Below are 72,089 nucleotides of genomic sequence, written 5' to 3' on the forward strand. Positions count from 1 at the left end.
AATTTTCAGCTGGAGACATGGATGGATGGTGCCGTCGCATTTGAACAGAGATCAGTCAATGTCAAGCCCAATTACCAAGATTTAACTTATTAAGCCTGCAAATTACACAAGCAAGCTTGTCCAATCGCAGAGTTAATGAGTTAAGTGGAACGCAGGCACCTCCGTGACTGAGGCTTGTCATATTCCAGCTTCAGAGTTACTGTTTCAGAGAATTCACCATAACAAGCAAAAGTGCCCAGCCACTGAATGTGAAGCGGATGTTATTTTACTGTATTGCAATTAAGTCGGATGACATCATTTCCCAGCATCCTTTCAAGAAGCTCCAAATTCACTTGTTACGACGGGCAACTTAATTTTGGATTCGTAGAAGGCCTGAAGTAAACATAGAAACATAGAAAATAGGTGCAGGAGTAAGCCATTCGGCCCTTTGAGCCTGCACCACCCATCTGGACCTTCTGGAACGAAACATCCCTCTCCTGAATTGTGCATTTGGTAGATTTTAATGTGCACAAGTGTAAGGGAATGGACACTGCGACAGGAAAACCTGAAATACAGAGGTATAAAAAAAGACTGCTCATTGGCCATGCTGCAGAAAGGAGAAGGTTCTGCTGTGATTATCGACGCTTTGCTGGAACTATTCAGTCACAGTGAAGCTGCTGTAAACAAGACCATTCAAACACTCCCGCACATCTTGAGGACATTTGACGATAAGTCAAAACAGGACATTTTAACCTTGTACATTGAGAACATTGTGTGCAACTTTAGGCATCGTGCCTTCAAACAGACTGGTGTATGGGACAGACTTGAGAAAAGAGTGATGATTTGGGATGTTATAGAATTGAACTTGTTTGTCGTGGATAAGAGGAGATCAATAGAAGGCATGATTCATGACTTTAAAATGTGGAGGCATAGATAATGGAAATGTAAGCAAGCTATTTAACTCAGAGTGTGATTAAGTAGCTGCAAGACATGAATACTAATTTAAACAGGCCTCAAGTGAGACGAGAGATTGGACTTTTTTTTCTGATCGAGTAGTGGATAGGTAGAATAGTCTCCCACACAAAGCAATTGATTAACTCAAAGAAGATCTGGATATATATCAGTTCAAGGAAGACCTTGAAGGAAAAGAAATAACTTGTATTTTTACATCTTCAGGCCGTCTACGTTCCACCCTCCATCAACCTGAGATCATCCAAAACTCGGCAGCCCGTGTCCTAACTCGCACCAAGTCCTGATCACCCATCACCCCTGTGCTCGCTGACCTACATTGGCTCCCGGTTAAATAACGCCTCAATTTTAAGATTCTCATCCTTGTTTTCAAATCAAATCAAATCAAAGGCCTCGCCCCTCCCTATCTCTGTAATCTCATCCAGCCTCACAACCCTCTGAGAAATCTGCACTCCTCTAATTCTGACCTCTTGAGTAGCCCCGATTTTAGTTGCACAATCATTGGTGGCCGTGCCTTCAGCTGCTGAGGCCCCAAGCTCTGGAACTCCCTGTCTAAACCTTTCGACCTCTCTTTCCTCCTTTAAGACGCTCCTTAAAACCTACCTCTTTGACCAAGCTTTTGGCCACCTGCCCTAATATCTCCTCTGTGGTTCAGTGCCAAATTTTGTTTTATAACAGAACGTTTTACTACATTAAAGGCGCTATATAAATACAAGTTGTAGTTGTTGAAATGAACGTTGCACTCATTGAATTCATGCCTGTGAACCTTGTTTGAACTAAGAGCCCACATGGGATTGATTCATCATCATCATCGGCAGTCCCTCGAAACGAGGAAGACTTGCTTCCACGCCAAAAAGGGATGAGTTCACAGGTGTTTCAATGAAGGACCTAATATTCCAGGTCCTGAACTACATGTTGAAGGATGGAAGATGCCTGTGCGTGGATTTTTTTTAACATGTTGGGGCTTGACAGAGCGAGGTCTTGGTCCAGTGGCAAGGGTTAACCAGGACGACTGGAGACCAGCTCTGCTGCACGGACCTAGTGCGCACATATATCGCAGTGTGGGCTGGTCCGTGCTGCCCCTGGGCTCTCGCCCATCATATATGTCAAAATTAATGAATAATCACGTGTCAAATGCACCAGTTTTAAAATCAGTTGAAAGTTGATGAAAGATCGAATAACATTTATGCTATAATGATGTAGTTATAACTGACCCACTGGTTTGCGATCCAATACAAACAGAAAGAAAAAGAAAACCGAGAGCTATATATCTTGGTTACTATATTTTCCCATGATATAATCTCTAATATTCTGGAAATTGTACACAGTTGCGAGGTTAACAATTCAAAACATCTCAACCTGCCCTTTCTCATTACAGAAACTCAGCCGCTATGTGTTTCCAGCATTTTCAGACTTTTCCCTTTTTATTTTGTGCACCCTCCATTTATGTATGGATAAATTAGGAAATTGTACCTCACTGATGTGCATGGATTTGCAACTTTTATATGTTATATAATAAATGCAGAAATAAATAAAAATTAACAATAGCACTTTAAAGAAAAACCACAAACAGTTATTTTAGCACCCACCAAGGCAGAATATTTGAGAATAAGTTTGGGATTGGGTTACATTCACCCATTTTTTTTTAAACTGTCATAAGAAAAATACAATGCATTAAACAAAAAAACAGCAAAATGCTCCTGTCAGGTTAAAAACAAAACAAACCAAAAAAGATTTATTTACCAGCAAATTGACAGGGATTGATTACTTAGGTGCCAAGTATATAGCAAGGCTGTTTTCCGACTTGCTGGATTTGTGGTGTGAAGGGCAGATTATCATTCGAGCATATTAAAAGTTTATTGGGCCCACCCCTTTTTGATTGGTTTCAGATCAATTTCAGACCTATTGGAGCTAAAACTCAAACCGCCAGAACCCTAGTTCACACATCTTCCTGCATTCTAAAAAATGACAGTGTCATTTGGGCGTAGCGCCCCCACGCATCCTTTTTGTTTTATTCAATCACAGGATGTGGGTGTCTCTGGCAAGGCCAGCATTTATTGCCCATCCCTCGGCTTGAGGAACCGAGAGCGTGCAGAAATCAAGTGCGAAAAGAGCTTGCGGCAAACAGTCCCACACACCCTTTCCCTCAAAGGCTATCTGTCCCACCTGTGACAGGGACTGTGGTTCTTGTATTGGACTGCTCACAGCCACCTAAGGACTCCTTTTTTCGAGTGGAAGCAAGTCTTCCTCGATTCCGAGGGACTGCCTATGATGATGATGTGGTGGTGAGCCGCTTTTCTTGAACCGCTGCAGTACGTGTGGTGAAGGTTTTCCCACAGTGCTGACTGTGTTGTAGCGGTTTGGTACAACTGAGTGGCTCGCTGGGCCATTTCAGGGGGCAGTTAAGAGTCACATATAGGACAGACTGGGTAAGGATGGGCGGTTTCCTTCCCTAAAGGACATTAGTGAACCAGATGGTTTTCACGACAATCCGGTAGTTTCATGGTCATTGTTACTAACTTTTTAATTTCATTAATTAATTAACTGAATTTAAATTCACCAGCTACTGTGGTGAGATTTGAACTTGTATCTCCGAATCATTAGTCCAGGCCTCTGGATTACTAGCCCAGTAACATGACCATTATGCCACCCTTCACCAGCCTTTTGTCTAGCCTGTCAGATCATACAGATCCTCTGAAACATAAGCACTATCTATTTCAATATTTATTTTGGGTCTCAATTCGGTAATTAATGTGGGTTAACTTCATAAACATAGAAACATAGAAACATAGAAATTAGGTGCAGGAGGATACCATTCGGTCCTTCGAGCCTGCACCACCATTCAATAAGATCATGGCTGATCATTCAACCTCAGTACCCCTTTTCTGCTTCCTCTCCATACCGCTTGATGCCTTTAGCCATAAGGGCCATATCTAACTCTCTTTTGAATATATCCAATGAACTGGCCTCAACAACTTTCTGCAGTAGAGAATTCCACGGGTTAACAACTCTGAGTGAAGAAGTTTCTCCTCATCTCAGTCCTAAATAGCTTAACCCTTATCCTTAGACTGTTACCCTTTGTTCTGGACTTCCCCGGCATCAGGAACACCTCTAACCTGTCCAATCCCGTCAGAATTTTATGTTTCTATGAGATCCCCTCTCATTCTTCTAAACTCCAGTGAATACAACCCAGTCAATTCAATCTCTCCTCATACGTCAGTCTTGCCATCCCGGGAATCAGTCTGGTGAACCTTCGCTGCACTCCCTCAATATCAAGAACATCCTTCTTCAGATGAAGAGACAAAAACTGAACACACTATTCCAGGTGTGGCCTCACCAATGCCCTGTACAACTGCAGTAAGATCTCCCTGCTCCTATACTCAAATTCTCTAGCTATGAAGGCCAACATGCCATTTGCCTTCTTCACCACCTGCTGTACCTGCATGCCAACTTTCAATAACTGATGTACCATGACACCCAATTTTATAAACTGAACTATACCATAGTTATTAAGTGCAGGACATCTGGACTCTGTCATTATATGGTAGTTGAGTTAAGAGGAGGTCAGTAGGCTGATGTCCTGTTATCGGAGTGGTAGACATAGCTGTTAGATTTACTCCCAGTATTAAAATACACTTAGAAGGTGCGTTGGTAGTTTTATGTAGACTGAATGTCTTGTGTTTGTTAAAACATCAAAGGAAATTTGAAATATGAAAGAATAGAAATCAAAGTCAACTAATTTTATAAACAAAAGGGTACAATCCTAAAGAGGGTACATGAACAGAGAGACCTGGAGGTATATGTACACAAATCATTGAAGGTGGCAGGGCAGGTTGAGAAAACGGTTAAAAAAGCATACAGCATCCTGGGCTTCGTAAATAGAAGCATCGAGTACAAAAGCAAGGAAGTTATGATGAACCTTTATAAAACTTGTTCGGCCTAAACTGGAGTAATGGGCCCAAGTTTCCACAGGTTAAAAAACGGGCGCCCCCCCCTGGAGCTGGGCGCCCGTTTTTCGCGCCTAAAACGGCGCCAGAAAAAAAACACGCTATTCTCAAGCGCTTTGCAGCTCCTTGTCTGTTTGGCGCGGCACCCAGGGGGGCGGAGCCTACACTCGCACTGATTTTGTAAGTGGGCGGGGGGCGGGTACTATTTAAATTAGTTTTTTTCCTGCCGGCAACGCTGCGCGTGGGCGTTGAAGCGTTCGCGCATGCTCAGTGTGAAAAAAACATTGGCACTCGGCCATTTTTGTAGTTCTTTGTAGCTGTTTAATTTTTGAACATTTTTTTAATAAAAGCACATTGCCATCAGCACATCAGCACATCAGCACTTGCAGCCTTCTCACTGTCTCCTTCCCCTCCCCACCCTCCACGGCAACAAACCGCTGTCTCCTTCCCCTCCCTCCCCTCCGCGGCAACAAACCGTTGTCTCCTTCCCCTCCCTCCCCTCCGCGGCAACAAACCGCTGTCTCCTTCCCCTCCCTCCCCTCCGCGGCAACAAGCCGTTGTCTCCTTCCCCTCCCTCCCCTCCGTGGCAACAAACCGCTGTCTCCTTCCCCTCCCTCCCCTCCGCGGCAACAAACCGCTGTCTCCTTCCCCTCCCTCCCCTCCGCGGCAACAAACCGTTCTCTCCTTCCCCTCCCTCCCCTCCGCAGCAACAAACCGCTGTCTCCTTCCCCTCCCTCCCCTCCGCGGCAAACCGCTGTCTCCTTCCCCTCCCTCCCCTCCGCGGCGGCAAACCGCTGTCTCCTTCCCCTCCCTCCCCTCCGCGGCAAACCGCTGTCTCCTTCCCCTCCCTCCCCTCCGCGGGAAAGAACGGGCGCCTCCTCTCCCCTCCCCCCCCCCCCCGCGGGCAGAACGGGCGCCTCAGGCTGACTGCAGCATTCTCCGTGCCTGAAGCACTTTCACACAGGTAGGAAGATGGTTTGTTTAATCTTTTCTTTGCTTATAAATGTTTATTCAGGTTGGATTTATTTGTATAATATTTGTAGAAGTATAAATAAGGATTTATTGTAGAATTTAATGAATTCCCTTCCCCCCCCCTCCCCCCCACCTCATTCTGGAAGCCTAATTTGTAGCCTGCGCCTGATTTTTTAATGTGTAGAACAGGTTTATTCAGTTCTACAAAAATCTTCACTTGCTCCATTCTACTTTAGTTTGGAGTACGTTTTCACTGTGGAAACTTTCAAATCAGGCGTCAGTGGCCGGACACGCCCCTTTTTGAAGAAAAAATTCTGTTCCAAAGTAGAACTGTTCTACCTGACTAGAACTGCAGAAAAAAAAATGTGGAGAATTGCGATTTCTAAGATAGTCCGTTCTCCACCAGTTGCTCCTAAAAATCAGGCGCAAATCATGTGGAAACTTGGGCCCATTGTGTCCAATTCTGGGCATCGCACGTTAGGAAGGATGTGAAGGTCTTAGAGAGGATGAAGAAAAGATTTAAAGAAAGAAGGACTTGGATTTATATAGCGCCTTTCACAACCACTGGACGTCTCAAAGCGCTTTACAGCCAATGAAGTACTTTTGAAGTGTAGTCACTGTTGTAGTGTAGGAAACGCGGCAGCCAATTTGTGCACAGCAAGCTCCCACAAACAGCAATGTGATAATGACCACATCATCTGTTTTTTTGTTATGTTGATTGAGGGATAAATATTGACCAGGACACCGGGGATAATGCCCCTGCACTTCTTCAAAATAGTGCCATGCTATCTTTTACGGCCACCTGAGAGAGCAGATGGAACCTCGTGGTGAGAATGATTCCAGGGATGAGGGACTTCAGTTATGTGGATAGACTGGAGAAGCTGGGGTTGTTCTCCTTGGAGCAGAGAAGAGTGAGAGGAGATTTGATAGTGATGTCCAAAATCATGAGGGGTCTGGGCAGAGTAGATGGCAAGGACACAGATTTAAGGTGATTGGCAAAAGGCATGAGGGAAATCTTTTTATACAACGAGTGGTTAGACCTGGATCGCACTGCCAGAAACGTTGGTGGAGGCAGACACAATCGTGGCTTTCAAAAGATAAGTACCTGAAAGAAAAAAACTTGCAGGGCTACGGGGAAAGAGCGGGGGAGTGGGAACAGCTGAAGTGCTTTTGCAGAGAGCCGGAACGGGCTCAACGGGCTGAATGGCCTCCTTCTGTGCTGTAACCATTCTGTAATTCTAAAATGAGGGAGTTAAATTCAAGTGGTGCCAACAGAAGGTCACCTCAATACTGTTGAATGCATGTATGAATAAATACACAAATATCTATTGATAGATAGATCATTTCCTCCTCATCCCCCTCCACACAGTCTTGCCTTCATCATCAGGACATGTGACTTTGTAACTGTCCTCCTCGCCTGTCACTACCCTTCCCAAATTACAGCCTTTCCAGAATTTAGTGTTCCACATCCTTGCTACACTTTCAAATTTCTCTTCTGCCTTGTCCCACCCTATTTACATGAGAACATAAGAACATAAGAAATAGGAGCAGGAGTAGGCCTTGGCACCTTGCACCTGCTCCGTCATTCAATAAGATCATGGCTGATCTGATCATGGGCTCAGCTCCACTTCCCTGCCCGCTCCCCATAACCCTTTACTCCCTTATCGCTCAAAAATCTGTCTATCTCCGCCTTAAATATATTCAATTGACCCAGCCTCCACAGCTCTCTGGGGCAGAGAATTCCACAGATTTACAACCCTCTGAGAGAAGAAATTCCTCCTCATCTCAGTTTTAAATGGGCGGCTCCTTATTCTAAGTCTATAGTTTCCCCTATGAGTGCAAATATTCTCTCTGCATCCACCTTGTCGAGCCCTCTCATTATCTTATATGTTTCAATAAGATCACCTCTCATTCTTCTGAACTCCAATGAGTATAGGCCCAACCAACTCAACCTTTCCTCATAAGTCAAGCCCCTCATCTCCGGAATCAACCTAGTGAACCTTCTCTGAACAGCCTCCAATGCAAGTATATCCTTCTTTAAATACGGAGACCAAAATTGTTCGCAGTTCTCCAGGTGTGGCTTCACCAACACCATGTACAGTTGTAGCAGGAATTCTTTGCTTTTATACTCTATTTGGGTAACCTTCACACGTAATAAGCCTCAGTCTGCACCCTGCATTCTCCTGACTGTATATTACTACTTGTCATCTCCCCCTCTCTCTGTTCAATCACTGGAGATTGATCTGCCTCGTTCCTGCCTTCAAAACTCTTCTCATATCTTTAATAAAAACAGAAAATGCTGAAAATTCTCAGAGGGCCAGGCAGCGTCTGTGGAGAGATCAACTGAGTTAACATTTCTCATTGATGACTTTTCGTCAGAACTGGAAAAGGTTATGTATGTATGCTTGAGGTTACTAACCACCAGGTAGCGTGACTGTCGGAGGTCATTGGGATGTACGCACATGTGTGCAGCCCAGGTATAAAAGGCAAGCCTTCATGTAATATGATCACTTTGGGCCCTAATAAAGCAGAGCCAGGTTTGTACCTGTATTAGTTTACAGTATTCAGTCTATCGAGTTATTACATACATAACAGAAAAGCTTAGCGGTGTAACAGGTTTTCTGCAAGAACAGGAGCAGGGAAAGCGGGGGAGGGGAGTAAAGAACCACTGGGAAAGCAGGAAAGAACAAACTGGAAGGCAGGATGGATAAATGACAAAAGGGATGATGGTGCAAGGAGATGGTAATGGGACAAGTAAAGAAATAAAAGATCTGTCTGGAGGAGGTGTAAATGAGATTATCAGAGTTACCAGCAACAGCTGCTATCTAAAATAAAAGGGAGCAGAGGTTCTGATCTGAAATTGTTGAACTCGATGTTGAGTCTTAAGGCTGTAAAATACCCAATGGAATGATGAGGTGCTGTTCCTCGAACTTCCATCGCCTCCTACACTGTTTCAATGAAGTACAACGTAAGCTCAAGGGACAGCTCCTCCTTCCATCAAGTGGACATGAAATGGATTATGTTGTGTATCTGTAAAGCATACATTCCCATGTTCCGCCACCAGGGAGTGCATTCCCTGAAATCCCAGCATCCCTTGGGAGCACTGTATATAAGCCGACCCCTAAGGCCTGTTACTCACTCTGGTGTGTCTTAATAAAGACTGAGGTCACTGTTACCTTTAACCTACCTGTGGGCAGCCTCATCTGTGTTAGGAACACAATAACTGGTGAAGAGTATACGAATCCAACGCAAAGTTGCAGCTAACTGTGGGCATCCTGGAGAAGATCTCGGAGGGTGAGGACTGGGAAGCCTATGTCGAACGGCTAGACCAGTACTTTGTAGCCAACGAGCTGGACGGAGAAGGAAGCGCTGCAAAAAGAAGAGTGGTCCTCCTCACAGTCTGCGGGGCATCGACCTACAGGCTCATGAAGAATCTTCTGGCTCCAGTGAAACCCACAGATAAGTCGTATGAGGAGCTGTGTACACTGGTTCGGGAGCATCATAACCCGAGGGAGAGCGTGCTGATGACGAGTTATCGGTTCTATACGTGCCAGCGATCTGAAGGTCAGGAAGTGGCGAGCTACGTCGCCGAGCTAAGGCGACTTGCAGGACAATGTGAGTTTGATGGCTACCTGGAACAAATGCTCAGAGACTTTTTTGTACTGGGCATTGGCCACGAGACCATCCTACAAAAACCTTTGACTGTAGTGGCACCGACCTTCAGTAAGGCCATTGCGATAGCACAGATGTTTATGTCCACCAGTGAGAACATCAAACAAATCTCTCAGCACACAAGTGCCAGCATTGTTCATAAATTAACTGCAACTGTGTTTGCGAGCAGAAATGTACAGGGCAGAAACCACGAGTCTGCAACTGCCAGCAGGCCTCAGGTGACCCAGATGACTCAGAGTCCCCAACAAAGGATGAATGCAAGGCAATTCACACCTTGTTGGCGTTGTGGGGGCTTCCATTCAGCCTATTCATGCCGCTTCAAAGGGTATGTTTGCAAGAGCTGTGGAACAATGGGACACCTCCAAAGAGCTTGCAGACGAACCTGCTAACCACCACGTGGCAGAGGAAGATTGGTCCATGGTGGATCAAAGCAATTTTGAGCCTCAGAGAGAGGAGGCAGATGCTGAAGTACACGGGGTGCACAGATTTTCGACGAAATATCCACCTATAATGCTAAATGTAAAATTGAATGGCTTACCCATAGCCATGGAACTGGACACTGGCACTAGCCAATCCATCATGAGTAAAAAGATGTTTGAGAGACTGTGGTGCAACAAGGCAGTCAGACCAGCCCTGAGCCCCATCCACACGAAACTGAGAACATACACCAAAGAGCTTATCAATTGCCTGGGCAGCGCCATGGTCAAGGTCACCGATGAGGGCAGGGTGCATGAACTGCCACTCTGGATTGTCCCGGGCAATGGCCCCGCACTGCTTGGAAGGAGCTGGCTGGGCAAAATCGGCTGGAACTGGAATGACATCCGAGCGTTATCACATGTCAATGAGGCCTCATGTACCCAGGTTAAGCACCCTCTTAGAGCCCCTACATGTGTTATTGCGTAAAGTTGAGAACTGGGTATGGGGAAAAAAACAAGTAATTGCTTTTGAGAAAGCCAGAAACATTTTATGCTCCAACAAGCTGCTTGTATTGTATAACCTGTGTAAAAGACTTGTGCTAGCATGTGACGCGTCGTCGTACGGAGTCGGGTGTGTATTACAACATGCGAACGTTGCGGGGAAGTTGCAACCTGTCGCCTATGATTCCAGGAGCTTGTCTAAGGCTGAGAGGGCCTACAGCATGATTCAGAAAGAGGCATTAGCATGTGTGTTCAGGGTAAAGAAAATGCATCAGTACCTGTTTGGCCTCAAATTTGAGCTGGAAACCGATCACAAGCCCATCATATCCCTGTTCATTGAAAACAAGGGATAAATACTAAAGCCTCAGCCCAGATACAAAGGTGGGCACTCGCGCTATCAGCGTACAACTATACCATCCGCCACAGGCCAGGCACCGAGAACTGTGCGGATGCTCTCAGTCGGCTCCCATTGCCCACCACGGGGGTGGAAATGGCGCAGCCTGCAAACTTGTTGATGGTGGCACAGCCTGCAGACTTGTTGATGGTCATGGAAGCATTTTAAAATGATAAATCTCCTGTCACGGCCCGCCAGATTAGGACTTGGACCAGCCAAGATCCTCTGCTGTCCCCAGTAAAAAACTGTGTACTGCGTGGGAGCTGGGCCAGCATCCCCGTTGAAATGCAAGAGCTAATCAAGCCATTCCAGCACAGAAAGGACGAGCTGTCCATTCAGGCAGACTGCCTGTTGTGGGGTAACCACATAGTGCTGCCCAAAAAGTGCAGGGTGATGTTGATCTCGGATCTCCACAGCACAAACCCGGGTATAATAATGATGAAAGCGATAGCCAGATCCCACGTGTGGTGGCCCTGTATCGATTCTGACTTAGAGTCCTGTGTACGGCCATGCATGTGCTCAGTTGAGCAACTCGCCCAGAGAGGCAACACTAAGTTTGTGGTCCTGGCCCTCCAGACCATGGTCGAGGATCCATGTCGATTATGTGGGCCCGTTTCTCAGTAAAATGTTCCTGGTGGTGGTGGATGCTTTTTCAAAATGGATTGAATGTGAAATAATGTCGGCAAGCACTACCACTGCCACCATTGAAAGCGTGAGGGCCATGTTTGCCATCCACGGTCTGCCTGACATACTGGTCAGTGACAACGGACCATGTTCACCAGTGCCGAATTTAAAGATTTCATGACCCACAATGGGATCAAACATGTCACCTCGGCCCTGTTTAAACTAGCCTCCAATGGCAGGCAGAGCGGGCAGTACAAACAATCAAACAGAGCCTTAAACGAGTCACAGAAGGCTCACTCCAAACCCGCCTGTCCCGAGTACTGCTCAGCTACTGCACGAGACCCCACTTGCTCACAGGGGTGCCCCCGGCTGAGCTACTCATGAAAAGGACAGTTAAATCCAGACTCTCGCTGGTTCACCCCAACCTGCATGATCAGGTAGAGAGCAGGCGGCAGCAACAAAATGTAAATGATGGTCGCACCACTGTGTCACGGGAAATTAATCTGAATGACCCTGTGTATGTGCTAAACTATGGACATGGTCCCAAGTGGATCGCGGCCACGGTGATAGCTAAAGAAGGGAGTAGGGTGTTTGTAGTCAAACTGGACAATGGACAAGTTTGCAGAAAGCACCTGGACCAAACGAGGCTGTGGTTCACAGACTGCCTTGAACAACCCACAGCACATACTACCTTTTTTGAGCCCACAACACACATCCAAAGGATCAACGACACCAAATCGAACCCATCACACCCAACAGCTCAGCAAGGCCAGGCTCACCCAGCAGCCCTCCAGGTCTAACAACACGCCAGCCCAGTGAGGGCACAGCCAACACACCAGAATGGACATTTGTACTGAGGCGGTCCACCAGGGAAAGAAAGGCTCCCGACCACCTCACCTTGTAAATAGTTTTCACTTTGATCTTGGGCGGGAGTGATGATGTGTATCTGTAAAGCATGTACTCCCATGTTCCACTACCAGGGAGCGCATTCCCTGAAGTCCCAAGGGATCCCAGCATCCCTTGGGAGCACTGTATATAAGCCAGCCCCTCAGGCCTGTTACTCACTCTGGAGTGTCTTAATAAAGACTGAGGTCACTGTTACTTTAACCTCCCTGTGTGCAGTCTCATCTGTGTTAGGAACACAACAGATTATTTAAAGAAGAGCAAAGGAGTACCCCTGGTGTCCTGGTCAAGAGTTATTCCACAACCTACCACACTAAAAACAGTTTATTTGGTAATGCATCTCATTGTGGAACCTTGTTGAACGCAAATTGGTTGCAATGTTTCCTAACTTTAGAATGATGACTGTTACGACCAGAGTCACTGTGAAGCACATCCAGATTAAGTCCAGCATGATTTAACCGAGGCTTCGAAATGCACCTCGGCCTGAGCCTGGGAAGAGCAATCCCTTACTGTACCATTCGTCAGACTAGCCAGCGGGTGACAATATTGTGCTGTGGATCCTTGCTTGCTGAGATCTGCCCAATTCATTTTCTGTGAGTCGGAGCTGAGCTGTAGCAGAGAGACGAGACTTTCAACAGATTGCCATCAAATGAATAGACTAATTTGTGGTTACAATATGATAGATATCCTTGACCGATTACAAGACAGTCATCTCATCAAAGCACACTGATAATGTCATCAACAGTTCACAACTATCATTAGAGCCCTGTGGTGGTATTATAGTCTTAGAATGCCTCCAATATGTCATTTGTTTTTATATATCGCGCCTGCAAACAAATGTGTATCGAGGGACGCTTATCTCAGATTGCCAAAAGGAGACATCAAAGCAGCCATATGGTACAGCCCTACAAGCCTCTGAGATCTCTGCGCTCCTCCAATTCTGGCATCCCTGCTTTTCATCGCTCCACCATTGGCGGCCGTGCCTTCAATTACCTGGGCTCCACGGTCTGGAATTCACTCCCTAAACCTTTCCGCCTCTCTACCTCTCTTTTCTCCTTTCAGACGCTCCTTAAAACCCACCTCTTTGACCACGATCCTGGCCTTATAATTTTCTTATGTGGCTCTGCGTCAAATTGTGTTTGATAATATTCCTATGAAGCGCCTTGGGACATTTTACTACATTAAGAAAGAAAGAAAGAAAGAGAGAAAGAAAGAGAGAGAGAGACAGAGAGAGAGAGAAAGAAAGAGAGCGAGAGACAGAGAAAGAAAGAGAGAGAGAAAGAAAGAAAGAGAGAGAGATAAATAAAGAAAAAGAGAGAGAGAGAGAGAAAGAAAGAGAGAGAGAGAAAGAAAGAGAGAGAGACAGAGAAAGAGAGAGAGAGAGAAAAAGCGAGAGAGAGAAAGAAAGAGAGAGAGAGAGACAGAGAAAGAAAGAGAGAGAGAGAGAGAAATAAAAAGAGAGAGAGAGAGAAAGAGAGAGAGAGAGAGAGACAGAGAAAGAAAGAAAGAGAGAGAGAGACAGAGAAAGAAAGAGAGAGAGACAGAGAAAGAAAGAGAGAGAGACAGAGAAAGAAAGAGAGAGAAAGAAAGAGAGAAAGAGAAATAAAGAAAGAGAGAGAGAGAAATAAAAAGAGAGAGAGAGAGAAAGAGAGAGAGAGAGAGAGAGACAGAGAAAGAAAGAAAGAGAGAGAGAGAGAGACAGAGAAAGAAAGAGAGAGAGACAGAGAAAGAAAGAGAGAGAAAGAAAGAGAGAGAGAGAGAGAAAGAGAGAGAGACAGAGAAAGAAAGAAAGAGAGAGAGAAAGAGAGAGAAAGAAAGAGAGAGACAGAGAGAGAGAGAGAAAGAAAGAGAGAGAGACAGAGAAAGAAAGAGAGAGAGAGACAGAGAAAGGAAGAGAGAGAAAGAAAGAGAGAGAGAGAGAGAAAGAGAGAGACAGAGAAAGAAAGAAAGAGAGAGAGAGAGAGAGAGAGAAAAAGAGAGAGAGAGAGAGAGACAGAGAAAGAAAGAGAGAGAGAGAGAGAGAAAGAAAGAAAGAAAGACAGACAGACAGACAGACGTATATAGCGGGCCACAAATTGCGGCCTTGCTGGGTGCTTACGAAGTGCGCACGTACCCGGCGAGGCCTCGCAAAAGCCGGATCTCGGTGTGCAAATGCGCATGCATCGAGAACCAGCTTTGCCGATCTGTCAAAATTTGCGCAACTCTTGCCCAGCGAATGTCCTTCAAACTTTTATGCATGGTAAAAACAGGTGTATAGCTTATTTTTACCAGTGTAAAACTTTTAAAATCTAGAAAAATTAAGTTTAATCATTCATTTTAATATTAAAAATCCTGTCCATTAAGACAAGTTTATTTTTAACCCTATTAAAACACATTAAAAATAAATTCCAAAAAATATATATTTTTTCTAAAACATTTAATTACAATTAATTTCAATTAATTTTAATTATATGAGATGTTTTTTAATTTATTGTGCTGTGTTTCTTGTTTTAGTTGACTTATAAAGATAGGTTGAGTAGGTTGGGCCTATACACATTGGAGTTCAGAAGAATGAGAGGTGATCTTATTGAAACTTATAAGATAATGAGGGGGCTCGACAAGGTGGATGCAGAGAAGATATTTCCACATAGGGGAAACTAAAACTAGGGGACATAGTCTTAGAATAAGGGGCCGTCCATTTAAAACTGAGATGAGGAGGAATTTCTTCTCTCAGAGGGTTGTAAATCTGTGGAATTCTCTGCCCCAGAGAGCTGTGGAGGCTGGGTCATTGAATATATTTAAGGCGGAGATTGACAGATTTTTGAGCGATAAGAGAATAAAGGGTTATGGGGAGCGGGCAGAGAAGTGGAGCTGAGTCCATGATCAGATCAGCCATGATCTTATTAAATGGTGGAGCAGGCTCGAGGGACCAGGTGGCCTACTCCTGCTGCTAATTCTTATGTTCTTACGTTCTTAGGGAGATATTCTCATTGATGGTAATGGGAGCTCGTCAAATCAGATTGGTGATCCAGGCCCATGTGATTGCAATCTAGACTTACGTACGTGGGAGACACCTTCTCGTATGCTGCGCAGCGAATGAAGGCCTCAGACTGGAACTGTAGGTTCCTCCGGGACCAAAGGTATTTTCGTAGATTTTGTACGTGTCCGAGGTGTACGTCCACAGAAGCCTCCGACCTCAATTTTCGGCCCAGTGTCTCTCATGGCACTTTGGTGGCAAAAACAGGAAGGCAGAATATCATCTAAATGGCGGCAGATTAGGAAAAGAGGAGATGCAACGAGACCTGGGTGTCATGGTACATCAGTCATTGAAAGTCGGCATGCAGGTACAGCAGGCGGTGAAGAAGGCAAATGGCATGTTGGCCTTCAGAGCGAGAGGATTTGAGTATAGGAGCAGGGAGGTCTTGCTGCAGTTGTAAAGAGCCTTGGTGAGGCCACACCTTGAGTATTTTGTGCAGTTTTGGTCTCCCAATCTGAGGAAGGACATTCTTGCTATTGAGGGAGTGCAGCGAAGGTTCACCAGACTGATTCCCAGGATGGCAGGACTGACATATAAAGAAAGACTGGATCGACTAGGCTTATATTCACTGGAATTTAGAAGAATGAGAGGGGATCTCAGAGAAACATATAAAATTCTGACGGGATCAGAGAGGTTAGATGCAGGAAGAATGTTCCCGATGTTGGGGAAGTCTAGAACCAGGGGTCACAGTATAAGAATAAGGGGTAAACCATCTTTGACCGAGATGAGGAGAAACTTTTTCACCCAGAGAATTATGAAACTATTGAATTTTCTATCACAGAAAGTTGTTGAGTCCAGTTCGTTAGATATATTCAAAAGGGAGTTAGATGTGGCCCTTACGGCTAAAGGGATCAAGGGGTATGGAGAGAAAGCAGAAATGGGGTACTGAACTTGCATGATCAGCCATGATCATATTGAATGGTGGTGCAGGCTCGAAGGGCCGAATGCCCTACTGTTGCACCTATTTCCTATGTTTCTATGTTTCTATGACATCAGGATGTCCGAAAGCACTTTACAGCTAATGAACTACTTTTGAAGTGTAATCACTGTTGTCATGTACGAAATGCGGCAGTCAATTTACGCACAGCAAGCTCCCACACACAGCAACGTGATAATGATCAGATAATCTTAATCTTAACAATTCCGGAGTAATTATTTGCAATGCATTTTTGACTCTCTGCACATGCATGCCGCTTTGGTACTGCGCAAGTGCACTCGATCCGGCTGCACATGCTCACTCGATCCGGCCGCACATGCTCACTTGAGCCGGCCGCACACGCGCACTTGATCCAGCCACACATGCGCAGTACCAAACAATGCGGTAGCTGTGGCCTACACCACCGTGCTTCATTCGGCTTGATGCAGAGAAGGTCAGGGGGTCAGATTGGTGTCCGATGCGGAGACTGGGGGGGGTGGGGCAGAGGGGATCAAAGCGGGGAGAAGCGTAGAGCGGATCGAAGGGGAGAGAGGGGAGGGGGGAATCGAAGCGTACGTGTCAGGGGGAAAGAGGGTCAAAAAAGGTTGGAGGGAGGAGAGCGAATCAAAGCGGGGGAGGGGAAACGGATCGAAGGGGAGAGAGAGGAGAATGAATGAGAGAGGAGAGGGCATCGAAGGGGGGAGAGGAGAGCAGATCGAAGGGAGGAGAGAGGAGCTTGGAAGGGGGGAGAGGAGAGCAGATTGGAGGGAGGAGAGAGGAGCTCGGAATGGGGGAGAGGAGAGGAGCACAGAGTGGGGAGAGGAGAGGAGCTCAGACAGGGGACAGAAGGTCAGGAACTTTGGGGGGGGGGGAAAGGGGAGCAGATCGGAGGGAGGAGAGAGGAGCTTGGGAAGAGAGGAGAGCAGATCAGAGGGGGGAGAGGAGAGCTCGGAGGGAGGACAGAAGGTCAGGAACTCGGGGGATGCAGAAGGTCAGGAACTCGGGGAGGGTGCGAGCATGGCAAGAAGAGTAGGGATGGAGGAAGAACGTGATCCACGTCTAAAGTGGGGCGGGGGGGTGGGTGACGTGGGGGAAGGGATAAAAGTGAGAACGTGATCCAGATGTGAAGATAGGCCACGTTCTTCCCCCTCTGTCAAACATGGATCACTTTCTTCCAACCCTACCCCTACCCCCTTTACACCCCCACCACCTCCTCACTCTCCTTCCTGACTGATGGTTGATTTCTCAGAAAGCCAAGCGCATGTGCGGCAAATTACATCATTGGACTGGACGAAATCTGCAAGTCATGAAATTGTCACTATTAACTTCACGCCCAATAAGCTTGTTAAAAATCCGTGAGCCACACATAATACCCCATCTTTGGAGCGGGTGGGAAAAGGTCAAGATCTTGTCATGGAGGAGAACATCAGGCCTCGGGCGAGAGAAGGTCAGGAAAACGTGGCGGGGGGGCGAGTTCAGGAACCCGGTGGCAGTGAGTGGCAGGGGTGGGGGGGGTGGGAAGATCAGGAACTTGTTGGGGGTGGGGGGGAAAGGTCAGGAACTTGTTTTGGTGGGGGCGTCAAAGTCCTAACCCATGAGGGCGAGCCCTGTCTATTCTTTGAGAGGTCTGGAGCAGTCAGAATGAATGGATCAAATTACACGTTGTAACGTACTTGATTACTCAGGCAGGCAAGATCTAATTACACATTCCAGACAAGCTGCTGGGTGTGGCTTGACCTCCAAGGGTCCCATCAGAAATCTGGTCTTGTCTTTCAAGGGGACCAATCAGAATTTTGGTGTTGCAAATAAACACTGCCTAATAATTATATTGATGTTGGTTGAGGGATAAATATTGGCAAGGACACCCGGAAGAACTCCCCTGCACTTCTTCGAAAAAGTGCCGTGGGATCTTTTACGTTCACCTGACAAGGCAGATGGGGTCTCAGTTTAACGCCTCATCTGAAAAACGGCACCTCCGACAGTGCAGCACTTGCTCAGCACTGCACTGGGAGCGTCAGTTGGATTTTGTACTTCTACACCCTATCTGTCCATACTGGACCATTTTCTTTCGATCTTTGTGCTCACTCCCAACATAAACGTTACACCACTGGAGTGAAGAAAAAAAAGTGAACATTTCGATGTTACAGGCGGTGGCCACTGAGCCCCAACTGCAAAACATATGGAACTGGGAGAAAAAGCTGTGGCTGGGAATCTGCCGTGTAGCTCCTGTAACGAGGAGCAAGATTCCAAGCAAAGGAAAGTGCTACTGTGCACAGTTCACTCGCTTCAAGTACCATGCTCAGCAATATTCAGAGTGAAGCCTGCCACAGCAGGTCTAATTGTGCCTATACTTGAGATTAACTTCAAGCATGGCCTGTGGCCAGGCTGTACTGATTGATAACAAGGGTCGCTGATGACTCCCATAACAATTCCACATGCCAACTGGCAGTTCGATGAGTCAAAGTAGTGGTGAGGCAGGAGAAGGAAGAGAAAGAACTTGTGTTTATATCGAGCATTTCGTATCCTCAGGGCATCTTGAGGCTCTTTACAGGCAATGAATTTCTTTGGCAGTGTAATCCTTGTTGTAATAGAAACATAGAAACATAGAAAATAGGTACAGGAGTAGGCCATTCGGCCCTTCGAGCCTGCACCACCATTCGATATGATCAGGGCTGATCATGCAACTTCAGTACCCCACTCCTGCCTTCTCTCCATACCCCCTGATCCCTTTAGCCGTAAGGGCCACATCTAACTCTCTTTTGAATATATCTAACAAACTGGACTCAACAACTTTCTATGGTAGAGAATTCCACAGGTTCACAACTCTCTGAGTGAAGAAGTTTCTCCTCATCTCGGTCCCATATGGCTTACCTCTTATCCTTAGACTGTGACCCCTGGTTCTAGACTTCCCCAACATCAGGAACATTCTTCCTGCATCTAACCTGTCCAATCCCGTCAGAATTTTATATGTTTCTATGAGATTCCCTTTCATTCTTCTAATTTCCAGTGAATATAAACCTAGTCGATCCAGTCTTTCTTCATATGTCAGTCCTGCCATCCCAGGAATCAGTCTGATAGACGAGGTAGCTGATTGCGCACAGCACAGCCCACAAACACCAATGAGCTGAATGACCACTGTTTAGTGGTGTTAGTTGAAGGATGTATGCTGGCTAAGGCACCAGGGAAACTCCTTGCTCTTTTCAGGCAGACAGGGCCACAGTTTAGCATCTCTTGTAAAAGACAGCACTTCTAATAATGCAGCACTCCCTCCATCTGCGCTGCGGTGTCAGCTTAGATTTATGAGCCCAAGTCTTGGAATGGGACTTGAGCCCGCAATGTTCTGATTTAGATGTGAACATAATACCACTGTGCTGAGCAAAATGATGAGGATGCAGCAAAGGAAAAAAAGAGAAGAAAGACTTGCGTTTGTATAGTGCCTTTCACAGCCAGTTAAGTACTTTTTGAAGTGTAGTCACTGTTCTAACATAAGAGCTTAAGAACATAAGAATTAGGAGCAGGAGCAGGCAGTTCAGCCCCTCGAGCCTGCTCGGCCATTCAATAAGATCATGGCTGATCTTCTACCCCAACTCCACTTTCCTGCATTATCTCCATATCCCTTGATTCCCTCACTCTATCCCTTTCTCCCTTTTTAAACAACTGTATGAATTTAGCAGTCTTCCAGTCCTCCGGCACCACACCTGTAGCCAGAGAGGATTGGAAAATGATGGTCAGAGCCTCTACTAGTTCCTCTCTTGCTTTTCTTAATAACCTGGGATACGTTTCACTGGCCCTGGCAATTTATCCACTTTCAAACATGCTCAACTCCTTAATATATCTTCACTCACTATGTTTATCTCATCTAATATTTCACACTTCTATTCCTTAACTACAATGTCTGCATCTGCCCTCTCTTTTGTGAAGACAGGTGCAAAATAGTCATTAAGAACCATAGCCACATTTTCCGCCTCTACACACAGCTTACCTTTTTGGTCTGTAATAGACCCTACTCTTTCTTTAGTTATCCTCTTGCTCTTTATGTATTGATAAAACATCTTTGGGTTTTTCTTGATTTTCCTTACCAATATTTTTTCATACCCTCTCTTTGCTTTACGAATTTCATTTTTAATTTCACCCTTGCACTTTCTATACTCCTCTCGGCTTTCTGCAGTATTTAGCTCTTGGTATTTGACATAAGCTTCCCTTTTAGACCATTAGAACATAAGAAATAGGAGCAGGAGTAGGCCATACGGCCCCTCGAGCCTGCTCCGCCATTTAATTCGATCATGACTGATCCAATCATGGACTCAGCTCCACTTCCCTACCAGATCCCCATAACCATTCCACAGATTTACAACATAGAAACATAGAAACATAGAAAATAGATGCAGGAGTAGGCCATTCGGCCCTTCTAGTCTGCACCGCCATTCAATGAGTTCATGGCTGAACATTCAACTTCAGTACCCCATTCCTGCTTTCTCGCCATACTCCTTGATCCCCCTAGTAGTAAGGACCTCATCTAACTCCTTTTTGAATATATTTAGTGAATTGGCCTCAACAGCTTTCTGTGGTAGAGAATTCCACAGGTTCACCACTCTCTGGGTGAAGAAGTTCCTCCGCATCTCGGTCCTAAATGGCTTACCCCTTATCCTTAGACTGTGACCTCTGGTTCTGGACTTCCCCAACATTGGGAACATTCTTCCTGCATCTAACCTGTCTAAACCCGTCAGAATTTTAAATGTTTCTATGAGGTCCCCTCTCACTCTTCTGAACTCCAGTGAATACAAGCCCAGTTGATCCAGTCTTTCTTGATAGGTCAGTCCCGCCATCCCGGGAATCAGTCTGGTGAACCTTCGCTGCACTCCCTCAATAGCAAGAATGTCCTTCCTCAGGTTAGGAGACCAAAACTGTACACAATACTCCAGGTGTGGCCTCACCAATGCCCTGTACAACTGTAGCAACACCTCCCTGCCCCTGTACTCAAATCCCCTTGCTATGAAGGCCAACATGCCATTTGCTTTCTTAACCGCCTGCTGCACCTGCATGCCAACCTTCAATGACTGATGTACCATGACACCTAGGTCTCTTTGCACCTCCCCTTTTCCTAATCTGTCACCATTCAGATAATAGTCTGTCTCTCTGTTTTTACCACCAAAGTGGATAACCTCACATTTATCCACATTATACTTCATCTCCCATGCATTTGCCCACTCACCTAACCTATCCAAGTCGCTCTGCAGCCTCACAGCATCCTCCTCGCAGCTCACACTGCCACCCAACTTAGTGTCATCCGCAAATTTGGAGATACTACATTTAATCCCCTCATCTAAATTATTAATGTACAGTGTAAACAGCTGGGGCCCCAGCACAGAACCTTGCGGTACCCCACTAGTCACTGCCTGCCATTCTGAAAAGTACCCATTTACTCCTACTCTTTGCTTCCTGTCTGACAACCAGTTCTCAATCCATGTCAGTACACTACCCCCAATCCCATGTGCTCTAACTTTGCACATCAATCTCTTGTGTGGGACCTTGTCGAACCCTCTAAGAGAAGAAATTCCTCCTCATCTCAGTTTTAAATGGGTGGCCCCTTTTTCTAAGGTTATGCCTTATCTTACCCTGTATGTCCCTTGACATCCAGGAGTATCTAGATTTGGGATTCCCAATCTTTTTCTTTGTGGGAACATACTTGCTCTGAACCCTCACTGTCTCCTCCTTGAATTTCTCCCACTGCTCTGACTCCAGTATATCTAGGTCCCTTATAATTTTATACACCTCAATGAGGTCTCCCCTCAGCCTCCTCTGTTCCAATGAAAACAAATCCAGCCTATCCAATCTGTCCTCATAGCTTAGATTCTCCACTCCCGGCAACATCCTCGTAAATCTCCTCTGTACCCTCTCCAGTGCAATCACATCCTTCCTGTAATGTGCTGACCAGAAATGCACGTAGTACTCCAGCCGTAACCTAGCCAGCGTTTCATACAGTTCAAGCATAACACCCCCTCTGCTCTTGTATTCTATGCCTCGGCTAATAAAGGCAAGCATTCCATATGCCTTCTTAACCACCTTATCTACCTGGCCTGCTACTTTCAGGGATCTGTGGACATGCACTCCAAGGTCCCTTTGTTCCTCTATACTTGTCAGTATCCTACCATTTAATGTGTATTCCCTTTCCTTGTTAGCCCTTCCCAAATGCATTACCTCACACTTTTCTGGATTAAATTCCATTTGCCACTGTTCTGCCCAGCTGACCAGTTGCTTGATATTTTCCTGCAGTCCGCAGCTTTCTGCTTCATTATCAACCACACAACCTATTTTAGTATCACCTGCAAACTTCTTAATCATACCCCCTATATTCAAGTCTAGATCATTGATGTGTATCACAAAAAGGAAAGGACCTAGTATTGAACCTTGCAAAACCCCACTGAAAACATCCTTCCAGTCACAAAAACAACCATCAACCTTTACCCTTAGCTTCCTGTCTCTGAGCCAATTTTGCATCCAACTTGCCACTTTGCCCTTGTTCCTATGGGCTTTTATTTTTGTGACCAGTCTGGTATGTGGGACTTTATCAAAAGCTTTGCTAAAATCTATATACACTATATCATACGCTTTGCATTCATCGACCCTCCTGGTTACCTCCCTGAAAAATTCAACCAAGTTAGTCAGACAGAATCTTCTCTTAACAAATCCGCGCTGACTGTCCTTGATTAATCTGTATCTTTCTAAGTAAAGATTTATCCTGTCCTTCAGGACTTTTTCCAATAATTTTCCCACGACTGAGGTTAGGCTGACTGGCCTGTATCAGTCTATCCCTTTCTCCCTTCTTAAATGAAGATACCACATTAGCAGTCTTCCAGTCCTCTGGCACCATACCTGAAGCCAGAGAGGATTGGAAAATGATCGTCAAAGCCTCTGCTATTTCCTCTTTTGCTTTGCCTAATAGCCTGGGATACATTTCATCGGGCCTGGGGACTTATCCACTTTCAAAACTGCTAAACCCCTTAATACCTCCTCTCTCACTATCTTTACTTTGATATGCGATACTGACAAGATAATCTGTGTTAGTGATGTTGATTGAGGGATAAACATTGGCCAGGACACCAGGGATAAGTCCCCTACTTTCCTTCAAAATATTGCCATGGGATTCTTTACATCCGGATGAGAGGAGAGAGGATAGTCTGAGCCTGAGTTAAACATCACAACTGAAAGACGGCACCGCTGACAGTGCAGCACTCCCTCAGCACTGCACTGGAGCATCAGCCTAGATTTATGTGCTCAAATCCCTGGAGTAGGGCTTGAACCCACGACCTTCTGACTCAGAGGCGAGGGTGCTGCCCATTGAGCCGCGGCTGGCACAGAATATCTGGTATTTAAAAGGAGAAAGAGATGTGAGTTGATAGGAACAATGACTATAGTAGTATTGATAACGTGAGCAGAGATAAGAAAGATTAGAGAATGAAAGAAAAAGAAACTCGAGGGCTGCAATTCATCAACTCACCGCCCGCCGACATTGCTCTTGCAGATCCGCCCAGTGCCACTTTGGAGGTGGCCTGGAGCGGGCGGGAGGGGGGAGCCGGCCGGAACCACCCACTGACTTCAGCAAATGGCTGAGTGGCGCAACTGACCACCCGCCCGCCGAGCTCCCAGATTCCTGCGGGCGGGAGTCGGCGCCAGAACGGGGGTTGACCGCTGCGAGGGGGCTGGTCTGTCCCCGACGGTAAGTATGAAGATCCTGAAAAAAAGCTAAGAGAACATTTTATATATTTATTTTCCACAGCGACTTACCTGCATGAAGATCTTCCGCTAGTTTTTTTTTCCCAGGTGATTTTTATTTTTAGCTCTTCGACCCTCCGTGGGCCCGACTCCATCCTCGGTGACACTTGCACGGCAAGCGCCTCTGCTGCTGAGAATGAGAGCTCCCGCCTGCTGCCGCAGAGTTCAGTTGATGAATTTCATTTGCCGCCTGCCGAGCTTCGCGGGACCTCAGCGATGAATATCCCGCCCAAAATACCGAGCAGCGACCATCGGCGGCACTTTGGGCGGCACTTGGGCAGGCGGAGGCCCTGATGGAAATTGGCCTCTTGGATTTATATAGCACCTTTCTCAACCACTGGATGTCTCAAAGCGCTTTACAGCCAATGAAGTACTTTTAGAGTGTAGTCGCTGTTGTAATGAAGGAAACGGATTTGCCAATTTGCACACAGCAAGCTCCCACAAACAGCAACGTAGAATGACCAGATAATCTGTTTTTGTTATGTTCATTGAGGGGTAAATATTGGCCAGGGGAGAAAGAGATTGTTGGCTAAAGTTGAGAGAAGGTTATGATGCATTTCTTGGACTCAATATTACAGTCTTCCATTTGGAAGACTATGCAGAATAACCTTGGCTGTTAGGCCTTTCAATTTCAATATAAGTCATTCATTTCAACAACTTTTGACATAAAAATAATGTACTGCTAATGGAAAGTTTGGTCAGAGATTATTCAGTGAGTAGCTGAGCCAAACAGGCCAGGCCACTGCCAGGTTGGTTCCGTGATCTGTGCGGAGTGCCCTGAACTCAGCAAGGATGTTGATAGGGACCCTGTTAGCCGTTTGTGTTCTCACTCCCGCTTGCTGTCCAACAACCCCTGCTGAAAATCTAGGCGTGGATGTTGGTTCAGGAGCAGTTGAGAGTTTGACTGCTATGCCCACCTTACGATAGAGTAGCACAACACCACACATTGGCAAGGCTCACCCGTGAACAGTAGCCACTCAGGTGAGGTATTGGACAACACCTAGGGGCCAAAATTCCCTTGATAGCGCTGCCGATGACGCCAGCGATGGGCGGCTAACAGGCGGCAAAGGCCTACGTCGGCAGTGAGCGGCGTTCGTGCTTCGCTACAAATTGAGTTCGTCGTTGGTGGAGGCGCCAGGAGGTAATGCTGTGCCCTCTAACGGCACCAACGTGGTGATGTCATCCAGCATGCAGCGCCCCATTGCGCCACTCCCGTGATATTCGGTTCATACGGAGGCCTAACGGCCAGGCCTCCGTACAGCCAGGAAAAAGTGTTGTCAACATAGTGGGTCTCGGGCGGAATCGCCCGGAGGTCAGGATAAGTTTTTAAAATTTATTTTAGCCTTTATTTACTAGTTGTACCAGTGGGAAAGTGCCTATGGACCCTTACCCCAGCATGGAATCAGGAGAGGAACGGTGGGATGAAGATTTATCGGGATACAAAGAGAAAAGTATGAATTATATTGAGAAAGCGTAGTGTCGTTAGTCAGTTGGAGGATCCAATGGCGGCTAATCTAATTCTCCTTGTACTGTTGTCTTAGGGCCTGAATCATGAGGGGGTGCTGTTATTCAGTAGAGTGGGTCTTGGTTTGTCTGTCACTTCTGATGAAGGAGATGCACAGATTCACCTTCAGAGCCGAGCAAGATGAATAGGTGGTGATAGCTAGGATAAATGAGCAGCCAATGCATTTGGACAAACACTCATCCTGAGAGGCAGACAAAAGACATTAGCATTCAGCCCACGTTTCCCATTTTAGCACCAGCAGTTCCAATCCTGACGGCTCATGTAACAGGCTATTGATGCCTCATACATAGCGTGGGCTGCGCCTACAGTACATTGTGTTATGGATTACTATTTTGATGACTCGGGCGTGAATTCAAATAAATCCTCTGAGGGAATACAAATCTGGGAGCGCGGTCTACTTGACATATTTTTTGATCTTTGTTCATGGGATGTGGGCGTCGCTGACAAGTTCCAGCGTTGATTGCCCTCGAGAAGGTGGTGGTGAGCCGCCTTCTTGAACCGCTACAGTCCGTGTGGTGAAGGTGCTCCCACAGTGTTGTTAGGGAGGGAGTTCCAGCATTGTGACCCAGCAACGATGAAGGAACGGCCGATATATTTCCAAGTCTGGATAGGGTGTGGCTTGGAGGGGAACTAGTAAGTGGGTGCTCCCATGCTCCTGCTGCCCTTGTCCTTCTCGGTGGTGAAGGTCGCGGGTTTGGGAGGTGCTGCCGAAGAAGCCTTGGTGAGTTGCTCCAATGTAAATACACCATTTTTTTGTTTGTTATTCAAGGAATAAAAAGAAAGACCTTGCATTTATATAGCACCTTTCACGACCTCAGGACATCCCAAAGCACTTTACAACCAATGAAGTACTTTTTGGAGCGTAGTCATGTTTGGAATGTAGGAAACATGGCAGCTAATTTGCGCACAGCAAACTCCCAAAAACAGCAATATGATATAGGCCCAGAAATTCCGGTTTCTCCTTCCTGCGGGCATTCAAATAGATTTTAGAAAAAAGATGCCCACCTACCTGTTCCTACTGTGCCCACAAGAGTTCCTGGTCCTGAGGCTGCCACTGACTGCGCTTCTCAGCACGTGCACATCAGGACGTGTGCAGGCCTGGAGCTGGAGTCACATGGCTCTGGGCAGCCAATCAGGTGCACTATATTCTCATTCATAATAATGGGAACTCTAAGGGAGTTCCCATTATAATGAGTGAGAACCCCCCCAAACATTAATAACCAATAATAAAAGATAGAAAAAATGCACAACATATTTTCACTGATTTAAATTAAAAATGATTAATATATTTAAAAAATACATATTTTCCCGATTTTTAAAAAAGCTTTTTTATTTATGCTTTAAAATAAACTTACCATAGTGGGGAGGGTTTTTAAACAATAAAATGTGTTTTTTATAACTTTATTTTAAAATGTTTTTGTTTATTTTAAAACTCTTACACTTGTAAAAGTAGGCTATGTGCCTGCTTTTATCAGGCGCAAGAGTTTTGAGGACATTGGCTGGGCAAGATATGGGTAAATCCCGCAATCTTGCCCTTGCAAATGTCCTCGCACCCGAGATGTGGAGGATCTTTCAAGCCAGAAACTTGGCAGATCGGAAAAGCCGGTTTTCAGCGCATGCTGCATTGCGCGCTGAAAAACAGCTTTTCCAATGCCTTCCCGGGTCCGTAGACACTCCGTACGGACCCGGGGAGGCTGGGATTTCTGGGCAAATGACCAGATAATCTGTTTTTTGTTATGTTGATTGAGGGATAAATATTGGCCAGGACACCAGGGATAACTCCCCTGCTCTTCTTCGAAATAGTACCATGGGGACGTTTACATCCACTTGAAAGAGCAAACGGGGCCTCGGTTTAACAACTCATCCGAAAGACGGCACCTTCGACAGTGCAGTGCTCCCTCAGCACTGCACTGGAGTGTCAGCCTAGATTTTGTGTGCTCAAGTCTCCATACTCTCCACTTTGAAATGCTTGACATGAAGTATTCAGTCATCTGGTTCTGTTGTGGTTGCCCACTGAGATATTCAACCAAACGCATTGTGAAACTCCAACTACTTTTCCCCAAACTTTACCAATGGCTCTACTTAAAAACTTCCAAATGTAATACTTTGAGGGACGTCCTGGGTTAGCACAAGCCAATTACGGTAATTGCCATTGATTCTGGACTGGAACGATTGGAACGGGCCAATTCTCTGATTGTGTTGCGGTAGCCAGCTATTTTTGGCCAACTGCTCTCCGTTCTTTGCACCATCTCGCTACCTGTCACTCTGCTTCACCCCTTTAACACGGCTTCCAATTAAAAGATGCAACAACACGCTGCTTCGCAGTCTGGTGGTCTCCTTGTCTTGTGCGACCTCAACCCATCCCACTGAGTCACGGAGTCTGAAACCCTGCTGCTGATTCTTCTTAAGCGATAGACTGCCAGCTAGTTTAAGAAGAATCTTTAAAGAAAATCAAACCTCTGAATTACTTACAAAATTTCAATAAAACTGGATAATAATTTGCAATCAATGTGTAGAGTCAAGATTAGGGCATGCTTGACTGGGGAGATTTAATTGAGATGTATAAAATTATGAGGGACCTAGATAGCGTGGATAGGAAGGACCTGTTTCCCTTAGCAGAGGGGTCAATAACCAGTGGGCATAGATTTAAAGTCGTTGGTAGAAGGATTAGAGGGGAGCTGAGAAAAGATTTCATAAAAATATAGAAACATAGAAAATAGGTGCAGGAGTAGGCCATTGGGCCCTTCGAGCCTGCACCACCATTCAATATGATCATGGCTGATCATGCAATTCAGTACCCCATTTCTTCACCCAGAGGATAGCGGGAGTTGGGAACTCACTGCCTGAAAGGGTGGTAGAGGCAGAAACTCTCATAGCATTTATAAGGTACTTGAATGTGCACTTGAAGAGCCGTAAAATACAGAGCTACGGACCTAGTGCAGGAAGGTGGGATTAGGCTGGGTAGCTCTTTTTCGAACGGTACAAACTCGATGGGCTGAATGGCCTCCTTCAGTGTCGTAATTTTCTATGATTCTATGATTCTTTGACTGCTTGTCCGACATCCCGTTCTGGATGAGCAGAAATGTTCTCCAATTCAATATCGGGAAGACCAAAGCCATTGTTTTCAGTCCCCGCCACAAATTCCGTCCCTAGCCATTGACTCCATTCCTCTCCCCAACTTCTGTCTGAGGCTGAACCAGACTGTTTGCAACCTTGGTATCATATTTGACCCTGAAAAGAGCTTTCGACCACATACCCGCAGCATAACTAAGACCGCCAATTTCCACCTCTGTGACATCGCCCGTCAGCTCATCTGCTGCTGAAACTCTCATCTATGTCTTTGTTACCTCTAGACTTGACTATTCCAATGCACTTCTGGCTGGCCTCCCACATTCTACCCTACGTAAACTAGAGGTGATCCAAAACTCGGCTGCCCGTGTCCTAACTCGCACCAAGTCCCGTTCACCCATCATCCCTGTGCTCGCTGGCCTACATTGGCTCCCGGTTAAGCAACACCTCGATTCAAAATTCTCATTCTGTTTTCAAATGCCTCCATGGCCTCGCCCCTCCCTATCTCTGTAATCTCCTTCAGCCCCATAACCCCCCCGAGATATCTGCGCTCCACTAATTCTGGTCTCTTGAGCATCCCTGATTACAATCGCTCAACCATTGGTGGCCTATGCTGAGGCGTTGGTTATATTCAAAACAGAAATCGCTAGATTTTTGGATTCTAGGTGAATCAAGGGATAAGTGGAGTTGAGGTATAGGATCAGCCATGATCTTATATAATGGCGGAGCAGGCTTGAAGGGCCGAATGGCCGACTCATGCCCCTATTTCTTATGTTCTTATGTATTCCCTCCCTAAATCTCTCAACCTCTCTCTGCTCCTTAAAGATGCTCCTTAAAATCTACCTCTTTGACCAAGTTTTTGGTCACCTGTTCCACGAACAAAAATAAATGGTAGCATAGTAGTAATGTTACTGGCCGAGTAATCCAGAGGCCTGGACTACTAACAAGAGTTAAAATACCACCCCAGCAGCTGGGGAAATTAAATTCAGTTAATTGAATAAATCTGGAATTTTTAAAAAGCTCCGTAATGGTGACCATGAAACTATTGGATTGTCGTAAAAACCCCATCTGGTTTGCCAATGTCTTTTGGGGAAGGAAGTCTGCCGTCCTTACCCGATCTGGCCTACATGTGACTCCAGACCCACAGCATGTTACTCCAGTTTGACTTTTAACTGCTCACCACCAGCTTCTCAAGGGCAGTTAGGGATGGGCAGTAAATGTTGGCCTTTCCCAGATGATGCCTAAATCCCAGGAACGCATAAAAAATATATCTCCTTATGTGGCTCAGTGCCAAATTTTGTTTTGACAATCGTTCCTGTGAAGCACCTTGGGACATTTTACTACATTAACGGCGCTATATGAAATAAAGTTCTTGCTGTTGTTGTTGTAATATTCGTACTTGGTCGACACCTGAATTTCCAATATGTGAACCTGGTGTATCAAACTCCCTGCCAGCAGCATGGAGTTAAAACCTGCCCCGACAATCCCAATCTCTCGTTCAAAAATGTGATTAAATAATGGACGGAGAACATCATTAAGTGTTGACATTTTCTAAAATATCAAGTTCCCTCAGGTACAAGCTATTCTTAAAATAATAAAATCGCTGCTCTCTGTCCAATATTTCTGATATATCCTGTAGCCAGGTTGATTAAACATTTTGGGGGTAAAAAAATATCAAAAATGATTATTTTTTCGAGTGTATCTTATTTAGAGGAGTGATTGGATGAAATAGACAGAGGGTGGGGGAGGGAAGGGAAAGGCATCCAACACTTCCAAAACAACTTTTGTGCCATTTTATAAAAGTTATAAAAGTTCCCTTAATACCTAAAAGCCAATAAAAGAGTGAACACAGACAGAGTCCATTATAAATAGGAACATGGGAAATTATCCTGGAAAAGCTGGTCATGAGGTGAACGGAGATTTTTTTATAGTTTGTAGGTTCGTTCCACCTTTAGCTGGACTTGTCTCCAAGGCCATCCTTGCTCTGAAAAATCAAATTGCCACATCAGTTCAAATAAAATGTTAGATTTGCATTGTGGAATTTCAAATCAAATGGATTTTTCCAAGACTATTTCAAATTATAAAAAGGATAGAGAGAGTGCAGAGAAGATTTACAAGGATGATACTAGAAATGCGAGGGTGTACGTATCAGGAAAGGGTGAACAGGCTGGCTCTCTTTTCTCTTGGAAAAAAAATAGGCTGAGGGTTGACTTAATAGAGGTCGTTAAAATTCTGAAAGGTTTTGAGAGAGTGGATCCAGAGAGAATGTTTCTACTTATGGGGAATAGCAAAGCTAGAGGCTATCAATAGAAACATAGAAACATAGAAAATAGGTGCAGGAGTAGGCCATTGGGCCCTTCGAGCCTGCACCGTCATTCAATATGATCATGGCTGATCATTCCCTTAGTATCCCTTTCCTGCTTTCTCTCCATACCTCTTGATTCCTTTAGCCGTAAGGGCCATATCTAACTCCCTCTTGAATACATCCAATGAACTGGCATCAACAACTCTCTGCGGCAGGGAATTCCACAGGTTAATAACTCTCTGAGTGAAGAAGTTTCTCCTCATCTCAGTCCTAAATGGCCTACGCCTTATCCTAAGACTATGTCCCCTGATTCTGGACTTCCTCAACATCGGGAACATTCTTCCCGCTTCTAACCTGTCCAGCCCCATCAGAATAAGTTTCCATGAGATCCCCTCTCATCCTTATAAACTCCAGTGAATAAAGGCCCAGTTGATCCAGGCTCTCCTCATATGACAGTCCAGCCATTCCTGGAATCAGTTTGGTGAACCTTCGCTGCACTCCCTCAATAGCAAGAACGTCCTTCCTCAGATTAGGAGACCAAAACTGTACACAATATTCCAGGTGAGGCCTCACTAAGGCCCTGTACAACTGCAGTAAGACCTCCCTGCTCCTATACTCAAATCCCCTAGCTATGAAGGCCAACATGCCATTTGCCTTCTTTACTGCCTGCTGTACCTGCATGCAAACTTTCAGTGACTGATGAACCATGACATCCAGGTCTCGTTGCATCTCCCCTTTTCCTAATCTGCCCCATCCAGATAATATTCTGCCTTCATGTTTTTGCCCCCAAAATGGATAACCTCACACTTATCCACATTATACTGCATCTGCTATGCATTTGCCCACTCACCTAACCTGTCCAAGTTACCCTGCAGCCTCTTAGCATCCTCCTCACAGCTCACACCGCCACCCAGTTTCGTGTCATCCGCAAACTTGGAGATATTACACTCAATTTCTTCATCTAAATCGTTATACGATATACAATAGTCACCAAGCAATCCAATAGGGAATTCTTTACCCAGAGAGTGGTGGGAATGTGGAACTCGCTGCCACAGGGAGTGATTGAGGCAAATATTACAGATGCATTTAAGGGATGGCTAGACAAGCACATGAGGAAGAATGGAATAGAGGTTTTGCCAATAGAGTTAAATGAGGAAAGACGGGAGAAGGCTCGAGTGGAGCATAAATGCCGGCATGGACTGGTTGGGCCGAAAGGCCTGTTTCTGTTTATCCTATGTAATCCTATGTAAAAGGTTTCCATCCTCTTTCCCTATGCCAAGCCTCCCAGAAATGAGCATTCCCAGGATGCATAGCAGAGCAAAATCGTCCCCATAATATGATCCGTCTATAAGGGAAGTACTTCCGACTCTAATTTAGACATCTGGTGACAACTGGCTAATTATCCCATCAGCAGAGATCAGCAATAACCACTAGCAACATAAGAATTAGGAGCAGGAGTAGGCCCTAACAGCACCTCGAGCCTGCTTCGCCATTCAATAACATCATGACTGATCTTTGACCTCAACACTTTCCCGCCCAATCCAGATCGCTTGATTCCCCAAGAGTCCAAATATCTATCTATCTCAGCCTTGAATATACTCAACAAATGAGCATCCACTGCCCTTTTGGGTAGAGAATTCCAAAGATTCACAAGTCTCTGTGAAGAAAATCGCTCTCGTTTCTCTCCTAAATGGGTGACCCCTTATCCTGAGACTATGCACCCTAGTTCTAGACTCTCCAGCCTGGGGAAACAACCTCTCAGCATCTACCCTGTCTATCTCCTTCAGAATATTATAGGTATCAATGAGATCATTCTTCTGAACTCCAGAGAGAATTGGCCCAGTGCACGCAATCTGTCCTCATACTCATTATGGGGCACATAAGTGTTAAAGTTAGTCTTAATTTCCTTCTGTGCTGGTGCGAAAATTCAGAAAATTATCTTTATAATCTATTGCTCTCTGCCAGACTCTCCCAGCCAGGGAGAGCAACTTCTCTGAGCATCTGCCCTGTCAATCCCCCTCAGAAGCAAGTAACTCTAAGCAAGTAACTCTGTGAATGAGGCCCTTGATCGTGAATTGTAGTTACATCATTGTCCTCATGCCCGACACAAGACTCCCAAAGCAAGCGCTCTACTCGGAAATCCTACACGTCAAGCGAGCCCCAGGTGGGCAGAGGAAACGTTTCAAGGACACCCTCAAAGCCTCCTTGATAAAGTGCAACATCCCCACCAACACCTGGGAGTCCCTGGCTAAAGACCGCCCTAAGTGGAGGAAGTGCATCCGGGAGGGCGCTGAGCACCTCGAGTCTCGTTGCCGAGAGCGTGCAGAAAACAAGCGCAGGCAGCGGAAGGAGCGTGCAGCAAACCAGACTCCCCACCCACCCTTTCCTCCAACCACTGTCTGTCCCACCTGTGACAGAGACTGTAATTCCTGCATTGGACTGTTCAGTCACCTGAGAACTCACTTTTAGAGTGGAAGCGAGTCTTCCTCGATTTCGAGAGTCGGCCTATGATGATGATGTAGTGATATCTTAAGAGCATTCACACAACTGATTAGAAAATGGCTGACATAGCCAAAATATCAAGGAAGCTCGTGGCTCCTGAGCAAGAGGCAGTAATTATGGTGGAGAAGGGCATGACTAAGAAAGGGCTCCGTATTTGAAACAGACGCCAATCTCCCAGGAATCAGGAGAAAGGTTTGGAAGCAGGGGTATGGTTCGTTGAATGCAAACTCCAGAAATCAGCATGCTTGATTTCTAATCAGTTGTCATTTTCTAATCAGTTGTGTGAATGCTCTTAAGATGTCACTACGCATTCTCTGAGAGCTGAGCAGAAGTCCTGATATTATGGGCTTCCTTATTGATGACAGTGGATGTAACCTATATGTAGAGGGATACGACTTTTGTGCAGTTGATGAATTTGTTCGTTTATAATGTTCTTCAAGAATGAACTTTGGTAGAAAGAATGAGGAGAGGAAATATAAACTAAAGAGTACAATCCTAAAGGAGCTGCATGAACAGAGAGACCTGGGGGTATATGTGCACAAATCGTTGCAGTTGGCAGGGCAGGTTGAGAAAGCGGTTAAAAAGGCTTCCGGGATCCTGGACTTCATGGATAGAGGTTCATGTAGAGGTATAAAAGCGTGGAAATGATGATGAACCTTTATAAAACACTGGTTTGGCCTCAAACTGGAGTATTGTGTCCAATTCTGGGCACCACACTTTAGGAAGGAAGTCAAGACCATAGAGAGGGTGCAGAAAAGATTTTTGAGAATGATTGCAGGGGTGAGGGACTTCAGTTACCTGGATGAACTGGAGAAGCTGGCGTTGTTCTCCATACAGCAGAGAAGATTGAGAGGAGATTTGATCGAGGTGTTCAAAATCATGGGGGGTCTGGACAGAGTAGACAGAGAGAAACTGTTCCCATTGGCAGAAGGGTCGAGAACCAGAGGACACAGAATTGAGGTGATTGGCAAAAGAACCAAAGGAGACACAAGAATAAACTTTTTTATGCTGCGAGTGGTTAGAATCTGGAATGCACGGCCTGAAAGGGTGGTGGAGGCAGACTCAATCACGGCTTTCAAAAGGGAGTTAGATAAGTACAGGTTGAACTACCCTTATCCGGAACCCTCGGGATCTGGCCTGTTCTGGATAAGGGATTTTTCTGGACGAGAGTTGGTCACATTAAATTGGATGGTTCGGGTACTGAGCAAGGGGATATCGGGGCTGGCTGGCTTGCGGCTGGGAGTGCGGCAGAGCGATCATGGGGGGGGGAGGGGCGTTTGATCGCGGGGTCAGACCAGCGATTGCGGGAGTTGGCAGCGAGGAAGGAATTCAATTTGTTCAATTTGTTCATGTCAGAGTTCTGCGCACGATGGCCGGGAATGGTTCTGGATGAGGGGCGGTTCTGGATAAGGGAGTTCTGGATAAGGGAGGTTCAACCTGTACCAGAAGGAATAACATTTGCAGGGCAAGGGCAAAGGCAAGGGGGAAGTGGGAATAGCTGACGTGCTCTCGCAGAGAGCCGGCACGGGTTTGACGGGCTGAATGGCCTCCTTTTGTGCTGTAACCATTCTCTGATATAGATAATGGTGGTTGCATTGGAATCATAGATTCCTTCGTTGTAATTTGTTCTCCTCCACTGCTAGAGCAGGAATATACTCCTCCGTTATCGCAAAGCATACGTCCCTCATAATTGCTGTGTTAAACATAATGCAGTACACTACAAAGAAATTGAAAACTTTGGATGGTTCATAGACTATCCCAGGAGCTGGACATCACTTTTCCTTTGATATTCTTTAATTTATGAGGACAGCTTGCATAGCCTTAGCTTGCACAGATTGAACCTCCTTTATCCGGCATCCTCGGGACCTGGTCTGTGCCGGATAAGGGATTTTGCCGGATAAAGGAAGGTCAGCCCAAGGGGGGTGGGGAGTGGGTCGGGGGGAGGGGAGGTGGCCCGTGGTCGGGAAGGGGAGGAGGAGGTCGTTGCCCCGGGCAGGCCCGAAGTGTCGGCGGGCCGCAAAGTGTCGGCGGGCCAAGAGTCGGCGGGCTGAGTGTCGGCGGGCCCCAAAGTCGGGGTGGAGGTCGGCTGCGTTCTGCGCATGCGCCCCTGGCCACCAGAATCATGCCGGATGAGGGGTGGTGCTGGATAATGGAGTCCTGGGTAAGGGAGGTCCAACCTGTATTCTCTTGAGTATAGAAGATTCAGGGGTGACCTAATTGAGGTGTCTAAGATGAGTTGGTTGTGGGTGCATAGCCCCACTTAAGACACGAGCACAAAAACCTAGGCTGACACCCCAGCGCAGTAATTCCTTCATCGTCATTGAGTCACAATCCGGGAACTTCCTCCCGAACAGCACTGTGGGAGTACTTTCACCACACGGACTGCAGCGGCTCAAGAAGGCAGCTCACCACCACCTTCTCAAGGGCAGTTAGGTACGGACTATAAATGCCGGCCTTGCCAGTGACGCCCACATCCCCGAACGAATTTTTAAAACATACTGTGGGGGTGCTGTACTGCCTTTCAGATGAGACATTAAACTGAAGCCCTGTCTGCTCTCTCAGGTGGATGTTAAAGATCTCATGTCATTACTTCGAAGACGAGCTGGGGAGTTATTAATGGTGTCCTGGAGCCAAAATGTATCCCTCAATCAACGTCACTAAAACAGATTGTCTGGTCATTATCGCATTGCTGTTTGTGGGAGCTTGCTGTGCGCAAATTGGCTGCCGCGTTTCCCACATTATAACAGTGACTACACATCATGAAGTACTTCAATGGCTGTAAAGCACTTTGGGATGTCCGGTGGTCGTGATAGGCGTATTTTTTTCTTTTAGTCGGGCCGATAGAAACTATTTCCTCTGGTCGGGGAGTCCAGAACACTTCTTCATGCAAGGGGTTGTGGAAATCTCGAAATCCCTACCCCAAAAATTGAAAAATTCAAAACTGAAATTGATAGATTTTTGTTTGGCAAAGGTATTAAGAGAAATGGAACCAAGCTAGTTGAACGGGGTTAAGATGCAGATCAGCCATGATCTAATTGAATGGTGGAACAGGCCCGAGGGGCTGAATGGCCACCTCCTGGTCCTACGTGGCACAAGTAGATGTAATTGTCTGGCCATGCCAATGGGCTACATTTGAGGATAGAAACATAGAAACATAGAAAATAGGTGCAGGAGCAAGCCATTCAGCCCTTCTAGCCTGCACCGCCATTCAATGAGTTCATGGCTGAACATGAAACTTCAGTACCCCCTTCCTGCTTTCTCGCCATAACCCTTGATCCCCCGAGTAGTAAGGACTTCATCTAACTCCCTTTTGAATATATTTAGTGAATTAGCCTCAACTACTTTCTGTGGTAGAGAATTCCACAGGTTCACCACTCTCTGGGTGAAGAAGTTTCTCCTCATCTCGGTCCTAAATGGCTTACCCCTTATCCTCAGACTGTGACCCCTGGTTCTGGACTTCCCCAACATTGGGAACATTCTTCCTGCATCTAACCTGTCTAAACCCGTTGTATTGCAATGAATCGAAACTTTAGTGAATTAACTCTCTCTTGGGAGGTCCCTCGAAGCGAGGATGACTTGCTTCCACACCAAAAAAGGATGAGTTCACAGGTGTTTCAATGAAGGACCTAATATTCCAGATCCCGAACTACATGTTGAAGGGTGGAAGATGCCTCTGCGTGGATTTTTTTAACGTGTGTTGGCCGTTGCACACCAGCCACCACACGGGCTTGACAGAGCTAGGTCTTGGTCCAGTGGCAAGGATTAACCAAGATGACTGGAGATCTGCTCTGCTGCACAGACCGAGTGCGCACACATATCGCAGTGTGGGCTGGCCCGTGCTGCCCCTGGGCCCTCGCCTCTTCTGGGCCCCAATCACATGCTCTACAATCTCTCGCTACTCATTCGCCCCGACCTCGCCGCTCCTGCTGTACCTGCTCACGCTCCAATCACCGACCTGGGTTATAGTGACGTCCAATCCAGTCACCCTCGTCACAACCGTCGCCCTCCCGGACCGGCTCGCGCTGTACCTTGCAGTTGTACTCCGCCGCATGCCGCTCCTTTTCTGGCCCCGATCTGCCACTGATGGTTCCTCGCAGGTCGGGGCCACCACGCTGAATGAACATTGCTCTGCTAAAGCCAGCTTTTGCAGTCGGCTATCAGGCTTGGATATGCTGGGTTCCAGCTGAACTTGTCATCTGTTGAACTCGGGAACTTGGCATGTTGAGGGAATACAAAGCTTTCTGGTTGATGAAGCACCATCGGCCGAACTGACAATGTGTGTTTTCCAGCACACCAGCTGTTTGGGGAGTCTGGAAGCGCACAATATTTTCGCTGTGTCGTTTGTTGATTCTGTACACTCTTTGATAAATGACGGAACCTGACAATCTTGGAACAGTCCCCTCTGGGTCCTCTGATTGATATCAGTTCACGATGATTGTTTTGTAATCATTTTTTTTTATTCTTGGCTATTAACCATATGTGCTATTAACCCTCGTTGCCTTGCAGATAATAATATTTCATTTAAACATGATCAGCACTGCAGATAACACGTCCAGTGCAAAGATTCACATCAAAGATTGGCTTTGGTTGAATTCATAATGTGGCCAGGGGCCTTTGCAGTTCTGGCGCTTGGTTGTTTGATCATAAAAGAAGAACTTGGCCGAGAAATTCATCTCTGATGGTGGCGCAAAGTGGGCGGGGTCAGATCGCCTGCCCGTTATCATCATCATCATAGGTTGCTCGAACGAGGATGACTTGCTTCCACATGAGTTCACAGATGTTTCAATGAAGGACCCGATGTTCCAGTCCTGAACTCAATTGATGGGGTGGAAGGCAAGCTTGATATTCAGTTCCATTGACTGCAGGAAGCAAGAATCTATCGTCTGACACAAACTGACACACCATAGCCAATAAAAGTCCCAACTACTGATATGAAATGTTCCAGTCAATACATTTGAGATCCCCATTTGTGCACCCCATATCCTCCAAAGCAACAAGACCACCCACTTCCACTTCTGTAATATGTCCCATCTCCGCCATTGCCTCAGCTCAACTGCTGCTAACCCCAGTTACCCCGAATCATGACTACTCCAATGTTCTCATGGCCGGCCTCCCACCTTGCACCCACTGTAAACTTGAGCTCGGCCAAAACTCTGCCGCCCGTGTCCTAACCCGCACCCCAAGTCCCGTTTACCCATCACCCCTGTGCTCTCTGACCGACATTGGTTCCCAGTCCGGCAACATCACGATTTAAAAATTCTCATCCTTGTTCTTAAATCCTTCCATGGCCTCCTCGCCCCTCCCTATCTCTGTCACCTCCTCCAGCCCCACAACCGTGCCCCCCCCCCCCGCACCCCACCCACCCAAAGATCTCTGCGCTCCTCCAATTCTGGCCTGTTGCACATCCACGATTTTCTTCGCTCCACCATCGGTGGCCGTGCCTTCAGCTGTCTGGGCCCTAAAGTCAGGAATTCCCTCCCTAAACCTCTCTGTCTCTCTCTACCTTTCGCTTCTCCTTTAAGACGCTCCTTAAAACCTACCTCCACGACCATCTGTCCTGATATCTCCTTATGTGGCCCAGTGTCAAATTTTGTTTGATAACGCTCCTGTGAAGCGCCTTGGGATGTTTTACTACATTAAAGGCACTAAATAAATGCAAGTTGCTGTTGTTGTGCTTAACTATGAATAATTTTGTGCTGAGAACGTGCACCTATTTTGCACTGAGTTGATACTAACCAAACTAATTTAAATTAAGACTGTTTCAACTGCCAGAGTGAGATGTGCCATCCCATCAGTTGGAGTTGAATTTAAACCCAATTTAAGAAATAGCTCACTGTAGCACTCAGTCTCCATCAGTGCAGACTTGTGACGCTGTCGGGGAAGGATAACTCTGGTAAACACCTTCAACAAAATCTTCGCTGTTTCTCGTGCAATTTATGATTGTTAAGTCCTGACTCTAATGTACTGACTCACACGAGACACATGCTGAAGTCAAGGTCACTCAGGACCTGCACCTTTAATTCCAGCTCTCCAGTGTTGCACTTGCCTGAGACCTCCCTTTATATACCTCAGTGGGACAGGTATGGAGTGTCTCCTGCAAGTGCACCCCTGGTGGTAAGGTATGCTTATTGTTACAGGTCATATGCAGTTAGTCATGTATAGCATGGTAAGATACAGTTATATACAGTAATGTGAGATACATGATATCACCCTCCCCCAAGGTCTTATTGCCTTTATAGATTCAGTCTCTCAGGTGGTCTGCGCTCTCGCGTGGAGCGTCTTAGTTGTGGTTCAGTTGTTTGCCTTGGTGCCTGTTTTTCGTTAGGTGTGATTGCTGGTATCTCGCCTGGGCTGTCTGTTCCGTGCGGTGTGATTGTTGGTATCTCACCTAGGCTGTCTGTTGAGACTGCCCTTTCCTCAGGTTGTTCCATCTGTCTGTCCACCAGGTGTGGTGTGAGTTTCACATTGTAGTCTGCCTCTGGTTCTTCAGTGTTATCAGTGAATCTACTTTTTACTTGGTCTACATGCCTCCGGCAGGTTTGGCCATTGTCCATTTGTACAACCAGTAGCCTGTTTCCCTCTTTGTCTGTTACTGTCCCTGCAAGCCATTTGGGACCCCGGCCATAGTTTAACACAAACACTTTGTCCACTATCTCATTCCACCTCCCCCTCGAATTTCGGTCATGGTACTCAGTTAGCTTTTGACACTTATCCTCAACAATTTCATGCATGTCTGGGAGGATTAACGAGAGCCTGGTCTTTAAGGTTCATTTCATCAATAGTTGCGTGGGGGGAACCCCAGTCAATGAATGCGGACGAGATCTGTATGCCAGCAGCAGTCACGACAGGCGGCTCTGCAGCGTGGGACCTTGGATTCTGAGCATGACTTGTTTAATGATCTGCACTGCTCACTCCGCCTGGCCATTGGAGGCCGGCTTAAAAGGTGCCATCTTAACGTGATTTATACCGTGGTCAACTATAAAATCGTGAAATTCTGCGCTGGTGAAGCATGGACCATTATCACTGACCAATATGTCAGGAATGTCGTGCGTTGCAAATATGGTTCTAAGGCTCTTCACAATGGTGGAGGTGGTGCTCGAGTTTAAAATGGTGCACTCGATCCCTTTTAAAAATGTATCAATGACTACGAGGAACATTTTGCCCATGAATGGGCTCGCATAGTCTACATGCACCCACGACCACGGTTTGGTGGGCCAGGGCCAGGTGCTTAGGGGGGCCTCCCTGGGGCATTACTGAGTTGGGCACAAATGGTGCACCGATGGACGCAGAGCTCCAAGTCCACATTAATGCCAGGCCACCAGACATGAGATCTGGCTATGGCCTTCATAAGGACGATCCCCGGGTGCTCGTGATGGAGCTCCCGGACAAAGGCCTCCCTGCCTCATAAGGGCATAACTACTCGGCTGCCCCACATCAGGCAGTCTGTCTCTAGTGAGAGTTCAGGCATGCGCCTATGGAAGGGTTTGACCTTCTCGGGGCAGGCATCACGAGCCTCTGCCCAGTCACCGGTTAAAACGCATCTTTTAACTAGAGATAACGTGGGGTCGCAGGTCGTCCAGGCTCTGATTTGGCGAGCCGTCATGGGCGAACCTGTGGATTCAAAGGCATTGATTGCCATGACCATCTCACAGTCCTGTTCGTCCGACCCTTCTGTGGTCGCCAGGGATAGCCTGCTACGCGTGTCGGCACAGTTGTCTGTGCCTGGTCTGTGCCTTATCGTGTAGTCGTAAGCCGCCAGCTTGAGTGCCCACCGCTGAATGCGCGCCGAGGCATTGGAGTTGATTGCCTTTCACTCGGATAGTAGGGACGTGATGGGTTTGTGGTCGGTTTCTAACGCAAACTTGGCCCCGAAAAGGTATTGGTGCATCTTTTTGACACCGTACACGCACGCGAGCGCCTCTTTCTCAACCATACCGTACCCACGCTCTGCCCGCGAAAGTGACCTGGGGGCATAAGCAACAGGCTGCAATTTACCCGCATCATTGACGTGCTGTAAAATGCACCCGACCCCGTACGCTGATGCATCACACGCAAGGACTAACTTTTTACATGTGTCAAAAAAGGCTAAGACACTCTTGGAACATAGAAGGTTGCATGCCTTATTGAAGGCGCGTTCTTGGGCGTCCCCCCAAAACCAATTGCATCCCTTTCTGAGTAGCACGTGGAGAGGCTCCAGCAGCGTGCTCAAGTTCTGCATAAAGTTCCCAAAATAATTGAGTAGCCCGAGAAAGGCGCGCAGTTCCGAAACATTCCGGGGCCTGGATGCCAGGCGAATCGCTTCGGTTTTGGATTCGGTTGGGCGGATTCCATCAGCGGCAATCCTTCTGCCCAAAAATTCAACCTCAGGCGCGAGAAACAGACACTTGGATTTCTTAACTCTTAGGCCTAACCGATCCAATCGACTTAGTACTTCCTCAAGATTGCGGAGATGAGAGTCGGTGTCCCTGCCCGTGATGAGTATGTCATCTTGAAACACAACCGTCCCCGGGATGGACTTGAGCAGACTCTCCATGTTACTCAGGAATATAGCAGCTGCCGACCTGATGCCGAATGGGCATCGATTGTACACAAAAAGGCCTCGATGTGTGTTGATGGTGGTGAGTAGCTCAGACTCTTCGGTCAGTTCTTGCGTCATATATGCAGATGTGAGGTCAAGTTCCTCCAGCCAACGTGGCAAATAGGTCCTCTGCTCTGGGCAGTGGGTATTGGTCCTGTAAGGAGACTCTGTTTATGGTAGACTTGTAATCCCCACAGATTCGCACGGATCCATCAGGCTTCATGACGGGGACGATGGGGCTTGCCCAGTCGCTGAATTCCATGGGAGAAATTATGCCTTCCCGCAGAAGCCGGTCCAGTTCGTTTTCAATCTTTTCCCTCATCACATAAGGCACAGCTCTAGCCTTGTGATGGACCGGTCTGGCATTCTGTGTGATGTAGATTCTAACTTTAGCCCCTTTGAAGGTGCCCACACCTGGCTGAAAGAGATGTTCAAAACGGCTTAGAACTGTTGAGCAGGAGGTCCGTTCCTCTGATGACATGGCGTGAACATCATCCCATTAAGTTCTGCTAGCCAGCTTCTCCCCAACAGGGCTGGGAGATCCCCGGGACAATCCACAGGGAAAGTCGGTGCACCATCCCTTTGTGTGTGACTAAGAGCATGGCGCTGCCAAGGACTGGGACGATTTCTTTAGTATAGGTCCTTAATTTGGTGTCGATCTTTGTGAGTTTTGGTCTGTTGCTTTTGTGCGGCCACAGCTGTTCAAATTGTTGAACGCTCATGAGGGATTGACTGGCCCCTGTGTCCAGTTCCATGTTGATGGGTATCCCGTTGAGTAGAACCCTTGGTGTAAGAACAGTGGACATTGATCGTGTTAACCCGCTGTACCTCGGCGTCCCGTGCACTGTCCCAACTGTCTCCTGGTCCGCTTTCCGACCTTTCCGATTCGTATACCAGCCGAGCTGCTGTTTTTTTGCACATGCGAGCTGGATGCCCTGTGTAGTTGCAGATTCTGCAAACGGCATGCTGAAATCGACACACCCTGGTTGAATGCCTTCCCCCACATCTCCAACACAGACCGTTTCCATTGTTTCCAAAGGATGAGCTGCGTCTGGCTGATCTCCCTTGAGCTTCTCTCAATCTGTTGTTGATTGCTCGCATTGTGAGTTGATGAGGTGTGATCGGCCGTTCATGTGGCCCTTGATTTTGATGGCTTCTGGCGCCACTGTCTGCTGTTGAAGGCCTGCTCTCCTGCCTTTGTCTGTGTGTGCGGGTAGCGGTTTGTTTCACAATGTGAACCCCTTGTTCCGATGCCTCGTTGGTTATCGTACCCGAAGTATAGATCAGCCTCGTTTCTTCTTCGCCTGCTAAGAACGTCTGTGCGACCAGTGCTGCTGCCTCTAGAGTCTCTATAAGCTTTTGGAATATGCCTGCATGGCCTATTCCTTCAATAAAAAAGTCTCTCAATACTTCTCTCTTTAGTTCATCAGGGAACTCACATGAACTAGCCAGCCTCTGAAGTTCTGCCACGAAGTCGGGTATGCTTTGGCCCACACAGCGTCTGTCGTTGTAGAACCTGTGTCTGGCCATGTGTAGGCTGCTCGCTGGCTTCAGGTGGTCTCTCACCAGTGTGCTCAACTCCTCAAACGGCTAGCTTGCTGGTTTCTCGGGTGCCAGTTGGTCTTTCATTAAAGCGTATGTTTTCGAGCCACAGCTGGTCAAGAGATGGGCTCTTCTCTTGTCTGCCTTATCATCGCCCAGCTAGTCTTTGGTCACAAAGCTTTGCTGGAGCCTTTCTATTTGTCTCCAGCATTTTCTCATCTGAGCTGTTGGTAGCCATTCTGTGGATTCTGTGATCCCGTAACTCGTCGCCACTGTTAAGTCCTGACTCGAATGTACTGACTTACACGAGACACATGCTGAAGTCAAGGTCACTCAGGAACTGCCCCTTTAATTCCAGCTCTCCAGTGCTGCACTTGCCTGAGACCTCCCTTTATATATCTCAGTGGGACAGGTATGGAGTGCCTCCTGCAAGTGCACCCCTGGTGGTAAGGTATGCTTATTATTACAGGTCATATCCAGTTACAGTCATGTATAGCATGGAAAGATACAGTTATATACAGTAATGTGAGATACATGACAATGATGTTGCTTCACATAATGACCAATGGCACTCCTTCTCCTTGTGACGTGCATACATCTGAGAGATTCAAGCAGTGCTACCAGAAATTCTTCCAAATTTCAAAAGCCCATACCACAACAACAACAACAACAACTTGTATTTATATAGCGCCCTTATCGTAGGAAAATGTCCCAAGGTGCTTACCAGGAGTGTTATAAGGCAACAATTTGACATCGAGCCACATAGAAACATAGAAACATAGAAATTTACAGCGTAGAAGGAGACCATTTCGGCCCATCATGCCCGCGCCGGCCGACAAAGAGCCGCACGGCCCTCGGTCAGCAGACCTGAAGGTTACATATAAACCTATGAACAATGAACAATGGCAGAAAGGTAAAGAGCACCCGGCCCAACCAGTCCGCCCCACACAATAAAGAGGAATTAGGGCATGTAACCAACAGCTTGGTCAAAGAGGTCTGTTTTAAGGAGCGTCTTGAAGGAGGAATGAGAGGTAGAGAGGTTTAGGCAGGGAGTTCCAGAGCTTGGGACCTAGGCAATAGAAGGCACGGCCACCAATGGTTGAGCGATTATAATCAGGGATGCTCAAGAGGGCAGAATTAGAGGAGCGCAGACATCTCGGAGGTTGTGGGGCTGGAGGAGATTACAGAGCTAGGGAGGGGCAAGGCCATGGAGGGATTTGAAAATAAGGATGAGAATTTTGGAATCGAGGGGTTGCCTTAACCATGGAGAAGATTCCTTCCGCGTGCTATGTGCCAGTGACATAATTAGCACAAGAAGATTTCCACAGATCATAAGTATGTTGCTTGCAATGCATAATAGAGAGACAATGTGGCTTTAGCAAAGAGCAGGCACAGTCACGATGGGCTGAATGGACTGCTTCTGTGCTCTAAATATTTATGGTTTTATTTACGATTTCATTAGAAATTGGGAAATAGGAAGGCTTCCAGCGACATTTACAATGTCTCCCACAAAGTGCACAGGAGGGAATTTTCACCATTGCACTCGCTAAAAGGATTCACTGAATTCATCTGAAGGGGATTACAGAATGAAATGCCATTAACTAGACTTAAAGCGCTCTGCTTTCACCTTTGGTCCTGATTGAAATAGAAAGCTCCCCACGACCGCCTCTGATGCCCACATTGTTGCAGAAGATCACCAAGAGCTTTGGTTCTGAGATGTCAAAGCTACCAGAATGCTGATCCAGGGAATGAAATGTGCAAAAAAATATTAGAATAATAATCCAGGAGTTGAGGAACAGGAGTAGCTCATTCAGCCCCTTGAGCCTGCTCCGTCATTCAATTGGGTCACCGCTGATCTGTACCTCAACTCAATTTACCCGCCTTAGCTCCATATCCTTTAACACCCTTACCCAATATCAACCTATCGCTTTCAGTCTTGGAAGCCCCAATTTAATAAAAGCAATAACACAATCGGCTCTGTACCTGGTCAAAGGTCAAAGGTGATGGCATGCCGCATGTATTTATTGGATGGGCCAGAGTTGTGACCTGCTAAGAGTGACCTTCGGTCCTTGTGATTTAACGTGGCAAATGGTTAAATCAGAATTCATCAGAAAGTAATTCAGTGCCTTATGCTCTTTCCTATGGCTTCTGATAAGAACTGGAAACTCATCTCCAGAGCATGATTCAGACTTAGTAGATTAAGGTTGTGTATTCTCTACGTATCCTCGCTGTTTATTATGTACGGAGATGGTGCTGTACAGTGGGGTTATACAATCATAGAATCATAGAAATTTACATCATGGAAGGAGGCCATTTCAGCCCATCGTGTCCGCGCCGGCCGACCAAGAGCTCTCCTGCCTGATCCCACTTTCCAGCTCTTGGTTCATAGCCCTGTAGGATACGGCACTTCAGGTGCACATCCAAGTATTTTTTAAATGCTATGAAGCTTTCTGCCTCTACCACCCTTTCAGGCAGTGAATTCCAGATCCCCACCACCCTCTGGGTGAAGAAATTTCCCCTCACATCTCCTCTAAACCTCCCTGCAATGACTTTAAATCTATGCCCACTGGTTGTTGACCCCTCTGCCAAGGGGAACAGGTCCTTCCTATCCACTCTATCCAGGCCCCTCATAATTTTATACACTTCAATCAGGTCTCCCCTCAGCCTCCTCTTTTCCAAAGAAAACACACCCAGCATCATTATGTAGAGATACGATACAAAAGTTTTTTATATGTATCTCCTAATCTGGAAATACATAATCTGACATTCTAGCTCTCCACCCTGCATCCCCAACGTGTCTTCCAACTCTCACTCATCCTTCCCAAGGCATCACATTTTACTATCACAATTTTCCCTTCCTCCGAGAGTGCACAGACTTAGAAATCCCAGTTTAACGTCACTGCCCCTTGATCATTCCTGTTGTCGCTCCAACTCTCTTTAACCCTGGCGCTGTCCTGCACTATGGCTTTGACTTTCCACCGAGGCCCAAACTTGGTGGAAGCTAAGTTCCACCCGAGTGCCGCCCACTGAGAGCCCCGATGGTACTTTGGGCAGGAGTTTCGTTGCAAAGACCGAATACAACTTATGCCCTGAATGTGGGCGGCAGCGGACGGGAGCTCCCAATCTTGGCGACAAATGCAATCCTCGGGCAAAATACCGCCGGGGATTGAGTCGGGCCCAGAGAGGGAGGAACATCTAAAAATAAAAATCTACACGAATGACAAAAAAAACACTGGAAAACCTTCAGGGGACCCCATCCACCTGAATGGCTGTAAAATAAATAAATAAAATAAGTTCACTAACCTTTTTCTGTGGGTCTTCATGCTGACATGTTGGGGTTAGACCTGCCTCCATGCAGCAGTCCTTCCCCCTGCTGCCGCCGACTCCCGCCCGGAGGAATGTGTCAGCTCGGCGGGCGGGAGGACACTTACGCGCCTTGCGCGCTAGCGGACGTCAGCGGGCGGTTCCCAGCGATCTTCCCTCTGGCCGGCGGGAGGCCTCCACCAAACTGGCACCGAGGGGAGACCGCCCAGAAAACTCAGCGGCAGTCGGCGACAGCGGATAGTGAATGCAAGTTCGGGGCCCAAATATTATAAAAGATTATTATTACCATTATCCCATTACCATTCCTTTGGCCTCGCACCATCACCTCTTTTGCCATTTAATCTCTCCTGCCTTCCACCCTATTACAGACCTTCCCTTTTGTTCTTTTCCCCCCTCCCCGCTTTCCCTGCCCCTGCACTTGCTTAAAACCTGTTATATCTCTAACTCTTTCCAGTTCTGACGAAAGGTCATCGACCTGAAATGTTAAACTCCGTTTCTCTCTCCACAGATGCTGCCTGACCTCTTGAGTATTTCTAGCCTTTTCTGATTTTATTTAATATAAAAGATCACTTTGTTTTCGAATGTTATGTACTTTCTGGAATATTAATCCATTTCTCCTTTTGTGCAATTCTTACAATTTTTTTTTGTTGAGGACTATATAACGAAACTGAAATTTGTGAAGGTTTTAATGCTGTACGATAAATGAGTCTGAAGGGGAACTGGTCAGACCGGATCACCAGTTATCTTCTAAATCGGCCTCAGCTTGCCTGGTTGCAGATTTTACTCTTCCCTCTGCCTTCTTGCAATGAACCTCACGCGTTTAAAGCCCTCTGTCAATAGACGAGGTACTCGAGGCATTGCTCTCTTCGATCGCCATCCGACACGAGCTGCTTGGGGTTGGTGAGAAGCAGCTGGCCCAGTTTCAGGCTGTCAGCCACATCCGATTGAGATGCATCGTCTGGGGCGGCCGCAGAGGCATTGTGGGAAAAGATCCAGTCTGACCTTGGCGGCTTTTCAAGGAAGAGAAAAATGCCAAAGTCAGAGCCTCATCATCCGTCTGACGATGCTTCATTATGTCACAAATGAAGAGCATGCTCCCTAAGCTTTCTGTTTGTCATTCTTCCCAGCCTGTGTTGCTTAGCAACACCGAGGGCAGTGTTGGGAGGGGGGGGGAAGGTTGGCGATGAATGATATCAGCTTTCCACAGTAGGTCATCGAAAAGATGAGAATCCTCTTACTGCATGTCAAACAAATCGAATTCTTCTCATAACATTTCATTTCTTTCTGTTTCACTTCCAAGAGCTCCCTCTTTCAGTACAAGGCGCAGTATATAATCACAGGATGCTTTAAAAATGTCTATGTTACCGTTTTGAAGAGAACAATCTCTATTGTACACTTATCATCATGGGGGGAGAGAGTCACACTCCCTACATTATTGTGGACGATGGAGATTCCACGGCAATTAAACAAGCAAGAAAAAAAAGGCTAGATGCAGTTCACGAGATCATCTCTATTAAAATAAAGACAGCAAAATATTGTTTGAAATGCTTTCCCCTGGCTGAAATGTCTAGGACTAGGGGTGACAGTCTCAGGATAAGGGGAAGGCCATTTAAGACAGAGATGAGGAGGAATGTCTACACTCAGAGGGTTGTGAGTCTTTGGAATTCTCTGCCCCAGAGGGCTGTGGATGCTGAGACTCTGAATATATCCAAGGCTGAGACAGATAGATTTTTGGAGTCTCGGGGAATCAAGGGATATGGAGAACGAGCAGGAAAGTGGAGTTGAGGTCGATGATCAGCTCCCATTTCTTATGTTCTTATGAACATGTTAAGGGTTAGTCCATTTATTGTCCACACCAATCACCAGCCTTATTTGCTCTTGAGAAGGTTCATCATCACCATCTCAAGGGCAACTCGGGATGGGCAATAAATGCCAGCCTTGCCAGCGTCACCTACACTCCGAGATTGAACAGAGCAGCAACAGCAACTTGCATTTATATAGCACCTTTAGTGTAGTAAAACATCCCAGGAGCATTATCAGACAACATTTCACACCGAACCACATAAGGAGATATTAGGGCAGGTGAACAAAATCTTTGTCAAAGAGGTAGGTCTTAAAGGATGGGAGAAGTGGAAAGGCCGAGAAATCTAGGAAGGGAATTCCAGAGTTTAGGGCCAAGGCAGCTGAAGGCACTGCTGCCAATGCTGGAATGATTAAAATCGTGGATGCGCAAGAGGCCAGAATTGGAGGAGCGCAGTGATTTCGGAAAGTTTTAGGGCTTCAGAAGGTTTCACGGATAGGGATTTTTGAACTTGCCGCCCAGGCATGAGACCGGAGTCGCGGATTGGCTGCGTGTTCTAGTCGCCGCTGACTTGATTTGAGTGGAACCGAAAATCAGGCAGTTTCTATAGCGGGAAACCGGCAAAATAGGAACATTGGAACAGGAGCAGGCCATTCAGCCCCTCGAACCTGTTCCGCCATTCAATTAGATCATGGCTGATCTATGCCGCACAGCACTGTCCCCGAGTCATCAAGATCCACAGCGCGGCCCTGGACAACATGGGCCATTTCCCATACCTTGGGAGACTCTTATCAACAAGAGCAGACATCGACAATGAGATTCAACACCGTCTCCAGTGCGCCTTCGGCCGTCTGAGGAAAAGAGTGTTTGAAGACCAGGCTCTCAAAACTGCCACCAAGCTTATGGTCTACAGGGCTGTAGTAATACCCACCCTCCTGTATGGCTCAGAGACATGGACCATGTACAGTAGACGCCGCAAGTCGCTGGATAAATATCACCAACGATGCCTCCGCAAGATCTTACAAATCCCCTGGGAGGACAGACGCACTAACATTAACGTCCACGACCAGGCCAACATCCCCAGCACTGAAGCACTGACCACACTTGATCAGCTCCGCTGGGCAGGCCACATTGTTCGCATGCCTGACTCAAGACTCCCAAAGCAAGCGCTCTACTTGGAACTCCTTCACGGCAAACGAGCCAAAAGTGGGCAGAGGAAACGTTACAAGGACACCCTCAAAGCCTCCCTGATAAAGTGCAACATCCCCACCGACACCTGGGAGTCCCTGGCCAAAGACCGCCCTAAGTGGAGGAAGTGCATCCGGGAGGGCGCTGAGCACCTCGAATCTCATCGCCGAGAGCATGCAGAAATCAAGCGCAGACAGCAGAAAGAGCATGCGGCAAACCAGTCCCACCCACCCTTTCCCTCAAAGAGTATCTGTCTCACCTGTGACAGAGACTGTGGTTCTCGTATTGGACTGTTCAGCCACCTAAGAACTCATTTTAAGAGTGGAAGCAAGTCTTCCTCGATTCCGAGGGACTGCCTATGATGATGATGATGATAATGGCTGATCTGTATCTCAACTTCATTTACTTTGGTTCTGTAACCCTTAATACGCTTGCCTAACAAAAATCTATCAATCTCGGTTTTTGACATTTTGAATTGACCCCCGATTCAGCCGCCTTTGGGGGAAAGATTTCCAAAAGTTGAAAATCTCGCCTTATCTCTTCCTTATCAAGCTGAAGCTTGAATTTCAATTCCAAGATGTGCCTGTTGTTGGTTTAAAATCACAAATGAGTACTAGTGTCTTCAGCACTTAACAGATAACAATATCATGCTTCGGGGGGATAATAAAGAGCAGAGGCATCTATGATGTACCCAAATTCTGGTCAGAATGAACGAACGGACTAGAAACATCGAAACATAGAAAATAGGTGCATTCGGCCCTTTCCCAGCCTGCACCACCATTCAATATGATAATGGCTGATTATGCAACTTCAGTACCCCACCCCTGCCTTCGCTCCATACCCACTGCTACTTTTAGCAAGGACAACATCTAACTCGCTTTTGAATATATCTAACAAACTGGCTATTGTGCTCCTAACACAGATGAGGCTGCACACAGGGGGGTTAAAGTAACAGTGACCTCAGTCTTCAATAAGACACTCCAGAGTGAGGAACAGGCCTTAGGGGCCGGCATATTTTCAATGCTCCCAAGGGATGCTGGGATCCCTTGGGAATTCAGGGGATGAGCTCCCTGGTGGCGGAACATGGGAGTGCATGCTTTACAGATACACAACATCACTCCCTCCGCAAAGTCAAAGTGAAAACTATTTACAAGGTGAGGCGGTCGGGAGCCTTTATTTCCCTGGTGGACCGTCTCGGTATAAATGTCTGTTCTGGTGTGTTGGCTGTGCCCTCGCTGGACTGATGTGTTGTTGGCCCTGCAGGGCTGCTGGGTGAGCCTGGCCTTGCTGGGCTGTTGGGCGTGATGGGTTCGATTTCCTGGTCCGGCGTGGTGTCGTTGATCCTTTGGGTGTGTGTTGTGGTGTCTGCTGTGGGTTGTTCAGGGCAGTCTGTGAACTGCAGCCTCGTTTGATCCAGGTGCTTTCTGCAAATTTGTCCATTGTCTGGTTTGACTACAAACACCCTACTCCCTTCTTTAGCTATCACCGTGTCCGCGATCCACTTGGGACCATGTCCATAGTTTAGCAGATACACAGGATCATTCAGATCAATTTCCCGTGGCACAGTGGTGCGACCATCGTTTACATTTTGTTGCTGCCGCCTGCTCTCTACCTGATCATGCAGGTTGGGGTGAACCAGCGAGAGTCTGGCTTTAAGTGTCCTTTTCATGAGTAGCTCAGCATCGGGCACCCCTGTGAGTGAGTGGGGTCTCATGCGGTAGCTGAGCAGTACTCGGGACAGGCGGGTTTGGAGTGAGCCTCTGTGACTTGTTTAAGGCTCTGTTTGATGGTTTGTACTGCCCGCTCTGTCTGCCCATTGGAGGTTGGTATAAACGGGGCCGAGGTGACATGTTTGATTCCATTGTGGGTCATGAATTCTTTAAATTTGGCACTGGTGAAACATGGCCCGTTGTCACTGACCAGTATGTCAGGCAGGCTGTGGGTGGTGCTTGCCAACATTATTTCACATTCAATCCATTTTACAAAAGCATCCACCACCACCAGGAACATTTTACCGAGAAACGGGCCCGCATAGTCGACATGGATCCTTGACCATGGTCTGGAGGGCCAGGACCACAAACTTAGTGGTGCCTCTCTGGGCGCGTTGCTCAACTGAGCACATACGCTGCATTGCCCTACACAGGACTCGAAGTCAGAGTCGATACCGGGCCACCACACGTGGGATCTGGCTATCGCTTTCAGCATTACTATAACTGGGTGTGTGCTGTGGAGATCCGAGATGAACGTCTCCCTACCCTTTCAGGTAGCACTACGTGGTTACCCCACAACAGGCAGTCTGCCTGAATGGACAGCTCGTCCTTTCGCCGCTGGAACGGCTTGATTTGCTCTTGCATTTCAACGGGGATGCTGGCCCAGCTCCCATGCAGTACACAGTTTTTTACTCGGGACAGCAGATGATCTTGGCTGGTCCAAGTCCTAATCTGGCGGGCCATGACAGGTGATTTATCATTTTCAAATGCTTCCATGACTATCAACAAGTCTGCGGGCTGCGCCACCATCAACAAGTTTGCAGGCCGCGCAAATTCCACTCCCATGGTAGGCAATAGTAGCCGACTGAGAGCTTCCGCACAGTTCACGGTGTCTGGCCTGTGGCGGATGGTATAGTTATAAGCTGATAGCGTGAGTGCCCACCTTTGTATGCGGGCTGAGGCATTCATATTTATCCCCTTGTTTTCATCGAATAGGGATGTGAGGGGCTTGTGATCGGTTTCCAGCTCAAATTTGAGGCCAAACAGGTACTGATGCATTTTCTTTATCCCGAATACACATGCTAATGCCTCTTTTTCAATCATGCTGTAGACCCTCTCGGCCTTAGACAAGCTCCTGGAAGCATAGGTGGCAGGTTGCAACTTCCCCGCAACGTTCGCTTGTTCTAATACACACCCGACTCCGTACGACGCGCGTCACATGCTAGCACAAGTCTTTTACACGGGTTATACAATACAAGCAGCTTGTTGGAACATAAAGCAATTACTTGGTTTTTTCCCCATACCCAGTTCTCACCTTTGCGCAATAACATATGTAGGGGCTCTAAAAGGATGCTTAATCCCGGCAGGAAGTTAGCAAAATAGTTGAGGATTCCCAGGTGCGACCGCAGCTCCGTGACGTTCTGTGGCCTGAGCGCGTTCCTGATAGCCTCTGTCTTGGCATTTGAGGGCCGAATGCCGTCCGCTGCAACCTTTCTCTCCAAAAACTCCATTTCTGCTTCCATGAAGATGCATTTCGACCTCTTCAGACGCAGTCCTACGCGACCCAGTCGCTGGAGAACCTCCTCCAGGTTTTGTAGGTGCTCGGCGGTGTCCTGATCCGTGACCAATATGTCGTCCTGAAAGACCACCGTGTGTGGTACTGACTTGAATAGGCTCTCCATGTTTCTCTGGAAGATCGCTGCAGCCGACCGAATTCCAAATGGGCATCTGTTGTAGATGAACAATCCCTTGTGCGTGTTGATGCAGGTGACGCCCCTTGAAGACTCCTTTAGCTCCTGCGTCATGTAGGCCGAAGTCAGGTCGAGCTTGGTGAACGTCTTGCCTCCTGCCAGCGTCGCAAATAGGTCGTCTGCCTTAGGTAGGGGGTATTGGTCATGTAGCGAGAAATGATTAATAGTTACTTTATAATCGCCGCAAATCCTGACCGTGCCATCACTTTTAAGCACTGGAACAATCGGGCTGGCCCACTCACTGAATTCCACTGGGGAGATGATGCCCTCGCATTGCAGCCTGTCCAGCTCGATTTCCACTCTCTCCCTCATCATGTGAGGTACCGCTCGTGCCTTGTGGTGAATGGGTCATGCCTCTGGGACCAAGTTGATCTGCACCTTCGCCCCGGAAAAGTTTCCATTGCCTGGCTCAAAAACGGAAGGAAACTTGTTAAGAACCTGGGAACATAAGGCCTCATCGACATGTAATAGCGCTCGGATGTCAGCCCAGTGGATTTTGCCCAGCCAGCTCCTTCCAAGCAGTGTGGGGCCATCGCCCGGGACAATCCAGAGTGGCAGTTCATGCACCATGCCCTCGTAGGTGACCTTGACCATGGCACTGCCCAGGACAGTGATAAATTCTTTGGTGTATGTTCTCAGTTTCATGTGGATGGGGCTCAGGGCTGGTCTGAATACTTTGTTGCATCACAGTCTCGAAAACATCTTTTTACTCATGATGGATTGGCGAGTGCCAGTGTCCAGTTTTGTGTCTACGGGTAAGCCATTCAATTTTACGTTTAGCATGATAGGTGGACATTTCATTGAAAATGTGTGCACCCCGTGTACTTCAGCATCTGCCTCCTCTCTCTGAGGCTCGAAATTGCTTTGATCCACCATGGACCGATCTTCCTCTGCCACGTGGTGGGTGGCAGGTTTTGCAGAGCTTGCAACTCGTTTGCGCGCTCGTTGGAGGTGCCCCATTGTTCCACAGCTCTTGCAAACATACCCGTTGAAGCGGCATGAATAGGCTGAATGGAAGCCAAACAACGCCAACAAGGTGTGAATTGCCTTGCATTCATCCTTTGTTGGGGGCGCTGAGTCATCTGGGGCCTGCTGGCAGTTGCAGATTCATGGGTTCTGCCCCGTACATTTCTGCTCGCAAACACAGTTCCAGTTAATTTATGAACATTGCAAGCACTTGTGTGCTGAGAGATTTGTTTGGTGTTATCACTGATGGACATAAACGCCTGTGCTATCGCAATGGCCTTACTGAGGGTCGGGTTTCTACAGTCAAAAGTTTTCGTAGGATGGTCTTGTGGCCAATGCCCAGTGCAAAGAAGTCTCTGAGCATTTGCTCCACATAACTATCAAACTCACATTGTCCTGCAAGTCACCTTATCTCGGCGACATAGCTCGCCACTTCCTGACCTTGAGATCACTGGCACGTGTAGAACTGATATCTCGCCATCAGCACACTCTCCCTCGGGTTAAGATGCTCCAGAATCAGTGTACACAGCTCCTCATACGATTTATCTGTGGGATTCACCAGAGCCAGAAGATTCTTCATAAGGCTGCAGATCGGTGCCCCGCAGACCGTGAGGAGGACTGCTCTCCTTTTTGCAGCGCTTCCTTCTCCGTCCAGCTCGTTGGCTGCAAAGTACTGGTCTAGCCGTTTGTTATAGGCTTCCCAGTCCTCACCCTCCGAGAACTTCTCCAGGATGGCCACAGTTTGCTGCATCTTTGCGTTGGATTCCTATTCTCGTCGCCAATTATTTTGTTCCAACACAGATGAGGTTGCACACAGGGATGTTAAAGTAACAGTGACCGCAGTCTTTAATAAGACACTCCAGAGTGAGGAACAGGCCTTAGGGGCCTGCTTATTTACAGTGCTCCCAAGGGATGCTGGGATCCCTTGGGACTTCAGGGGATGAGCTCCCTGATGGCAGAACATGAGAGTGCATACTTTACAGATACACAATACTGGCCTGAACAACTTTCTGTGGTAGAGAATTCCACAGGTTCACAACTCTCTGAGTTGAGAAGTTTCATCTCGGTCCTAAATGGCTTACCCCTTATCCTTAGACTGTGACCCCTGGTTCTGGACTTCCCCAACATCGGGAACATTCTTCCTGCATCTAACCTGTCCAATTCCGTCAGAATTTAAAATGTTTCTATGAGATCCCCTCTCATTCTTCTAAATTCCAACGAATATAAGTCTCGTCGATCCAGTCTTTTTTCATATTTCAGTTCTGCCATCCTGGGAATCAGTCTGGTGAACCTTCGCTGCACTCTCTCAATAGCAAGAATGTCCTTCCTCAGATTAGGAGACCAAACTGTACACAATATCCAGGTGTGGCCTCACCAAGGCCCTGTACAACTGCAGTAAGACCTCCCTGCTCCTATACTCAAATCCCCTCGCTATGAAGGCCAACATACCATTTGCCTTCTTCACTGCCTGCTGTACCTGCATGCCAACTTTCATTGACTGATGTACCATGACACACAGGTCTCATTGCTCCTCCCCTTTTTCTAATCTGTCACCATTCAGATAATAATCTCTCTTCCTGTTTTTGCCACCAAATTGGATAACCTCACATTTATCCACATTACACTGCATCTGCCATGCATTTGCCCACTCACCCAACCTGTCCAAGTCACCCTAAAGCCTCTTAGCATCCTCCTCACAGCTCACACTGCCACCCAGCTTAGTGTCATCTGCAAACTTGGAGATATTACATTCAATTCCTTTGTCTAAATAATTAATGTATATTGTAAATAGCTGGGGTCCCAGCACTGAGCCCTGCGGTATTCCACTAGTCACTGCCTGCCATTCTGAAAAGGACCCATTTATTCCTATTCTTTGCTTTCTGTCTGCCAACCAGTTCTCTATCCACATCAATACATTACCCCCAATAACATGTGCTTTAATTTTGCTTCAGGGAGATAATAAAGAGCTGAGGCATCTGTGATGTAGCCATATCCTGGTCAGAATGAATGAATGCAGCAGCTTTGCAATGAGTCGCAGCCTTGCCATGCCAGGTGGATCAGAGTGCCTTTTGACCCAATAGTTCAGGAGACGAACAAGGGATTAACTGAGCGAGCTGCCTCTGGAGATGATTACCTGGGCGGTTGGCTTGTCAAACATGTGTGTGTGTCTGACAGTTACTGAAGGCATGAATCCGTTCCGTCTGCGCCCGTCTGCGTAAAGCTGACTCGCTTTCAGTCCCAGGCATCAGCGCTGCACAGATCAAAGCTAACTTTGATCTTACTACTTTGCCTTCTCCCAGTTCATACTGGTGAATAAAATCATCGCTATCAGCGGTGACACATCATTTCATCTTTTTGTGTTTAAGTCTATCCATATCAAGATTACAACATTTTGTTCCCCTGTGAAATAGTCTGTTTCCAGCTTGTTTACATGAAAGCCAAAAACTTAAAAAAAAATGTTGGATGTGGAACATTGTTGGCAATATTTTAACGTCAGTAAAAAATTAAACTGATGATATGGATATATAGCGCAGCGACCTGTGCACATTGCAGTCTACACAGGCAAAATCCCCGAGATTTAATTGATGCTCTAATTCCCTGATGTTGTACTAGAGTAAAAATATTCCAATATATTTGATATAATATATTGCCAGGAGCAACAGCAGGCGTACCTTAAAATGAGTTGCTAACCTGGTGAAGCTGCAACACAGGACTACATCATAAGCAGTCTCTCGGGGTCGAGAATGACTTGCTTCCACACGAAAAACGAGTACTCAGGTGACTGATGAACTCATTTTAAATGGTGGAAAATGCCTGTGCGTGAATTCTTTTAATGTGGGGTGGCCGTTGCACACCAGCCACCACACGGGCTTGACGGAGCTAGGTCTTGGTCCAGTGGCAAGGGGACCCAAGACAACTGGAGATCAGGCTCCGCTGCATGTGCCAATACATACACACAAACTCAAACATACTCCGACTGTCCTCCTCCCTTCCCACAGGACCTCTCTCTATGGAAGTCATAGGACACAATGTGAGCCTCGCGACCTCACAACCTCGTTATTGGCCCGTGCTGCGCCTTCCCTTGGTCTTGTCCACGTTGCTCCACCTCTGGGTTCCGACCGCTCTGCTCTTCCATGCCTCGTCCGTCCTCTCCGCTTCCGATCTCCCGGCCTCACCGGTCCCGACTGCCGGACCTCCCCCTGCCCAACCTCCGCTCCTCGCAGGCCCCGACCTCCGCTCTCGCCGGTCCCGACCACCGCTCCACGACTAGATGCATGCAAAACAGCAGATGCCGCATGCTACAGACATAGATATGCGGTCCCACAACCAACGGATCAAATCAAAGCTCTGCAGTCTTGCCACATCCAGTCGTGACTGCTCGGCGATAATTAAACAGCGAATGGGAGAAGGAGGCTCCACGAACCTTCGCCACCTCAATGAGGGCGGAGACCAACACGTGAGTGCAAAAGACAAGGATGAAGTGTTTGCTTCCATCCTCAGCCAGAAGTGCCGAGTGGATGATCCATATTGGCCTCCGCCTGAGATTCCCACCATCACAGAAGCCAATCTTCATCCAATTCGATTCAGTCCGCGTGATATCAACAAACGGCTGAACGCACAGGATACGGCAAAGGCTATGGGCCCCGACAACATCCCGGCTGTGGTGCTGAAGACTTCTGCTCCAGAACTAGCCACACTTCTAGCCAAGCTGTTCCAGTAAAGATACAACTCTGACATCTGCCTGACAAAGTGCAAAATTACCCAGGTATGTCAAGTCCACAAAAAGCAGGACAAATCCAATCCGGCCAATTACCGCCTCATCAGTGTACTCTCAATCATCAGCAAAGTGATGGGCAGATCATCGACAGTGCTTACTCACCAATAATCTGCTCATTGATGCTCAGTTTGGGTTCCACCAAGACTACTCGGCTCCAGACCCCATTGCAGCCTTGGTCCAAACATGGACAAAAGATCTGAATTCCAGAGATGAGGTGAGAGTAACTGCCCTTGACAACAAGGCAGCCTATGACCGAGTGTGGCATAATGGAGCCTGAGTAAAATTAAAGACAGAGGAAAACTCTCCACTGCCTGGAGTCATACCTAGCACAAAGAAAGCTAGAATTCTTTGAGGATGTTCCGAACAGGGTGGATAAAGGGGAACCAGCGGATGTGGTGTATTTGCACTTCCAGAAGGCATTTGACAAGGTGCCACATAAAAGGTTACTGCACAAGATAAAAGTTCACGGGGTTGGGGGTAATAATATGTTAGCAAGGATAGAGGATTGGCTAACGAACAGAAAACAGAGAGTAGGGATAAATGGTTAATTCTCGGGTTGGCAATCAGTAACCAATGGAGTGCCGCAGGGACTATCTATATTAACGATTTGGAGGAAGGGACTGAGTGTAACGTAGCCAAGTTTGCTGACGATACAAAGATGGGAGGAAAAGCAATGTGTGAGGAGGACACAAAAAATCTGCAAAAGGACATAGACAGGCTAAGTGAGTGGGCAAAAAATTGGCAGATGGAGTATAATGTTGGAAAGTGTGAGGTCATGCACTTTGGCAGAAAAAAATCAAAGAGCAAGTTATTATTTAAATGGAGAAAGATTGCAAAGTGCTGCAGTACAGCGGGACCTGGGGGCACTTGTGCATGAAACACAAAAAGATAGTATGCAGGCACAGCAAGTGATCAGGAAGGCCAATGGAATCTTGGCATTATTGCAAAGGGGATGGAGTATAAAAGCAGGGAAGTCTTGCTACAGCTGTACAGGGTATTGGTGAAGCCACACCTGGAATACTGCGAACAGTTTTGGTTTCCATATCTACGAAAGGAGGCAGTTCAGAGAAGGTTCACAAGGTTGATTCCGGAGATGAGGGGGTTAACTTATGAGGAAAGGTTGAGTAGGTTGGGCCTCTAATCATTGGAATTCAGAAGAATGAGAGGTGATCGTATCGAAACGTATAAGTTTATAAGGGGACTTGACAGGGTGGATGCAGAGAGGATGTTTCCACTGATAGGGGAGACTAGAACTAGAGGGCATGATCTTAGAATAAGGGGCAGCCCAGTTAAAACTGAGATGATGAGAAATTTCTTCTCTCAGAGGGTTGTAAATCTGTAGAATTTGCTGCCTCAGAGTGCTGTGGAAGCTGGGACATTGAATAAATTTAAGACAGAGATAGACAGTTTCTTAACCGATAAGGTGATAAGGGGTTATGGGGAGCGGGTGGGGAAGTGGACCTCAGTCCATGATTGGATCAGCTATGATCGTATTAAATGGCGAAGCAGACTCGAGGATCCGTATGGCCTACTCCTGCTCCTATTTCTTTTGTTCTTAAAGTTTAAACTTAGTGTCACCTCATTATAGAAACATAAAAACATAGAAATCTACAGCGCAGAAGGAGGCCATTTCGGCCCATCGTGTCCGCGCCGGCCGACAAAGCCACACGGCCCTCGGACAGGAGCTTTGAAGGTTACATATAAACCTACCAACAATGAACAATGGCGGAAAGACAAAGAGCACCCAGCCCAACCAGTCCGCTTCACACAACTGCCACACCCCCTGCATCGCAACATTCTGCACTCCATCCCAACCGGAGCCATGCGATCTCCTGGTAGAGATAAAAAAACAGATAAAAACCCAGGCTGTAATATATTCACAGAGCACAGCACACACAGCTTCCTACATGGCAGGCAGCTCTCTCGGAAGCCTCCGGAATCTGCCTGGTTCTGTTGATTATTAACTATGCAGTTGCAGTACACAATACGTCCACATCCACAGTGTGGAGCTTCAAACATTACAAGCTTACAGACATTACACTTCTCCCTCCTTAATGAAGAAGTTATTCTAACAACATCATACATAACTTTCATGTTTATATATAACACAGGATATAAACTTTTTTTTTCCATATTTATAAATTTAACTTTACCACTTGTTTTCTGTTTCGAGGAGGATACCTTCACTCTCGAACAGAGCCTTCCAAACATGGTGTCGAATCTAAACTAATTCGAGGCTCATCCTGAAGAACGTTTTCCTCCACGGAATTTCCTTGATTTTCATTTGAACTCACTCTAACTTCAGGCTCTTTGTTTTTCCGACTCGGACTCAGACTTTCATTCTGATTCTCTCCTGGATTTGTTTCCAGTACATTGGATTTAGGATTTGCTATTGGTGTATCAAAACTATCTGATGAGTCAGAAATAATTGATCATTCCCACCTTCAACTCCTTCCATGTCTGTAGGTAAAATATGATCAATATGGACAAACCTAACCTGTCCATTATCAAACATCTTTACCAAATATGTGCGAGGACCACATATCTTCACCATTCTTCCTGGTAACCACTTTAACCATTTATGGTGATGTTTCTTCACTCTCACCTTCTGGTTTAATTTCACACTTCTCTCTTTTACTCTACCTCTATCATGATTCTCTTTCTGTCTTAATTGTGTCTCTTCTACAGACTATGCCAAATTTGGCTTTAACAACGAGAATCTGGTTCGTGGCTGTCGTTTGAGAAACAACTCTGCTGGTGTTCTACCAGTAGTTGTATGAGGAGTATTTCGATATGTAATCAAAAAATTAGCCAATTTGTGATCCAATGACAACTATTGTTTCCTTGGATTTTGATCTAACATTTGTTTTATGAGGACACGTTGTACAATTTGTACAGTGCGCTCTGCTGCACCATTCGAAGTGGTATGGTCGGTCGAACCTTGGTATGTTTCACATCATTTTTGCTTCTGAATTGTGCAAATTCTTCTGACTGAAATTGTGGTCCATTATCCAAAGCAATTTCTTCAGGGAGGCCAAATGAAGAAAATAATCTTGGTGAAATGTCCAATGTTTTACTTGTTGATATTTTCCACATTGGGAACACCTCAGCCCACTTCGAATGGCTATCAATCACAATGAACAATTGTTGTCCTTCTAACTCAGCAAAATCAATATGTAGCCTTTGCCACACCCTGGGAGGCCATTTCCATGGCTGTAATGGTACTGGTGGTGGTTGCTTGCTTCCCGATTGACATGTACTCGATATCTTTATCAAGACCTGGCCACCATAAATAACTGTGTGCAAAACTCTTGGTCAAACACATTCCCAGGTGCTGGTCATGGAGGTCTCCTAATAATTTGGACCTGAATTTATTTGGTATAACCACTCTTGCACCCCACATGATCTTTATTGACTGATAATTCATTCCTACAAATGAAGAATGGACGTGTATCTTTATCTGTTACCTGGTTTGGCCATCCATTTGCAATATACTCATACACCTTTGACATCACAGGGTCACGTTTAGTTGCTCTACAATCTCTTCAGCTGTGATTGGCAGTTCATCAATGTATGAAAAATAAAACACTTCTTCCCTATTGGGTGTAACTTGTGATGGGGAAGGCAATCTAGACATTGCATCAGCATTACTGTGATCAGCTGATCGTCTGCATTCAATATCTTATGTAAATGCTGACAAAATCAAAGCCCATCTCTGCATTCGGGCTGCAGCTAATGTTGGACTGGGGACTTTGGATGGAGGATTGCTGTTCGGGGCTTATGGTCCGTAACGATGGTAAACTTACGACCATACAAGTATTTGTGAAACTTCTTGACCCCAAAAATTAATGCCAAAGCTTCCCTTTCAATTTGTGCATAATTACTCTCACTGGCACTGAGAGTGCGTGAAGCAAAAGCAATTGATCTCTCCTCCCCACTACGTGATACATGAGAGATCACTGCCCCAACTCCATACGGAGAGGCATCACATGCTAGCTTAATCTCCTTAGATATGTCATAGTGAACTAACATGGTGCTCTCTACCAATTTGCGTTTACACTCCTTGAATGCTGTATCACATTCTTTTGACCACTTCCAATGGACCTGTTTTTTCAAAAGTTAATTCAGTGGATGTAATACTGTAGCCAAATTTGGTAAGAACTTCCCATAATTGTTCAAAAGACCCAAGAATGAACGAAGTTCAGTGACACTCCTCGGAGTGGGTGCATTTCTAATTGCATCCAATTTTTCCTTGGTTGGATGTAAACCATCTTTGTCTACTCTGTACCCTAAGTCCTCCACTGAATTTTTAAATAACTCACACTTACGAGCAGATACTCGTACTCTGTGCTTCTCTAGCCATTTGAGGACTTCATTCAATATGTTATTATGAATTTGCCTATTTGGTGCTGAAATTAGTATCTCATCCAAATAACATACTACCCCTTCAATACCTTGCAAAATCTGGTTCATCACCCCTTGGAATATGGCAGGGGTGGAAGACATTCCAAACTGTAGCCTATTAAATTGATATAGGCCTAGATGAGTATTTATAATCTAACATGACTTGGACTTCTCATCTAGTTCAAGCTGTAAGTAGGCATTCGTAAGATCCAGTTTTGAGAAGATCTGACCACCTGTCAGTGTTGTGAACAAATCTTCTATATTCGGCAATGTATTGGGGACATTACCCTCTAGAACCTGGTTTATGGTTACTTTATAATCACCACACAATCTTACCTTACCATCGGACTTAGGTACAACAACAATGAGTGTAACCCAATTACATAGATCTATCTTACAAATAATGTTCTCAGTCTCTAGTCTTTTGAGTTCTTGCTCAACTTTCTCCTTGAGTGCATATGGTACGTAACGTGGCTTGCAGTAAACTGATCTAGCATACTTCTGTACCCTGACACTCGCCTTGAAGCCTTGGATCGGACTTCGGATACTGCTTGATAACCTCATCCGTTGATGAAAATCTCGCTTCCAGACAGAAAATCTTACTCCAATCCAGCTTCAGTGTGCTCAACCAATTTCTTCGTAGTAAGGAAGACTTGTCTCCTTTCACTACTATTAGAGGCAAATTCTGAAATTGATCTTTATCTTTCATCGGTACAGTGATACAACCTGCCACAGGAATTTTCTCTCCCGAGTAGTCTCGCGGCTCTATCTTGGATTTCTCCAGTTGGAAATCACGCAATTTGTCGAGGTACAGCGACTCCGGTACTACACTCACGGATGCACCCGTGTCAATTTCCATTGGTATCTTGAATCCCGCAGCATCTATGTGGATTTTGATGCTTTCCGAATCGCTGTCCGTTAACCTCGTGCTCCTGATGACGTGTAACTCTAATATCTCCTTGTCCTGTTGTTGTTCTTCCATGCTATGTAGTCTCTTGGGATTTTTACTCATAGCTTTGAACGCTGGACTCATAGCTTTGAACGCTGGTTTACCCTTCAGTCGGCATACCTTCGCAAGATGCCCAGTCTTTCTGCAAAAGAAACATTCTGCCTTCATGTATGGACAACTTTGAGCAATGTGTTGTCCCAGGCACCTTTAGCATGACTTCGATGTCCTGTTAGAATTTCCAGTTTCTGAGACATTGGGCCCCCACCGTCTTTTACCTTGAACCTGTAGGTGATTTACCTCGGTTGACCGTAATCATTATTTAATTCTCGGGAATATTGTTCGGCCATGCCCATCAACCTCGCTGTCTGACAAGCAATCTCAAAAGTCAAGTCATCCGTCGTCAATAACTTCCTTCTGATCGCATCATTTTTCACCCCACAAACAAAACAATCCTGTAATGCTCGGTTTTGAAAGTTGCCAAAAGTACAGTGCATCGATAGCTTTTTTAATGCTACGATGTAATCACTGATAATTTTATCAGCCTTTTGATTCTGAATCCCGAAACGATAGCTTTCAGCAATTTCTAATAGTTTGGGGTTATAGTGCTGCTCCAGCTTCATTAAAATCTCTTTAAGCTTTGTGTTCTTTGGTTCGTCAGGCACAAGCAGATTTACAAGGGTTTCGTATCATGTCGGACCCGCCTCCGATAAGATGATTGCTTTCTTATGTTCCAACACAGCCCGGTTCTGGACTGCATTGTCTGGAACTTCGATTATGTTATTGGCAGTGAAATACATTTCTAGCCGATCTACATATGTTTTAAAACGTTCCCGGTCGTGTCTATATTCCCCCAAATGTCCAATTACACCTGCCATTTTAATCTCTAGCTGTTCACACCGTGTGCTGTATTTTACCTCGGATTTTGTAGCTTTTTTCCAAAGACAGAAACTTCCAAAGGCTGAATCTTTCACCAACAAAATTTAAGTTTGAAATCATCCGAAAAATCCCATCTCGCCGCCAAATGTGATATATTCACAGAACACAGCACACACAGCTCCTAACATGGCAGGCAGCTCTCTCGGAAGCCTCCGGAATCTGCCTGGTTCTGTTTAGTATTAACTATGCAGTTGCAGTACACAATACGTCCACATCCACAGTGTGGCGCTACAAACATTACAAGCTTGCAGACATTACACAGGCCAATCATGACCCAGATGGATGAGCCTCAGTAGGTTTCAGCTTAGCTCAGTTGGTAGCACTCCTGATTCTAATCCAGAAGGTGTTTGATATGGCCCTTACGGCGAAAGGAATCAAGGGGTATGGAGAGAAAGCAGGAAAGTGATAATGAGTGATGATCAGCCGTAATCTTATTGAATGGTGGTGCAGGCTCGAAGGGCCTAATGACCTACTCCTGCACCTATTTTCTATGTTTCTATGTTTCTATGGATGCTGCAAGACACAAAGAGATGTTAATGGGACAAGTAAAGAAACAAAAAATGGGTCCATAGGAGGTGTAAGTGGGAAGATCCTGCAAATTCCCTGGGAGGACAGAAGCACCAACATTAGTGTCCTTGACCAGACCAACATCCCCAGCAGCAAAGCACTGACCAGAGAAACGTAGAAACATTGAAAATAGGTGCAGGAGTAGGCCTTTTGGCCCTTCGAGCCTGCACCACCATTCAATAAGATCATGGCTGATCCTTCCCTCAGTACCCCTTTCCTGCTTTCTCTCCATACCCCTTGATCCCCTTCGCCGTAAGGGCCATATCTAACTTCCACTTGAATATATCCAATGAACTGGCATCAACAACTCTCTGCGGTAGGGAATTCCACAGGTTAACAACTCTCTGAATGAAGAAGTTTCTCCTCATCTCAGTCCTAAATGGCCTACCCCTTATCCTAAGACTGTGTACCCTGGTTCTGGACTTCCCCCACATCGGGAAAATTCTACCCACATCTAACCTGTCCCATGCCGTCAGAATGTTATATGTTTCTATGAGATCCCTTCTCATCCTTCTAAACTCCAATGTATAAAGGCCCAGTTGATCCAATCTCTCCTCATATGTCAGTCCCGCCATCCCTGGAAACAGTCTGGTGAACCTTCGCTGTACTGCCTCAATAGCAAGAACATCCTTCCTCAGATTAGGAGACCAAAACTGAATACATTATTCTAGGTGAGGCCTCACCAAGGCCCTGTACAACTGCAGTAAGACCTCCCTGCTCCTATACTCAAATTCCCTAGCTATGAAGGCCAACATATCATTTGCCTTCTTCACCGCCTGCTGTACCTGTATGCCAACTTTCAATGACTGATGTACCATGACACCCAGGTCTCGTTGCACCTCCCCTTTTCCTAATCTGCCGCCATTCAGATAATATTCTGTCTTAGCATTTTTGCCCCAAAAGTGGATAACCTCACATTTATCCACATTATACTGCATCTGGCATGCATTTGCCCACTCACCTAACCTGTCCAAATCACCCTGCAGTCTCTAAGCGTCCCCCTCACAGCTCACACCGCCACCCAGTTTAGTGTCATCTACAAACTTGGAGATATTACACTCAATTCCTACATCTAAATCATTGATGTATATTGTAAAGAGCTAGGGTCCCAGCACTGAGCCCTGCAGCACCCACTAGTCACTGCCTGCCAATCTGAAAAGGACCCGTTTTTCCCGACTTTCTGCTTCTTGTCTGCCAACCAGTTCTCTATCCACGTCAGTATATTACCCCCAATACCATGTGCTTTGATTTTGCACACCAATCTATTGTGTGGGACCTTGTCAAAAGCCTTTTGAGAGTCCAAATACACCACATCCACTGGTTCTCCCTTGTCCACTCTACTAGTTACTTCCAGGAGGTTTGTCAAGCATGATTTCCCCTTCATCAATCCATGCTGACTTGGACCAATCCTGTCACTGCTTTCCAAATGTGCTGCTATTTCATCCTTAAAACTTGATTCCAACATTTTCTCCACCACTGATGTCAGGCTAACCAGTCTATAATTACCTGCTTTCTCTCTCCCTCTCTTTTAAAAAAGTGGTGTTACATTAGCTACCCTCCAGTCCATAGGAACTGACCCAGAGTTGATAGACTGTTGGAAAATGATCACCAATGCATCCACTATTTCTATGGCCACTTCCTTAAGTACTCTGGGATGCAGACTATCAGGCCCCAGGGATTTATCGGCCTTCATCCCATCAATTTCCCTCACAAAATTTCCCGCCTAATAAGGATATCCTTCAGTTCTTCCTTCTCACTAGACCCTCGGTCCCCTAGTACTTTTGGAATGTTATTTGTGTTTTCCTTCGTGTAGACAGAACCAATGTATTTGTTCAATTGGTTTGCCATTTCTTTGTTCCCCATTATAAATTCACCTGAATCCGATTACAAGGGACCTACGTTTGTCTTCACTAATCTTTTTCTCTTCACATATCTATAGAAGCTATTGCATCAGTTTTTATGTTCCCGGCAAGCTTCTTCTCCTACTCTATTTTCCCTTTCTTAATTAAACCCTTTATCGTCCTCTGCTGAATTCTAAATTTCTCCCAGTCCTCAGGTTTCCTGCTTTTTCTGGCCAATTTATATGCCACTTCCTTGGATTTAACACTATCCTTAATTTCCCTTGTTAGCCACGGTTGAGCCACCTTCCCCGTTTTATTTTTTACTCCAGACAGGGATATACAATTGCTGAAGTTCATCCATGTGATCTTTAAAGGTTTGCCATTGCCTGTTCACCGACAACCCTTTAAGTATCATTTGCCAGTCTATTCTAGCCAATTCACACCTCATACCATCGAAGTTACCTTTCCTTAAGTTCAGGACCTTAGTTTCTGAATTAACTGTGTCACTCTCCATCTTAATAAATAATTCCACCATGTTATGGTCACTCTTCCCCAAGGGGCCTCGCACAACAAGATTGCTAATTAATCCTTTATCATTACACATCACCCAGTCTAGGATGGCCAACTCCCTAGTTGGTTCCTCGACATATTTGTCTGGAAAACCATCCCTAATACACTCCAGGAAATCCTCCTCCACTGCATTGCTACCAGTTTGGTTAGCCCAATCAATACGTAGATTAAAATCACCCATGATGACTGCTGTACCTTTATTGAAAGCATCCCTAATTCCTTGTTTGAAGGGCGGGCCACATGTGCGCATGCCTGACACAAGACTCCCAAGCACTCTACTCGGAACTCCTTCACAGCAAACGAGCTCGAGGTGGGCAGAAGAAACGTTTCAAGGATACCCTCAAAGCCTCCCTGATAAAATGCAACATCCCCACCAACACCTGGGAGTCCCTGGCCAAAGACCACCCTAAGTGGAGGACGTGCATCCGGGAGGTCGCTAAGCACCTCGAGTCTCATCGTCGAGAGCATGCAGAAACCAAGTGCAGGCAGCGGAAAGAGCAGCAAACCAGTCTCACCCACCCTTTCCCTCAATGACTGTCTGTCATATCTGTGACAGAGACTGTAATTCTCGTATTCGACTGTTCAGTCACCTAAGAACTCATATTTAGAGTGGAAGCAAGTCTTCCTCGATTCTGAGGGACTGCCTATGATGATGATGATGAAATGGGAATAGCAGAATCCCCAGCATACTAAATTGAAGGACGAAGAAAAAGAACAGTATCCGAGCCAATTTTTCTCCTTCAACCAACTTAACAGATCATATATTTGATTTGCAATTCATAAGACTTTACTTTGGGCAAATTGTCCTCTGATTTCACCTCATTAACAGCACTTTAATTTAGTAGATTTGAAGTGCTTTGTGCGATGTGATAAGTTGCTATGTAAACACGTTAGTTCTTTCTGGTGAGTTGTACGATGGACTTGGCCCCTCACCGAAGTTTACCACTAAAAAGATTAAATTGTGCAACAACCTCATCGTACATTTAGTCTTCCAGTCTTCCAGAGGAAACCCAGCCAAATTTAAATTCCCAATTCCTGAGCAAGCATTACATATATTTGGACTAAACTTTCCACTTTGTTTGCTAGGGCCGAAAAAATGGACGATGTTCCAGCCTTCACGATGTTGCAGCCTTCATGATCGCTGGAATATCGCCCATTTTTTGGATCGCGATTTTCAGCTCGGCGATAGCCCAGCGATGACACATCGCCCAGCGATAGCCCGTACGCACATTTTTTTATTTTTGGTGCCATGTTTTCCTGCGTTTCGGGAGGTCAGGGGTCATCCACACATGTGCAGAAGGGGGAGAGAGATCGAGAGAGAGAGAGAGATAGAGAGAGAGATAGAGAGAGAGGAGGAAGGCAGAGACAGAGAGTTGAGAGAAAAGAGAGAGAGAGGGAAAGAAAGACAGAGAAATATGTCTGACAGCGATGAAAGTGGGAGAGATGTGGAGCCAGGGAGGAAGAAGACCAAACCCTTCTCCGAGGAGGCAACGTGGCGGAGGTGCACTCCTGCTGGGTCCAATTGACTGGGGGGAAACATGGTGGGAAACCAGCACCACGGGCGTACCGCAGGTTATGGGGCGAGATAGCCGAGGTCGTCTCGTCTGTGTCCTACGCCCAGGGGCTCCGACCAGTGCCGCAAACGCTGCACCAGGCTCGTTACTTCAGCACGACTTTATATTTTAATGATGCACATTCGAAGTATAAAAATCATTATAATGGTAATTCTCCTGGATTGAATGTAAGCTTGTTATTCTAACTTATATAACATATATCACCCCCACTAAGAACTGGACAGGGCTATGAACCGGTGCCCGTTTTAAGTCTCTCTGGCTGCTGTCACTTACACAGGGACCCATCATGGACTGGGGGAGAGCTGCCTTTGCTCACTGTCTGGCCTGGGACACTTTTGGACATCAGCTACAGTCATTGAATTGTGGACACAACCCCTATTAGCATATAACCTTTGAAACTGTTGTGTATAAATGATATAACCTGGTCAAGTAGCTTATGCCATGCTCTATTCACGCTCACAGAGGAAGATATCTCATAATCGGGCTCAGTAGAGGTGTACCGGGGGAGGCCCTGCTGTAATACAGACACTCACCGACCTGGAGGAACGTGCTGTAGCACGAGTGGGGGCCCACAGTCGAGCAGTCACCACCCGTGGTGTTGCCGGACCATCGCAGACACCACGTGAGTAATGTGTCAAGCAGTGTAAGAGCTATGTGACATCATTTCATTCTCATATCATAGACGAATGATGTCATGTTATGCATGCGACAATATAAGAACATAAGAGCAGTCCATCTGGCCATCTGTGCCCTTCTCTGTCCGCACCCCATAAACCCTCGCTCCCTTATCATTCGGTCTATGTGTGACTGATCCAGCCTCCACAGCTCTCTGGTGCAGTGATTTCCACATAGACGTACTGCCATAGATACCACCATATAATGCATTAATATGTAACGTTTCTCGGTGACATTTATGGGATGAGTGCTGTTCCTCCTACGTAAGCCAGCGTGGTGCAACAATGCTCTCTGCTCGAATAATCTCAATTGTGTCTTGCAGCTTTACCAGCTCCAGAGGTGCAATGGGAGGACAGACGCTCACATGGACCTGACCCACTGCATGTGTCATTCACCACGGGTGGTGAAGAGGAGGAGGCCACCGAGCCCGAGGAGGAGGAGGAATACCTGGAGACGGAGGAGGATGCCCCTTGCATCCCTCTGTCTGGGGAATCTGCGGCCACGATGGGGATCCCAACTGAGGAGGTACCGGCACCAAGCGGCATGCAGTTGGCGACGCCAAGGCGCACATTGGTGCTGTCGCAGACTTCATGGAGTCCGGGTCAGCGGCTTGAGCAAAGGCCCACCCTGGACCCCCGCGTGGAGTGCCTGGTACAACTGTGCGAGGAGTCTGTCGCGATCCAGCGCGAGCAGCTCCAGGTGTTTGTGGGGTTCACACAGGAATTCTCCCGGGTGTCTGCTAACCAAGCAGAGTCAACGTAAGTTAAAATAGAACATTAATGCAACTGTTGTTAAACAATGTCCAGGCCAGACCAAGTAATGAACCGTCACTTATTCATATAAATATAAGAAAATGTCTAATTGCGAGTGTATCTATCTTTAAAAGGCCATTAAATAATTCACCAATTATCTAAGCCCCTGTTTAAGGGGCCCACTGTCTTCCTCCGACGTTCAAAATGGTGTCCGTAGTGCCTAGGTCTGTGAGGAAGGCCAGGCAACAGCAACTATTCTCCAACGATGTTGTCGCCGAGCGATCAGCCCGGCTTGTGCCGAAAGTTGGGCCGGGCGATGTGTGGGCGGTCACCTCAGCGATCAATTCGGCGATGTGAGCTGAAAGTAGCGCCGGGCGATGTGTGGGCGATCACCTCAGCGATCAATTCGGCGATGTGAGCTGAAAGTAGCGCCGGGCGATGTGTTGGCGATAAGCTCGGCATTGTGTCCAACTTTCCGTTTTATCAGCCCTTTCTGGGCGATATATGGGCACTAGCTCAGCGATGTGAAGTGAAAAGTCTAGTCCATAAATTTATTGAAGCTTTACAGATCTCGGTAATGCTTATGTCCTTCAGTAGATTGCTTCCGCGATATCCTGGAGTAAATCTGTCATTTAATGAGCATCAATTGTAAAATGTATTTACGGAATTATTTATATTTGACACTTATGGAACACAACAGAAGGAATGTTGAAGGCAGTTATGATTCAAGGCTTTAGATTGCCTTTTAAATCATTCCAGCTCCAACCTTGTAGCTCACAACAAACTCTGAACTGTTTCTCGTACAGAAAGATGTGCCTGTCTCTACTATCTATAAAACAGGCATCACCTGATATCAATCGACGAGTTGTTCTTCACTTGCCTGAGTTATTGAAGGGGGAAATTTTTCAAATATTTACAATCTATTCACAATCTATATCTTCTTTCATATGGTAGTATTTCCCTCTAAATTGGCCTGGATTTTTATCTGGTGTTTGCCTCTCCCAGGAGATCACATGGCTCCGGTTGGGGTGGAGTGTAGAAGGTTTCAGTGTAAGGGGTGTCGCAGTTGTGCGGGACGGACTGGTTGGACTGGGTGCTCTTTACCTTTCCGCCTTTGTTCATTGTTCATAGGTTTATATGTAACCTTCAGGGCTGCTGACCGAGGGCCGTGCGGCTCTTTGTCGGCTGGCGCGGACACAATGGGCCAAAATGGATGCCTTCTGCGCTGTAAATTTCGATGTTTCTATGGCCCCAAGTTTCCACACGCGGTGAAAAAGGCGCTCCTCAGAGCTGGGCGCCTGTTTTTCGCGCCAAAAACGGCACCGAAAAAAAAGTGCGGTATTCTCGAGCTCCTTGGAGCTCGATGTCTGCTTGGTGCGGCGCACAGGGGGCGGAGCCTACCACTCGCGCCGATTTTGTAAGTAGGAGGGGGCGGGTACAATTGAAATGAGGCTTCTTGGTGCCGGCAACCCTGCGCGTGCGCGTTGGAGCGTTCGCGCACGCGCAGTCTGAAGTAAACATTGGCACTCGGCCATTTTTAAAAGTACAGCAGAAAAAGTGAAGATTTGTTTCTTGGACCCCTGCAACGGCTTGTATTTTAATTTTCTTGATATTTCTGTGTGTGAGGGAGTGCTTTTAGCAGCAGTGCTGAATAAATCACCTGCTGAAATCAGTAAGTTCAGCTTTTCACTGCTAAACTTG

The sequence above is a fragment of the Pristiophorus japonicus genome, chromosome 10, assembly GCF_044704955.1.
Source record: "Pristiophorus japonicus isolate sPriJap1 chromosome 10, sPriJap1.hap1, whole genome shotgun sequence".
NCBI lineage: Eukaryota > Metazoa > Chordata > Chondrichthyes > Pristiophoridae > Pristiophorus > Pristiophorus japonicus.